This window comes from Megalobrama amblycephala, linkage group LG6 (assembly GCF_018812025.1).
Source record: "Megalobrama amblycephala isolate DHTTF-2021 linkage group LG6, ASM1881202v1, whole genome shotgun sequence".
Lineage (NCBI taxonomy): Eukaryota > Metazoa > Chordata > Actinopteri > Cypriniformes > Xenocyprididae > Megalobrama > Megalobrama amblycephala.
The window spans coordinates 1,976,947-2,049,035 of record NC_063049.1 but is presented as its reverse complement, the minus strand read 5'-3'; the positions used below and the strand labels follow the sequence as shown (position 1 = coordinate 2,049,035).

The window sequence follows — 72,089 nt, the reverse complement described above, 5'->3', positions numbered from 1 at the left end:
AATTGTTTTCCAGTTTTTTCAATTCGAGCACTAGTATAGAATACTACATTTCTTCTCTCCAGGTTGCAGGAGTATCGGGCAGGCCAGAAACGGATTCACAGCTGACCATTGATACATTCCAGCGGCAAACATCACAAGTTCAAGTGTACAGTGCTTCTTCATCGAGGCAACTTGCCATCAGCCAAGCAATCGTCCATGACCTTATCAGTGGCTGCTGCCTGCCACTATCAATAGTGGAAAATCAACATTTCCGACATTTTCTACACACCATTGATGAGAGGTACATCCCGATCGCCAGAACAACCATAATCTTCAAACAGATACCTCAACTAGTGTCCAGAGTCAAAGAGTGTATCAAGTCCAGTCTGGCAAATCAGAAATTCATCTTTTGAGGTCTTACCTAGGAGTAACAGCTCATGTTTGTAACTGCACAGCTAATGAATACACCCTGAAGTCCTTCCTGCTTGACTGCAGAAGATTCAAAGGGCGTCACAGTGCTGAAAACATTGTAGCTGCATTTGATGAAATATTGGAATTATACAATATAAGTGATAAGGTAGAATTTATTATCACAGATAACGCATTGAACATGAAAAAAGCTTTTAAAGTTGTGATTGCAGAAGACCTCTCAGATGATAGTGAAGATGAGGAGGATATGGTTGGTGAAACATTGGATAAGAACTTTCCCCTAGGTTCCCGTCAACGGCTGTCCTGTTTTGCTCACAGCTTACAGCTAGTAGTAGGCGATGGATTAAAAGAGGTGAAGTGCCTTTCTCAAGCAATCTCCAAAGTGTCAAAGCTTTCAACTCTACTGCATAGCAGTACAATTTTCAAAGACAGGTTTGAGGCAGTCTTTGGCATTGGCAAAAGCATTCCAGTAGCCAGTGCAACTCGATGGAATTCCACCTTCAAGCAAATACAGGCTGTCACACAACTGGATCACACCGCTGTAAGGAACGGACCTTAGGTCATTTATTAGCTCAATTTAATTATTACAGGGAATAAAAATTGAATCAACTGTAAATGATTCATTGTAAATGATTCAGAATTAATATTTAACACTTCATCAATTATTCGTCCAGCGAAAACTGAGGTTAGCGTATTTTACCAATTCTGGATAAAATATTATTCTGCGGTTAACAGTAACAATATTTTATTATGATTATTATTATTATAATTATTATATTATTATAAGCAAGAGGTAACTTGATCTTTTAAGTTTAAGGCAGTAATTTGATACACAGCACAAGAAACTCGTATATGTGAAAATCAAAACAAGCTTTATTGACTACTTCTAATGATTACAGGAAGCTAAGGCTAAACACACACACACATTCATACGCACACACACAAACATTCACGGAGTTGATATGAGTTATGAAGAAAGTCCCAAATACTAACTAAACATCGCAACCTGAGGAAAATCACAAAAGCAGAGCTTTGGCTTGATTCTTTAGGTTTAAAGGAGTTTCACCAGTTTCCAGCAAGAGAGAGAAGTTTGCTTGTACCTGCGTTTGTTCTGACAGCTGAGGTAATCGGGTTGTTCTGCGACTCGCGTGCAGCGGAGTCCCGTTCTGGATTGGCTGTCTTTCAGGTGACGTCTTCTCGGGAAAGCCCTTCGTGGGTGCGCGGAAGCTTTAAAGTTGTTGCGCTGTTCTGAGCAGTTTTCTTCTTTGGAGACTTTGGTCAGATGTTTCACAGCGTGTTTTGGAGTCTGGATGTGACGGCTGTTGAATGGTCAGCTGCGCGGCTCGTGGATGACGTCGGCGACTGTTAGATGGAAAATCAGCCTCAACTTCTCCTTTTCAGCATGACCCAAGCGACTTTTCAGCCGTGGTCAAAGTAGCGGTGCTTCAGCTGCTGGGTTTCAACTCCGACTTCGACGACCGACTTCGAGCGTTGACTTCTGACTGATTTCTGACTTCCAGCACTAGCTTGTTTGGACAGCATAGTTTTAAAGGAGCGATCCTCCAATGAGACGTTGCTACGGAGATTAGACACGCCTCGTCTATTGTCTATTGATCACATTGCGTGATATCTGTGGAACATTCTCCTGTTTTATTAACAACTTTATAATGTTTCTTAATATCTTCCTGATACTGAATTTCAATGTTTCATTCACACAGAATTACACAGAATTATAAATTCTGTATTTAGAACTCAAACATGACACACTTCTTACACACATATTACTAGACTGACCTAATTAAAACAATGATTACAAGAGAAAGAAAATGCATACAGGAATACAAACATATAATGCATTGAATCCAACATGTTAGTAATCACATCATAGCAAATGTTATTCTGGATATAGTTAATACTTTAAGTAATCGACAATTGTCCCTTTTGAGATTCAAGATTGAGTCCTTAAGCATAGTTTAAACTTTGACCGGAGTCACGAGTGACCGGGTCAGGATGGATTGCTCAATACAAGGGAGGTATTGATAGGACAGATTCGTCTTTAAATCCGTTGATGGGTGTTTTCCTGTTCCGTCCGATAATACAAGAGGGTTTTGTGAGAGAATCAATAGATTTAATGTGATCAGATCCACGTGATGGGTTCTGATTAGTTTATTGCTGATGAGCTAAGAAGTCCTTTAGACAGAGTCCTTTGTTAAAAGAAGTCACGTCATCACTTCTGTTTAGGCTAGGTGTTTCCTGTCAGGAAATGGATCTTTTGGACCAAATGAAGCTTTGTTCAATCATGTTGTTCATTGATAAAGTCATTGGTAAGTTCTGTCGAGCGATGCCCTACACCGCCTTGACAGAGATGTGCTCTCTTGACTTTAAGAATGTTGTCATCACAACAAGAGAGTGGGCCCAGTTGAGAGAACTCTGTTTGATTCTTGGACCTTTTGCTGAAGCAACAGAATTAACAGAGGGAGAAAAGATCATCACAATCAGCATGGTTGTTCCAACAGTGCTTGACCTGAACACTCATCTAATTCACATGGATTCGCCAAAGAGCTTCTGCAGGCCATTGATCCGAGCGCTCCGGGAGTCACTCCAGCAAAGGCTCTCGGGCATCTTCATTGCACTTCATATGGCTGAGCCTAAGGACCATAGCTTCAATGCACCATTTAGTCATGAAATCTATGCACAAGCTGCGATGCTGGACCCTCAGTTTGGAATGAGCTGGGTCGACATGGATGTGAGGACCAGTGGCAGCACTGTCACTTTAAAGAGACTAAGGGAGGAAATACGGAGGTCTTTAAAAGGTTTGTGTGTCCTCCTGTGAGGAGTTGTATTAGCTACTACTATTATTATGTACTACTACTATAATAAAAATAATATAATAAACTTAATTTATATAGCACTTTACAAAAAGAAGTGCTTCACAGATATAAAAACAACACAAATGCAATATAGAAAAATAAATAAAGATAAAAGAAAATGAATAAAATTCAGAAAAAATAAAATGCTTGAATAAAAGCATAGGAAACTAATTAAAAGCTAACTTATAAAAATTACATTTTAAAGAGTTTTAAAGGACCACAGCTACTTTATACTTTAATTGCAACTATAATTACTACTTCTGCTGCTGCTACTAGTACTGATAATAATACATGTAATTCACATTACATTATATTTTCAAGTTGTTTAAGAAGGTATGTATTTCTATCTTATTTCTTCAAGACAGCTTGATAGCTGAGGCAGAAAAAGCTGACCTGGAAAACATCCATGCCAGAGAGGGGTCTACAACAGAACCACCTCAGGATTCTCCTGAAAATTCCAAGATTCCACGACTCCTGGCAAAGTATAAAACTCATAAAAAGAAACATAGCACTCCCACTGAGGCAAGCATTGTCACTCAAGTAATGAAATACTTTGAAGATATCCAGAGCTCTCCGATAGAGAATGACCCTCTTATGTTCTGGTTTCACAACAAGGACAAATATCCACATTTGCATGAAGTTGCTCTTAAAGTGCTGTCTGTCCCTGCATCTTCAGCACCAGTTGAAAGAGTTTTTAGTGCTGGAGGACTTCTTATGAGGCCCCATCGAGCAAGCCTAGGATCAAAAATGCTCACATCTTTTATATTTCTCAAGTGCAACAAAGGACTTCTGTAACACAGGAAAGGACACTAAGAAGCATGCACAGTATGAGGATTAGATACAGAGCCAGTTTAGGTCAGGATCTGCTATCCCATACTTTCATTCAATTCTGCACTAAAATTGTAATGAATTTTGACTTGACTACTAGTCCTGAATATGTTGTATATTATATGGCCTTATGCCATAAATGCTGTTGAAAATGCTCCTTTATTTTATTATTTTGGTTACTTTGTGTTATGGATTCTTTAGGTAACAAGTTTAAGAATGGGAACATGTCAGGTTTTTCTCATTTGTGTAGCTTGTTATTTGTTACATTTCCCATTGAATGTTAATAAAAACACTGAAAATGTGAAGTTGCACTTCAGCTTTATGTGACTTGAGTGAAATTGCTATACCTTAAATATATAAAATGGCCTAATTTGATTCTGCAGTGTTGTTACTCTGCACATGATTTTTGATCATTACAAATAATAATGCAAAATGATTATCTTAGAATAGAAGATGTGCTGCTTCTCGCATCACATAAATTATCAATAGTTAAGTCTGTGGTCTTGAAGAGGATTGTCTTTTTCCATTTCATTTGGACTCGGTCTTGACTTGGACTCGAACCTCTTTGGACTTGGACTTGACTTGGACTCGAACCACTTTGGACTCGGCCTTGACTTGGACTCGACTAGTCCTGGACTTGGACTTGTCTTGGACTCGACAAAGGTGGACTTGACTACAGCCCTAGTTTGTAAAACACATTTGTTGTGGCAAAGAAAGCCAAGATAATGTGACATCAGATGTTATCAACTCCTTGTTGTTGTAACTGGTGACATGCAATGTCCAGTGTGATGTGCGGCCAGTGACGCCAATAATGAAAATCTTTGTGTTGTGGTTGTTGGAAACAGACACAGGACAGCAGGTGGCAGTTTCGCTGGAATATCTGATAATCTGATGAAATGCCTCTCAGATGAAATTGCCCTTATTTTGCTCTATAATACAAATGTGTTGTGCATTTATCACCATGTAATCTGTGTATCATTCGTTCAGTCATTTTTGGATTTAATATTGAAAGTAAAAAAATGAGAAAATGGCTCCTGTTCAATCAGTTTGATTTTCGTTTTTTGTTTATAGGTACAAAAACAAATAAACAGCTTGAATATTCGATTTGTACATGTGGGCGGGAATTAAACACCTCTTTCTGCTGATTGGTCAGCAGAAGATCAAACCATGCGTCATCAGTTCTTCATCAGTTCTGCACAGCAGAATAATAGTCCTCAGCTGCAGTTGTATGGATTCTCAACGCGTTTATTGCAAAATACATTTAATCTTTTTCTCATCAAACAACCAGACCAATGAAATTACTAATGAAACTAAATATAAATTAAATATAATTAGTTGTAATTTAAATATTTTTACACACTAATACAAAAAGGAAATAATAATGCATTGACATGGGTTTGGGAATATAATAGGCTATAATAGGCCTGTAAAACGGTCACGCAAGAACTGTCATTCTGACTATCTGAGTTTTATTTTTATTATTCCTTGTGTTTCATTAAAATGTAGGCTATTATAATTGCTATCTCCAAAGGACGCACCGCAAACTGCTGCACACTTACACACAGGTGTCACATGTCTGTCTGTTTTGCACTCTTTTGTTTGTCACATGCCCTCCTTTGTTTAGTTTTCCCGCCTTTAGTTTGTTGTCATAGTTACTCATTTGTAACTACTCATAGAGTAGTTACTCTAGTTTTTGCTGAGTTTATTTCATTAATATTGAGTATTAATCAGGGGCGGAGCTAGGGGTGGGCTAAGGGGGCTGGAGCCCCGAATGTTTTTCCAATGGCCCCAAATCTTTCAGGTTTGAGGTTTCTTAACGGAGCTGTCAAAATATCATTTTTCTAAACATATCTATTAAAATATGTTAAACAGTTCAATATCGCTTTTCTGCAGTTTCCATATAGCGTTACCGACAGTGCTTTCTCTCTCTTTTCTCCGACAGCGAGTTCACGCACACGGCAGTTGAACACAGACACGCCTCCTGCCATTCGTTAAGGTGCGGTCACACTGCACTTTTCGTCCCATTGTATTCCATTCAAACACATGCGAATGCGTCAGACCGGAAACGCAAGCTTGTGCGAAAAATTTCGCATTTCGCTGCGTTCCAAAGGTCAAGTTTGGTGAATTTGCATCACGTGAAGACGTGCTACCAGTAGAAGATCGATTCATCACGGCATGGTCTCTTGGCTGAATTAAAAGAATGATATTTTTGCAGTAAAGTCAAGTAGGTTCTATATTTTTACATTTTGAATTTATTACTATATGTTATATGTTGAATTCATGTTTACAAAAAAGACGCTGTAGACCGTGCTGTCATATCACAACCATTACAGCATCCAAAGAAATTTCGCACGTTCAAAGTCCAGTGTGACCGTGGCTTTAGTCTGGCTGTTTGATGAGAAAGAGATTAAATGTAGTTGCAATAAACGTGTTAAATCCATCTCAGTGAAGGACTATTATTCTGCTGCGCTGAACTGCGGAAGAACTGATGACGGCACCGTTTAAAGCGGAAAGGGGTGTTTCATTCCCGCCCACGTATAGAGATCAAATATTCAAGTTTATTCATTTTCTAACCCTGAACGAAAAACAGAAAATCAATCCGAATTCTTGTTTTTCGTTTTTGTTTGAAAATACACGGTCCGGGGACTTTGCGCGCGGACTTTGAAAGGGCCGCGCGCTGAACTGTGCACGAGATGGAGCGGCATTAAACTGTCTGTGCAAGCAAGCTTTAACTCTACAGTGCAACATTGATGCACCAAAAAATTTAATTCATTTAATAAAAAATAAAAAAAATTATATATATATTTTTTATCAAACATTAATTTACAGAATTGAATTAGAACAGAAATATGATCGAGTCAAACTGCAAAATGCCTGAAGTGCAGGGGAACATATATTCAAAACTTGTTAGATCCAAGAGAATCAGAACAATACAGTTACCACATCCTGTTGGATCACCTAAAGGTAGATCAGGCAAGGAGACTTGCACTGGCTTATGTTTATGCCCCAGATCCTTACACTCAAGCTATACGGGCCCTAGATGAATGTTATGGTCAACCTAGACAGCTTGCTTTGAAGGAGCTCCGAGCTATAATGGAGATGCCTGTTATTCGAACAAGTGATGGTAGAGGCTTAGACCAATTTGCCCTCAGACTTCAGGCATTAGTGGGCCTCCTTCAGTCCATGGGCCCTGAAGGCCTCTCTGAGCTTACCTGTGGTTCACATGTTGAGCGGCTTTTAGAGAAGCTTCCCCATGAGCAGTTCTGCCAGTTTAAGAGATGTATGAGTTTGAGTAGACCAGGTCCCCTTTCCTATAACCTCCTGGATTTTTTCCAACTGGCTACAACAAGAAGCTTGCTGTCAGCCTAGGAGAGAAAGAACACCTCAGCCTATCAGTCAGCCTTTCCGTCAGAAGTCGTCAACTTCTCAACCATTAAGAGGTACATCCATACTCCATGGTGCCAAAACCTCCTCTCTTGTGACCTCCATTAAAGCCCAAGTTGCCCCACTTAAGGTTAGTCATCCTCTCCCCCCTGCCTCATCTGAACGCTGTCCAGTGTGCACCTACTGTAACTCTACTGAACATGTCAGTAAATGTGGGGATTTTCTCCAACTCACCAAAGACCAGAGAATTAACTGGATCAAGGAACAGAGACGTTGTTGGCGATGTGCAAGAGATCACTTTGCAAACCAATGTGACCTGGGATGCTGCAGCCAGTGCAACGGGAAACACCTACACATCCTTTGTAACATCAACCAGAGGCAAGTGCAGAATCTATATCTCGATCACCCTAGTGATTGCAATAAAGTACTACTGAAAGTAGTTGAAGTGACTTTGCGCAATGGAGACAGATCCTTAGACACTTACGCCATACTGGATGATGGGTCCGAAAGAACAATCCTTCTGCACCCTGCTGCTCAAACACTTCAGCTAGAAGGAAAACCTGAGAGCCTAAAGCTGAGAACTGTGAGACAGGATGTCCAGACTCTTAATGGAGCTACTGTGTCCTTCACCCTTATTCCTAAAGCACATCCTAATAAATCCTATGTCATCAGTCAAGCTTTCACTGCTGACAAACTGTCCTTGTCTGAACATTCTCACCCTGTTAAATCCTTCCAGCGGCGCTACTCTCACCTCCGTCAGCTTCCTCTCAAACAGCTTAATAATGTAAGACCCCTACTCCTCTTAGGGGCTGATCAAACACACCTTATTACCTCAACACAACCAGTGAAATTGGGCCCTCTTGGAGCCCCTGTAGCAATCAAGACTCTGCTCGGCTGGACACTGCATGGTCCTGCAAGAGATCTTGCTAGCTCTCCTTCTGCTTGTTCTCACTATATCTCCTTTAAATGCCCGCCTGATGACATACACCACAATGTACAGAAGTTATGGCAGCTAGATGCATTACCCCAAAGAAGCATGAAAGCTGTGGTTCGATCCAAACAGGATCACGAGGCAATGCACCAGCTTGAGACCCAAACCATCCGAACACCTGTTGATGGCATCCTACGCTATGCAGCACCTCTCCTCCGTGTAGACCCCTGGCCCCCAAGGAGGCAGTTATGTCCTATGAAAAGCGACTCTTTCGGAACCCACAACAGGCAGAGACCTATTCCAAAGAGATCCAGAAACTAATTGATGCTGGGTATGTCAAGAAGTTGTCTTCATCTGAAGTGGAAGATGTCGCTGAGTCCTGGTACATACCCCATCACATTGTGCATCACAATGGTAAAGACCGCATTGTGTTTGATTGTTCCATCTCCTATCAAAATCAGTGCCTGAACTCACAGTTGCTTCCTGGACCAATCCTCCGGGTAGGTGGAAGGTTACGTCAGAGTAGTGATCTACTTCCTGATGCCATTCATCCGGTTGTCTTGGACCCTGCCCATCCTATCACAAAACATATAATTAAGAGCTATGATGACCACCTACAACATCCTGGTCGAGAAAGGCTTTTTGCTGAGTTGAGGAGGCAGTACTGGATCCTTAGGGGCCGTGAGGCAGTCCGAAGACATCAGCATAGATATCCTAAGTGCCAACAGTTCCGTGCCCATCCAATTATTCCCCAAATGACAGATCTTCCTCTGGTTCGCCTTCGCTTTCACAAACCTCCGTTCTTTTCAACTGGGATGGATTGCTTCGAGCCCTACACAGTAAGGATAGGCAGACGAGCTGAGAAAAGGTGGGGAATAATTTTCAAATGTCTAACGACTAGGTGTGTGCATCTTGATCTACTCAGTCACATGAATACGGATTCCTTCTTAATGGCACTCAGGTGCTTTATTGCTCGCAGAGGTAAACCATTTGAACTACTCTCTGATAGAGGTACCAACTTCATTGGAGGCAGGAAAGAGCTTCTAGATGCCTATCATTCCCTAACCCCTGACCTTCAGGCAGCTCTAGCCAAGCAAAGGATTTCCTTCAAATTCAATCCTCATTTTGGTGGAACCTGGGAGCGTGGAATACGCTCCATCAAAATTGCCCTGGAGACCACCCTAGGTGCTCAAGTTGTCAGTGAGGAGGTACTACGCACAGTCATGATTGAAATTGAAGGCATTCTAAATTCTAAGCCCTTAGGCTACGTATCATCTGACATTGCTGATCCTGACCCTGTGACCCCTAACTTGCTGTTGATGGGGCGGCATGATGCTTCTCTTCCTCTGGTAACCTATCCAGACTCTGAGCTGTACAGTCGCCATCAATGGCGGCATAGTCAAATCCTCTCTGACCATATTTGGGCCCCATTTCCTCAGAAATTACCTCCCTTTTACCCCATGTGTGGCCCCCTGTCGATCACAGACATGTTGATCTCATGAAAGCAGTGATCTCGTCATTGAAACTCAATTTCTGTACACTAACAAATGCTTTCATCAACAAATGCATTAAACTCGTGCTGTTTGATTGATAGCTTCAGCGCGTGTTGCTCCAGTGATTGTAAAGGGAGCTTTTTTTGATCGCTTTCTTTATATAAATTAATCTCCGTTAAATAACATATTATTTTCATCCTACTAAGAGAAACAATGCAAGTTGACGTTTAGTCATGTGTTTGATTTACTGACACACAGACAAAGATCATCTGACTGTACATGAATCATTGATATCAGATCAGGCATTAGAATGAACACAGTTATTGACATGTTGTTGCATTACTGTCGAGTCCAGACACTGCACAATATTTTGTAATCCTCAACGGCATGTTTATTGTTTGGTAGCTCGATCTGGTTTAGCACCATGTAGGTCTATGTTACTTAGGCTACCTATTCTATTGCATGTCATGCGTGAATCGGTGGGCGGGGCTAAACAGGCAGTGATGAAGTAGCCGTTAATCTTCTTCTGCGGAGGTGGAGCTTGATGACCTCTTATATGGCAAAAGCTCAAGGAAAATTTCAGTTCTCAGTTCACCCCTTTAATAAACTTAGTCGGCTAATCTAGATTTCTTGGTAGCCTTCAGTAAATTAACTTCTCTAAGAAAATGATTAAAAAAACATCAGTTGACCATATGTTCACTTTCAATTTCATATTTCCATATTGATTGAAAAAAATCTAAATATATTTCACCCCAAAATTAAAATTCAGTCATGATTTCCTCAACATCATGGTCCAAAAGTTTGTGTAATACATTCTATGTTGAATCAAATAAAATATTTCTTTCAAAATCTACTTTTTTCAATATCTATTTGTTGATATCACACACACAGTTTCTGCCAATCTCATGTTAATCTTGAGTACCTATAGAGTAGTAGTGCATCCTTCATATCTCCAAAAAGTCTTTAGTTTAATCATATTTATAAAAGATAAATATGCTGCACAGAGTATTTCTGAAAACAGCCGAGCTCCTGGAGTCGTGTCGTTGTGAGCAGAGATAGAGTGATGAGATGTCACGTTGTGTGGAGATCATCTACAAGCTATCATTGGTCAGCTAAACAACTGTATTTAAACACACACATCGCAATATCCATGGATAACCTTTGAATCACTATAATGAGCGTATGAATGATGAATAATGAATTTATGAATAGTTTTGTCAGAAATTTGACTCAACTCACTACATAAGAGACATACTCATCCAATTGTCTTTCAAAAGTTTTATTTCTTGCAAGACAGTCAGACAGTCTTGGTCAGACAGTCATACAAGCTCACAAAAAGCTGCAGAGTGTAAGACAAAGAACGAAAGCTTCCCCTCACTTTTATATCTGTAACCTCCAAGGCCGAAGCCTCTGTACTTTGACCATATTAGGCACATAACCAGGAAAAACTCTGCCACCTGTCATGTGACAATCATAATCATCTTACACTGCAACTTATACATTTATTTTTCATATAAACATGGTCTTTTACTCTGGCTTGGCCACGACCCAAAAATAAGTCCCCAAAAGTAGCTGTTCTACGTGACTAAAAGGCTCTACACACACACACTTGTAAGTGAAGACTTGTGAAACATCAGCATAAGCACTTCTAAGAGAAAACTCATCAGCATGTAGTACAGGCAGTTTTGAGGAGACATGTAATCAACATATAAGGATAATTACAATAATTTTTTTAAAATTTCTACAACAATTCCTCCTCTTTATCATTTACTGATAACTAGTCACTACTTCTAATTTATTCAATATCACATTCTTAAGGATTAACCACTAGTCATTTGTAGTCATCACTTAAAACATTATTCACATTAAATTTAAGTTCTTACATCACATTTATGTTCTTCATTTCTGATTTTCCCATAAATGATCCCTCTCTTGAATTTGTGAAAGAAGTCAGAAAAAATGCTTTTTGTGTGGGGAAAGACCCTATTCTAAGCAAGCAAATTGAATAGACTAAAGAATGTACTCACACTTTAAATCAGTTACTCTTGTTTCATAACATTTGTCTGTTTGTTTCTTTCACTTCATTTAAACAAAATTCTCGCTGCTTGTTGCATTAACATCACTTCCTCTCTCATCCCCATACCACTCCAAATAGTCATCATCCATGTAAGCAAGCATCCTTACCATTTGCTGTGACACATTGGACTTCACCACTCTCCTTACAGCGCTTGACACACATTGAATGATACATGGCAAACACATCAATATCACCAGTCCCACTATCACACAGTGTAAATCAGCCAATACCCCCCAGAGATTGTTTAACCACCCAGACCATGAGTCGTGTACCTGTTCAGGCTCTTTTACAGCCCTCCTCATATGATCAGCTATGTTAGTGATAGTGTCACTGAAATCTGGAATGTGAAAACAGCATGATGTTCCAGCTGTGTCCTTGTTCCTGAGCTGATAATGGCACTTGATGTCTATGCAGGATCTTGGCATTGATCGACATGTGCCCTCCTCTTCTTGGCACTGATGTGTTGGTTCAGATTAGCCAACCTGAACGTCCCCTTGGCTTCCTGCAGTGGCTGGCATGGATCCAGGTGGCCCTTTCTGCCACTTTCACAGCTGTGTGAGTTGTCAGAAGCACCTGGAATGGCCCTAGCCACCTCTTTGCCCTCCAATTCTTTCTCTGAAGTCTCGTACCACCACGAAATCACCTGGCACGATGTTGTGCAGGATGCTCTTAGCCACCTTCCTTTCACCTGGACACAAATGTTAGACAACAGAGAAGACAGTTCTTTACATTAACTTATCATGTCATGTTCACACAATTTTGTTGATGGCAGCAGTTGCTTACCCCCCTCAACTCCCATATGTGGTGGTTAACCAAAAAGAATTTCAAATGGGCTCAGGTTCATTCTGCTTCTTTTTCTCATTCCCATGTACATGAGGGCACTCGGCAATGCTTTTAGCCATGTTAGCCTGGTCTCCTCACAACATTTTGCCAATTTGTTCCTTAAAATACCTTCTGTTTCTCAATGGCCCCACCGTTTTCCTCTCTATTCCCAAAAATTGGCCCACCTGTTTTATTGCCTCATTGACAAAGTGCGTTCCATTGTCTGAACTTATTTTGCGTGGGATTCCCCATCTTGGGACGATCTCAGTCAGTAGGGCCTTCGCCACTGCTGCTGCTTCCTGCTTTGACATAGGGAACACTTAGACCCACATGGAAAAAACCTATATAAACATATATGTTTCAATATAGGTTTGATATAGGTTTTACATATATGTGACATATATAAAATTGGCCGTTTTCCTATATTATATGTACATATATGTACATATTTGCACACATATATGCACACATATATATATACACATATACGTACATATATGTACACATAATATAGGAAAACGGCCAATTTTATATATGTCACATATATTAAAAACCTATATCAAACCTATATTGAAACATATATGTTTATATAGGTTTTTTCCATGTGGGACCAATTTCACGTGTTCGTGTAGCGGTGTGTTTTCTTGCCATCAGGTCCTCACTTTATTCTGTATAACTTGTGCAGCATACAAACAGCATGCGGCAGCAACGCACAACGCTGAGAAAGAGAGATATTAAAAGTAACTTAAGTAAAGAAAAATAATCAACGAAACATCTGAATGTACATCACAGAGGGGTTTTGGATTACAATCATACAAATATATCATGTGAATTCAGCTGTTACATGAAACATGGCCTTAATTGAATCACTGCAAAAACTTTGTGCGACCTACCACTGTGATGTCTCATGCAGACTGGGAAGCAGCAAAGTGCGTCAACACCCCAAGTCAGCATGGCGGCAGGAAACCCCAAATATGGTCATGGCAAGTGAAATCACAAAATAATTGTCTAAATACATAACTGCTACATTCGCACATAAATAAGTTCTTGCATAATTTTTTTCGTTAATTCTTAGTTTTTGCCTTGATAATAGAAAATATGAGCTAGGCATCATGTATGACAGTCAAAAATGAGATATGAGCTACAAAATGACCAGATCCTGCCATTAGCTATATAGAAGACATATCTTGTATGTATAGGGCATATATATGGATATGAAGAAGCAATACAGGAGACCTATATTTCCTGTATATGCACATATATGCAACTCAATTTTGCCTATATGTGGCATATATACACATATATGCAGTATATAGCATATATGCAGTATATATGCGCATATATGCAGCATATATATAGCATATATGCAGTATATATGCGCATATATGCAGCATATATATTATCATATATGTGCATATATGCAGCATATATGTACATATACACTGCATATAGGTTTCATATATGCGCATATATCCACATATAGGTTCTTTCCATGTGGGGACATGGGGTCGGTTCAATGAAATCGCACATAAGATATTCAAATGGGCCTGATGCCGGGGGCTGAGACATTTGAGGCATTTTTATTCCCCTTGCCAAATTGTGGGTGTTACAAATCACAAATCTTTTAAAAAAATTTCTGCAAATATTGTGAACTCCTTTGTAAACCCCAATTCTTTCACTTGCGCTACCATCCCCATTTTTGAAATGTGTCTTTTCCATGGGTTGCTTTAGCGTAATGATGGTAAAAATGTCGGGGTAAGCATGGCTTGCCATCACAACTCATCCAAATTTCATCCACCAGCGTACAGCCGGCCTGTTTTCAGATAACAAAGTACACTCTGCTTCTTTTGCCCAGAAAATGCTGCAGCCTTCGCTCTGCTGCCGGCCAATCTGTCTTCCTGTTGAGATAAAACAGTTATTGTTTACCTTATCAGGCAACAAAATGGCCTCCAAAAGAGCAGCTACAAGAGGAGCATTTAGTATTGGGCGCCCATCTGACTTTAAAAATTTTCTGTGTTTCCACAAGGCTCCAAAGTCATGGCAAACTCCAAAAGAATAACTTGAATCTGTATAAATTGTGACACATTTACCCGCCATGAGTTTGCATGCTTCTGTTAAAGCCACAAGCTCAGCTGCCTGGGCTGAGTAATTTGATGGCAACGCACCAGATGCCACAACCTCAAACTCAGTTGTTACCGTGTACCCGACTCGATCCTTGCCTGTTTGTGGATCTTTTAATGCAGAGCCATCCACAAAGAGGACATTGTCACAATTTTCAATTGGTTCGTCAGAAAGATCTGGTCGTGGTGTACACACTTGTTCGAGAGCAGTTAGACAACAATGATGTGCCTACCCATCCGCCTCCGTTGGAAGGAGGGTGGCAGGATTCAAGGTTGTGCAACACTTAACCACAAAATTTGGCATATCGAGCAAGATAGTATGGTATCGTAACCACCTAGCTGTCGATAAATGCGATGTTTTCTGTTCTTGCAAAATCATTGACACTGCATGTGGCCCCATCAAGATTAGGTCAGAATACCCTACAAATTCTCTAGACGCCATCACGGCCTGCTCAGCAGATGCCACGGCCCTCAGACAGCGTGGCAATCCTGCTGCAACTGGATCTAATTTGAAAATAGGCCACATCGTCTGTCTCTGTGATGCTGCAAGAGAACAGAAGTCATAAATTCATGTTTCTCATCCACCATCTGAACAAAAGGGCTTTGTTGGCACAGGTAGGCCCAACGTTGGAGCCTGAGACAGTTGAAGCTCATAGATTCAAAAGCTTAATTTCTGTGAGGGCTCTCAGGGGCTATTCAAGAATCACATAATTGGGAATGAATGTTCTATAATATGAACACATGCCCAAAAATGACAACATTTGTTTCTTTGTGATCCATTTTGGCACATCTTTTATGGCCTGTACCCTCTTATCAGATAGCGATTTATTGTTTTTTTATTGTCAAAATTGCAGTTTGTTAAACACAAGTGACATTCTTGGGTCATGTCATTTCACCATGACCCAAGAATGTCACTTGTGTTTAACAAACTGCAATTTTGACAGGCTGACCTGGTGTCCCTCCTGCGCCAAATGCTTCAGGAGGGAGACAGTATCAGCCACACATGTAGCTTCATCTTTAGCACAAATCAACAGGTCATCCACATATTGTAGCAAAGCAGTCCCAGCTGTCAAAATCAGAGGCTCCAGACTCCTCCGGAGTGCCTCATTATAAATTGTGGGTGCCACAGTACTCTGGCACAACCGTGTAAAAGTGTATCCTTTACCATTAAAATTGAGTGCAAACCAAAATTCACTATCTTTATTTATTGGCACACTGAAATATGCGTTAGCCAAGTCTACCACTGAAAAGAATTGTGCATCTTTTGGAATTTGTGCCAGTATTGTGTAGGGATTTGCTACTAGTGAAGCTCTCTGTCTGACAGCTGCATTCACTTGGACAAGACGCCACTCTGTGGGTTGACCCTTGTCTCATCTTTTTTACAGGAAAGATTGGAGTCCACACAGGTGAATTATTGCATGGAATTATTATGCCTTCCTTTAGTAGTAACTCAAACACTGGCATGATGCTCAGAATGGTCTCACGTTTCAAAGGATATTGCTGTTGACACGGTCTGTAACACTGGTGTCAAAAGTATTCACATTCATTACTCAAGTAGAAGTATAGATACCAGGTTTTAAAAATACTTCTGTAGAAGTTGAAGTATCAGCTTTTTACTCAAGTAAAAGTATAAAAGTACTGGTTTCAAAACTACTTAAAGTATAAAAGTAAAAGTAATGTAGGGGGAAAAAATGCCATTAAGGACAAAAGCTTAGGCCGCGCCACAGGGGCCTATTGTGCACTCCACCTCCTCAAAAAACATTTTTCTAAAGGCCATAATGACTACAATGTTATATTAAAATGTTAATGTTGAAAAATTTGGGATGCACTGGGCTACCTGTTTCAGCCGCATATATGCCCATTGAAAATGAACGCATTTTAGTACAATGCAAATACATTAAAGCACCATATATGTTTACTACTGAGCATTAACATGCGTTTCGTGGAGTGGAAGACATGATGACTAGTTGCCTATAAGTATTGGTGCAAAAAGTCAAACTTCTGAGGCATGTCATCAATGACCTTTATTGGAATGTAATTGTACATCCAAGCTTAACTGCAGGAATCTGTGAGGGCAACGGACAAGAAAAGTTTTGGTGTACCCGGGCAGGCTTAGTAACAATCAGGGCTTGACATTAACACCCGCCAACCCGCCAGATGCGGGTAGTTTTCAGCTGTTTCAGTTCACACCGCACCGACAAACGGCAACAAACTCGTCTGTTGGAGTTTGTTGGATAGGTGTGATAACCCTGTTGGCGTTGGTTGGAGTCTGTTTTTACCAGACTGAACATGTTTAATCGGCGTGCGTTTGGTCGTCTGAGCATCCAACAAACTGCAACAAACTCTGACGTAATCAGACCTGTTCATCAACCATTGCCATGACGATGATGCAAGTCCCCTGCAAAGACAGTTTGATCGCGCCTGCGCCTCACGCACACACAACAAAGCAAAACGTGACATCGCAGCTTATTCTTTATAAAATATATTAAAAAAAAAAAAAAAAAAACATATGAAAGGTACAATAGTCCGTAGGGAAATCCGTGCAATTCAGCAAGAGCACTGCTCCACTTCACCGAAAGAGAGAGGTAACCACCATGAGAGCAACGGTTTACCTTCAGTTTCGTTTTAAATTAACTCGTTTTGGCTTGTTTAGCTACATGGTTGTATAGGACTATGGGTCAAATAAATAAAAAGGGTTGCGCTAAAAAAAGAGAAAAAGTTTAAAAACCGGTAGGCTAATTTATTCAAACGTCTCTCTACTGAACTACCTATCTTAATTTGCGGAGGACGAAGAGAAAGCACCCGTTTGATAGCCTAAATGAGCCAGTAGTGGAGAAATAATAACTTTTAAGAAATAATCTTTTTTGAGTAACCCTGTCCACTGCTGGAGTGTGACGTGATTTGTGATGTGCAGGTGCGATGGATCGCGTACAAAACCAATAGGGTGTCAGAATGGTATATGTTTATACTTCTCATCCAACCACAATCAAATTCACTCTATCCGGATGGCGCGATTTATCTGGATAGTTTTTTTTTCTCAAGCCGGAATGAAAACAAGCCGAAATGAAATAGGAGTAATGAGGCTATTTTTAAAATGTAAGGAGTAGAAAGTACAGACAATTGAGTGAAAATGTAAGGAGTAGAAGTAAAAAGTTGGCTGAAAAAGAATTACTCCAGTAAAGTATAGATACCTGAAATTTCTACTTAAGGTAACGAAGTATTTGGAATATACCGGTTCGCACCCCTTAATCAATCCTACATAATATTTATGTTTAGCCCACTATTTAGAAGGCACCTCTGCCAAGGCAGGGTGTATGTCTGAGGCATTATTTACCATGCAATGATTTTTCTTTTTCTCCCTTACAATTGGTATTACAATTCTTTCTACTTCAATTTCATGTCAGACCTCAGCCATAAATGCCCCTAATTTTTCACTGTATTTCGACTTGTCACTTCTCTCAACCCAATCTGTCTTACAAACACAGTCTTTTACAAACACCCCTAATTCAGCACGTCTGCTCTTTGGCCTTGGCAACTGATATGAGGGGCACTGCAGAGAGCGCACACATTTTCTGTCCAAAAAATCCTGTCACATTTCAAAGTTTCCCTATCTTCTCCCTCAAATCAGTCAATTTCATATTGTTGATCTCGTTCTGTTGTGACATGTGACGTGCAATGTAATTCATCAGGTGACAATTTCTGTATCAAATGGCTTTGTTCTTTCAAATCTTTAGCCCAGTCATCATTTGTTATTCGCCATTCGTACACCCATTGCGCATCCTGATTAATACAGAAAGGCATGTTTCAACATCCTGCCCCCTTCTGTTTCACAGGTTAAAGGTTCTAAAAGTTTTTCAAAAATTTTGGTGCCCTGAGGCAGAAATAGACTCATGAATTTGTTTGTCGTTCTCGGTTGACATGGCAAGTCACATGATCGTAATACAGATCACCCCACTCCAGAATCTACTAAAAAGGAAACTCGTTTTCCTTCTACCATCATGGAATATCTAGGCATTTCTAAAAATCCCCCACTCTTTTACGTTGTCAAACATTTAGAATTAGAATCAGAATCAGAAAGATTATCAGAAACATTACTCATAGCAGAAACTTCTAACAGAGGGCAAGCATTTCCTTCATTGCAGAGAGCAGTATGTAAGTCAGTGTATGTGTAAATGTGTGTTGTTAGAAAATTTTCACTTCCCTGATTCGTAGCTGTTGGCTGTTCGCCCATGGCCCATCCTCCCTGCTCTCCGTCTCCCCTGCCTCTGCTTGATTCTGCTGGTTTTCGGGACAGTTCTGGACCCAATGGCCATCTTTCTTGCAGATTCTGCATTTTGTACAGTCTCTGAACCAGTGACCACCCGTTTTGCAGATCCAGCACCTCCATCTTCTCCTGTTCCCCCCGTGTTATTTGCTTTACCTTCAATCATTAGTGTTTCTTCTCTCTCCAAGCCTTGACATTCACAAGGGCCACTTGCAACTCTTTGTCAGACTTTGCTCTGGCTCTTTCTCTTCTTACCACGGCAAGCTTTCCTTCCGCGGCTGTTTGTTTCTCTGTTTCTGCCGCTGGCTTTGCTTCTGCCTCTCTTGCCTCTTCCAGTTGTTCTTCCACATGCAAGGCTTGTTTCAGTAGCTCAGCCAAGCGTGTGTCCTTCATGTTAGTCACAGTCCATGGCCCAAAGACCACCATGGGCTCATCCAGCCCTGAAACGTCAATCATTGGAGCTGTAACACTCACATTTTCTTCCTTCACAGTCTGTCGTGTCTTTCGCTTCTTCATTGGTGGGTCCCTGAGCACCTCCTCCTCTTCTTCTTTGGGGGTTGCAGGAGGCTGCTGTTTCTGCTTTCGTGTTGCTGGTTGCACTGTCGGCGCTGTTGGCTTCTTCGGCGGAGAGCAGTCAGGGTCGGGGTCAACTTTTAGGGCTTGCAGCTCAGCCACGGGATAGTGTGGATATGGTGGTGGATGTGGAGAGACAGAGAAAAAAAGGGTTAATATGGTGTAACGCAATCACTTTCTCCTTATTTTCTTTTTCCTCTTTTTTTCTCTACTTTTTCTTCTTTTTTTCTTTCTACCTTTTCTTCTTTTTTCTCTACATTTTCTTTGTTTTGCTTCCCTACATGCTAATTCTTTCTGCATCGACATTCTTTCCCTTCTGCCTGCTTCCTCTAGCCTCTTACATTTCACACAAACACAACATCCCCACATCGCAGTTCTCTTCAACTCAGTCCCTTACGACCTTAAGTCTTATGACACTCAATGTTCCCTCTTCTGGAAAAAATCATAATACTTGACTAGTTTATCTATATCTAACATGCTCTTTTGGTCATCCACTTTTCTCATTTGATAGTAGACCGGTTTATCATAATTTGTAAGCTTACTCTGGGCTTTCCTCATGTTGGCTGTATCTGTCTCCGTGGATTTTCCTCTGTTCGGTGCGCACCTAATAATCTGTTGGACGTCTCCCCCAGATCCGATTTCGTCAGCCTCAAATCGGTGAGCATAAGCACTTGCTCTCTTTAATCAGTTAAGACACTTCAAACTGGCCCACACAGTTTCAATCCCCCCTCTGCCAAGACACCTCAAACTGCGTGACACTGCCTCAATCCCCCTTTGAAGATATCTTAACTATGTGACAAATTTCAAATAACAAATTTCCCCAAAAGCCAAACATTTAGAAATTTAGGGTCCTAATTCATTTTAGTTATTTTTTACTAAATCACACTTCTTAATCCCAAAATTTCAAAGAAAATCTTTTAATTCCCCTTTGCAATGATCTCAATTCCCCTTAGAAATCCCTGACACACACCACAGAGTCAGATACAGCCATCATGGGTTGTCCCCTTACCCTAATTCACCAAATCAGAGTTCATTCTTAATCCCAACATTTCAAAAGAAAAACTTTTAATTCTCCATAAAATATTAGTTTATCTCTTACCAGGGAGTCGTGTAGCCACCTGGGTTTTTTTTCTGATCCCAGTGGTGTCCCCCCCGGGACCAGCCGCGGCCGACCCCCTCATCCCTGAAGCTATGTGGGGTAGGGCTGAAGACGTATGCTTCAGGTGGCCAACGTCGTCCACTTCTCGGGCCCAGCAGGGCACATCTAAGGGATCCCACTTCTTGACACCAAATTGTTGTGGCAGAAATTTGACTCGACTCACTACAAAAGAGACAAACTCATCCAACTGTCTTTTGAAAGTTTTATTTCTTGCAAGAAAGTTCAGACAGTCATACAGAAACACAAGTAGCTGTAAGACAAACAACGAAAGCTTCCCCTCACTTTTATATCTGTAACCTCCAAGGCTGTGGCCTCTGTCCTTTTACCATATTAGGCACATAACCAGGAAAAAACTCTGCCACCTGTCATGTGACAATCATAATCCTCATACACTGCAACTTATACATTTATTACATTTATTTTGGGTCTTTGACCCAAAAATAAGTCCCCAAAAGTAGCTGTTCTACGTGACTAAAAGGCTCTACACACACACACTTGTAAGTAAAGACTTGTGAAACATCAGCATAAGCACTTCTAAGAGAAAACTCATCAGCATGTAGTACAGGCAGTTTTGAGGAGACATATAATCATCAACATATAAGGATAATTACAATAAATTTTTAAAATTTCTACAACAGAATTCACTACGTTCGTGTTGTTTACATTATATGCACTCAGGCGCCTATTACCAACAAAACAGACATTTGAAGCAGTTTTACTCACCACATGCTGTTCTCATGACCGGGATCATTACCACTGTGACTGCTCCATCTTTCAGTTTCAAACGATCTGTAAATCCAGCACTGAACTGACCGCACGTTGATGGGCGTGCCCTTGCTCTCTCGCTCAGGTCCACATGTGCGCCCGCGCCCTTCCGGGAGAAGTGCCCGTACAAGGAATTCTGCCCTCGTTTATGTCACTCAGACCGATGCTTGAAAAAAAAAAATCTGAAAGCTGAGACGATTTGGAAGAGAATTTTTGGGACATTTTTTTTTTTTTACGTCATACGTCCAACTCATGTTTTGAAACTTTGGCCATGTTTAGCATGAGAATCCAACTCTTTAACAGTGTAAATCAGTCAGAATACATGAAATAGCATTATAACCACCCTTTAAAAATTTTAATTCCTTCCCATTGCTTTCCTAATTTAAATCTGACTCCCCCTGTCGCTCTGTGCACCTGGCCTGTACCACTACCCTTGCTATCTTCAGAGGGTGTGTACCCCTTCCTTCTTTCACATAATGGCATAATCCTAGTCTGTCCTCCCATGTGATGACTGACTGACTGATCAAGACCAAACAAGTATACATTTTTTTTATTCTCATGATGGGTTTGTCAGTTGAGTGTCCATGGGACTGTGTAAATGTTGTCTGAAGGGCTGAAAGAACTCTTTATGAACTGCAAAAGGAACTGGTTTGATTCAGGCTGGTTTGAATGGATTTAAGGATTCTTAAAGGTCTAAGTGCATATGGACTCTGAGATGTAAGCTACTGCTGAATTTTGAACTCAGTCAAGAATTGTTCACGTGAACTGCATATCCAGTTAATACTGAAATTTGTGATTTGCACGCCAAAAGAGTTTAAATGAACAATCTAATTTTTGAATTAATTGACTTTTTTGTTGAAAGGTTTTGTCATGCTAAATGAGCCCCTGAATTGTATTTGAATTTCTGGGATATTTTTCTTATAAATTTGTATTTGTATTTTTTATTTATTTTTTGTTGAACTTCATTTGTGAATCATTAATGTTTTTGTCCTTACTGAATGGTGTTTTGCTCAAAAATGAGTAACTTTCTATGAATTGAGTCTTTCTGTTTGTGTTAATACTTCATCCACGTATTAAGGGTTCCTACTTCTTTAAAAGTGTGAATCCTTTCAACAAACCTCAAGAGAAAAGCAGAAGAAATCAAATCAGAAATCATTGTACAGATAACCATCTGTGATCAAGTCAAATTCAAGTTTTGCATATCTGTCATTTGAGCGGTCATTGTGACATTGAAAATCAGAATACTGACTGTAGATGAGTTTATTTGAGCTCATGTTCTGTTTCACATGTTTATCTGATGGTTTTGATCAAACACAAGATATTTTATACCCAAACTTCACTTCAGCTTTTCTAAGAATAAACCAGATTTCATTCTGAGACACAAACAATATTATTCTGAAGAGCTGCTGCTCACAGATTCACATTCAAGATAAGATTAGTGAAACCATAAAGAGACGTAACCACACCAGATAAACAGAGAGATTTAAAAAAACACACTTAACATCTAAAGGATATTAAACATTAATGTTAAAACATTTTAAAAATCACATTATGCCATGATGATTCAAATTTAGCAGTTAGCAGATTCACTCAGAACTTACTAAAACAAATACAAGTAAATAAGAGAAATAATGAAGAATGAAAACAGTGAATGTAAGTAAACACACAAACATTCACTCTTAATATCTGCTGCAGATGAAGTTGAGTTTGCGAGATTCAGGAAGGCTGATCCAGCGCTGATCTCCTCCAGACTGAACTGCTCCTTTTCTCTTCTCGAGGCGACAGTCTTCCGGTTCTACTCCGTTCCCTGGAGCCCAGTTCTGATAGCACACGATCTCTCCGCTCAACCAGAGCCACATGTTCATAAGGCAGTAATTGTGTAAACCCAACCACACCGCCTCAGTAGACGCCTGTTTAACCACATTCATCACATGACGCTGAATCTCTTCTGAATGAACCGAGACCAGATCCACATGATTCTGTCTGCAGTATCTCAGAGCTTCAGGCCACGTCAGATTCTCTTTGATCAGGATCAATTTATCTGGACACAAAGCAATCCATAGAGAGAGACTGATCAAAAACAACATGCAGAACAAACACTGTGGAGGAATTTGTCATGTCAGACATGTAGTGTGAACTTTAAGATGGGGCTGTGCCGATAAACAATATCATATTGAATCGCGATAAAATAAATGTTGATAACGATGATAAGCTCCAGGCAGTTTTACTTGATATGGATTAATATAAGAGCCAATCATACAGCAGAAATATGCGACAACAGCCAATCAGCATGCAGCTTTTAACGTTCACATCAAAGAACAAAGTCAATTTCCTACGGCACATAGCAAAGCAAACTCGATACAAGGACGAAAAAAATGAGTGGAAGCAGCGATGAAAGTGAAAATAACCTCGAGTTATTATACAAAAATTATGAAATTGTTGACAAAAAAAAGTAGCACATTTTCAGTTTCACATTCACAAAGTGGTTTGGTTATTTGAAAAGCGACCAGGCACAGATTAAAACAATCTGTAAAATATGTCGTCGGACGGTGAAAAACAAGTCTCATTCTGCTCTCTAGCTTCCTAAATTGTGAATCAGTATATCATGTAAATGAATGTGGCTGACTCCCTGATCAGTGCCCTGTCTACTGAACTAGACTTGCGCTGCATTCAGACAGTTGTAAGAATCTTAACCCTCTACTGCACACGTTGATGGCACATGAAAAAAAATTTTTTTTTTGGTTCATTTGGGAACATTTTATTAATAAAAAAAAGTTTGCCCCTCACACCTCTCCCAACCCCAAAATATTTTTCCGTTGCCTCGGGGAACGCTGTTAGCCTGGTAATACCAGACTCTGCTACTTCACTTTGCTTCGTAGACAGAGTCTGGAATGGCATAATAGAGAAGTGTTTTCTCTCTCGCTAGGGGGCGCTTGTCTGAAGTTTAAAATCATTGGTTACTCGTAAGCCAATCAGATACGTTTAGTTATGACGTATGTTATGCGCCTGTACAGCCGCATCGAAGCACAGACATCATGCATCGAACTCAAATCTATGATTGAACTTCCACTGTAAACCTGTTGTAAACACATGATGATGCGAGCGAAATACCGGAGTGAACATGGCTGTAAACACTCTTCTTGTTCTGGCTTCAGTTTGAAAAAGAGTTGAATGTTCTCTATAACAGAACGAATTGCATCCCGTGTCTCGTTTCCCATTTCCGCGGTCGTTTCGGTTTTCGATTTCTCTAACCTACAATGTAAAACTCGGCGCTTAGCATCTACGTCACGGCTCTCAGCCCGCCCTCTGTTCGTTGATTGGCCCGGCTGTTTCCAGACCGGTGGCAAACAGAAAGCTCTGACGCTGTATCAGACTGAGTACAGAAGCGAAATAAAATTGAGCGGAAGTAGGAAGTCTGACGTAGTCAGGCTAGAACGCTGTGCGACAATGATACATAATCATAGAGAAAATGATCAGCAAAATCAAAAATATTTGTAAAAAAATGTCAAGAAATCATTAAGTAAAAAGGGAAAAACACTTGAAAGACACTGATATACTGAATTTGATACATGCATAGGTCTGTGTCATGTAGTGTGCTATGCCATATAATGTACTTCATGTAATAAGATTTCACTCCATACGAATGTGTCAGAACAGGACGTCCTACCTTTAAATGGTGCTTAATAGTGAGTCCCACACCTTACTGGACTGTTCTTTGGTACTTTCTCGACCTTTCTAATGGGTTGTAATCATTTAAAGAAAAATTTACAAAACATAGGGCTTAAGAAAACTTTCCGTTGCCTGAGGGCAACGTTGTGCTGTATAGGGTTCCCTTTCGAAAGGGAACTCAACTCTGCGCCAAGCGCACTTTGGGGGACGTCTCATGTGACAGGTGTTCGAAATGCCTAGAATCAAACTACTCCAATCCTATTGGCCGGCGACATCCTATGACGTCGAATGACGCGAACCGTGACGTATAAAGGGAGCGCCTGAGGAAGCAGTCGAATATCTTCTCGTCTTTTCGGGACTGTTTTGTTTGTGCCTGTTAAACGATACTCTGGTAATATCTTATAGTTATGTCTGAAAAACATTTCAGGAAGTGTACGGATCCCTGTCCCAGGTTCATTACACCTGAGGACACACACGACCTGTGCGTTATGTGTCTGGGCGAAGAGCACGCGCGGGCAGTACTTGAGGGTGCTGTCTGCGTTAACTGTGAGTGTCTGCCCATTAAGACGCTCCGTTCTCGTTTGGCCCTCTTCTCGAGGGGAGAGGAGCCGGCACTGTTGCCCGGTGGTTCCGGCCCTGCTCGTGCTGAGGCAGAGTGGCGGCTAAAATCTGGCGGCTCAACTGTGCGGACATAGGGGAGATTCTTCTTTCTTCTCGATGCCCCGGTCTCGCCTTCTGAGCTTTTCGGTACCTCCGTCGAGGCGGTGGTTGAAAAGTTTAAGGAGGCGAGGGCACGCTCCGCGGCTTTTAGATCTTGTATCCTGCTCAGATCCGGATCTGGGCCCAGACAGCCGGGAGGTCCCGGGCCGTCTCGAGCTGAGGCTCAGAGACAGGCCCAGAGGGCTAGCGTTGCCGTGTGTCACGATTTTCGAATATTCGATTAGTTGATTTAATTATAGAATATCGAATAGGTTGTGCGATTATCGTCTTAATAAAATTCCCCATTTGATGCGGTGGTGACTTATAACCAGAGGGTGGCGCACGCTGCCAATAACGCACCTAATCAGCTCACACACACACCAGACTTGTGCGGCATAGAACAGACACATTAAAATTAATTTTAACATAAGTGCCGTCATTCAGTCGGTTCACAATATGTTATTACGCGTTTAGGCAGCCTAAAATCAGTATGGCTTAAGATAGGCTTGCTGCGATAGGCGCTGTTCAGCCACAACACCGGTATCATCACTTGCCCACCGCGGCACCGCCACCCACCGTCGTTTTGATTTTATTTTTTTATAGTAGGCTGACAAAAATCATTTAGTTCAGTAAGAGCACAGACACTACAATTAAAATACATAAAGAGTCTACTCAATTCAGCGCGAGCCGAACAAGAGTCGCAGCACAAATCAGCAACTGTCAGTCAGATTCACCTCACTTCGCCCATTTCGCCTCCCTCTTGATTGACAAGACGACGATAGAAGTTTTGGTTTCAAATCAAAATGTAAGCATCCATTTAAGCGGGTTTGTCATTGTACTGCTTTGTTGTTGTGTTTTTCATTAAAAATAACAATGAAGCCAGCATTCAAGCAATCGCCACTACCGAATTGGCGCTCATTTGAAAGTGAAAGTAAAAGGCTCACGGCCACACGGGCGTTCATAATGGTGCAGAAAGCGAGCGTTTTCAGTCTGCTCCGCACCGTTATGAATGACAGTGAAAAAAAAGATTAAAAGCGTGAATGGTCTCTCTCCCTCTCTCTTTCTGTTTATGTGTGTGTACATTAGCCTATATGTGCGTGTTGCGTGTATGCGAGGGAGGGGTGCGATTTTTTAATAATATTCGAATAATTCCCAGCGATTTTCGAATATTGTTTTTGCTTGAAATGCCTATCCCTACTTAGTGAAGTGCTTTTGGGCTTGGAAAAGGACTTCTCTGATTTTCCTCTTTATCATGTGGAAGAGAAATCTACCCTCGTCCTTCGAGCCGCAGGAGGTAAGCGAAGTCTATTTTATTTCTAAATGCATGAGGAAATATGGACTTTGTTTTTCCTGTATAGCTTCCTGAGCATATAGTCAGTCATGAAGGGGATTTTTGGGTTGATAACTGAAACGCTATGTTTACGGGCTGCGCCGCTGTGTTGTTTTTAGCCTACTGAGCTAGTGTAGCCTCTTAGCTAATTTTGTGTGAATAGAAAATTAGACGTAAGAAGGCTCACTGTTGTTTCAGTTATGTCTATGTTGACCGGCTTCTTGCAGTCGCCGGAGACTGTTTTTTGGTGGCTGTTTTCCTCTTTCGAGATTTAAGACGGTAACCAATGTGGCTGGTCATTGGATTATAGTTAGCGGCTAGCTAGAGCTAGGTTTAGGTGTTTATATAGATACATCACGCAGTAAAAATTACCTAAAGTGCTCCTTTACGGTTATATTCCTAGCTCTGGCCTCCTCCTGAGGGAGTTGTTGACAATATGCCCATTTTTCCCCTCCATCTTCTAATGTAGGTGCTTTGGCTAGGATAACAGATAAGGTTATAGGCTGTTATTAGCCTTCCTGGTGCTGTTTTTTCCAGGTGGTAGGCCCTTATCTTTGAGAAGATAAGTTATGCAGTTCGCTAGGCCCCGCTCTTTAGAACTTTGTCATGCTTACAATGTCTCTGCTTGAATCCCTTGAATTTTTATTCAAGTTCAGATTACGATGCTATGATTTAGCTTTCGTTTTTAGGGTTCATTACAGATTTCAGTTCTGTTCTGCGAGACATTTATCAGTTACGGATGGCATGTACTACAAAGCGTTTTTATTTGCTTTGGGTTCTAAGCCTTAGCCCTACATACATACATATATATGTGAGCTTACTTTTGTGCTGCCACAGGTTTACGCCCATTTCTGTGACAGTAGGCTGTGTTTAGCCTCTGTCTATGAATGTGGTGTTTTGTTGTTCTCCCAAGTTAGGGTGTAAGTGTTTCACTGAGTGCATCACCTGTCGGATTGCACACTCAGGGTGAGTGTAGAGAGTTTTATTCTATTTATATGATCTCTCCTAGCTCCCAGTCGATTATTACCGCAGCAGTCATTAGCTTGCTGTTTTTATTGTTGGCTCTTTGGTAAATAGCGCCTAAAAAATAGAAAAAAAATACGGGTTGTAGGCCTTCACAGGCCTCCTACGTGTCATGTTGGAGTTCAGTTTTTGTACTCCTCTCATTCAGAGAGTAAAGGGTGTTTTTACTGAGTACATCTTTGAAGTGTTTTTTCTAGGAACGACCCTGTTTGTTTCTCGGGTCTATTCAGCTCCTGGAATTATTTCTGGCCGCCAGCTGACACCGCATGCCATAGGAAGGCTTGAGGGCCTCCTATGTGGGCATGCAGGGTTTTTCCCCCTTTTTACTTTAACTTTAACTGTTAGGTAAATGTTCTTTTGTCGCTGGCTGGCCAGGGCTTAGGTTAGCTAATGACCTCGCCGTGTAGCCGGTCTGTCTAGCATGAGCTCCGATAAACACTGCCGCCACGTGTCTGCTGAAGTTATAGGCCCGGGGGGGGCCTTCTTTAGTGCGTGTTGGCGTATGTGGTACTCCTCTTGCTTAAAGAGTAAAAGGGTGCTTTTACCGAGTACACTGCTCGTTGGATTGTGTTGGATGGGCTGTTTTTGTGGGCACTCACAGCCACCTAATCACGTGGTTGGTCATGCGCTTAGCATGCTATATTTTCAGTTCTTTGGCCATATTGGCCAACCTGAATACCACCTGGTGTGATGGGGTCAGGTTGTGATGTTAGTTCTTTGTTCGAACTTTTAGCTATGTTGTAGGCCCTCTCTGGTCGGCCTCCATGGTTATGTGCCTACAGCACGGTCTGTCTGTTAGGTTGAGCTTCGTACTCCCCTTTGGATTGACTGCGTAATTGTGCTTAGCTCCCTAAGCTGGTCATTGATTGTAGACTTCTATGAAGTCTCCCGTTTAGACTGGCCCCCAGGCTGGTTTGTGCTCCCCTGCACTAGGGTTTTTCTAGCGCACAGCCTCCTCAGCGCTCTGTTAAAAGGTGAGTAGATCCTAGGACGAGTGGTTTTACTCCCCTCAATACGAGGGTTTATAGCGTTCAGCTGAGTTCCGCTCTCCAGGATGCCCATCTCTGCGTGTGGGTTTGAGTTGCTCACTGCCTTTTTGCAGTCGCTCTTATCTGCTCTCCTCCTCGAGTTCGCGCATCTGAGATTCTGTATGTCAGACAAGGTTGGCCTGACTATGTTTGGCTTTCACTGAATAAGTGTGGCTTCCTTGGTGGCGCCAGGGGTGTGTAGCGTATGCACACGTATCAGGATAATCAATAAACTTTGGAATGTTCAGAACGCTTTTAGCATGCGGGACTGGGTTGTAAAACCTCATCCGGCTCTGAGACAGATCTGCCAAAGATGAGCCCACTTGACACTTTTGTGGACCTGCGAGGATAAACAGAAAGTGCAACTTCCTCGCTTTGGTGACTTCAAAAGGAGCACCCCCCCCCCCAGAGACTGACCAGATCCACATTCCAACACCCCACACACATAGGGACATACAAAGACACATATAGAAACACACAATCATACATTTTTGACTGTAAAACACAACTATGCTGAAATACATGTATTTCATGTATGTATTTCATCATGTATTTTAGGGCCTATGCATGTTTCCTAGTGTTTAAATGAGTGTATTTGTGCTAGTGTGCATTTTAACGATATAATTTTGTCTGTAAACCATAACTTCTTTTCTATGCCTTTCTGACCTATCGAGTTTGATCTCGTTTTAAAGCTCCGGACTCAAGCTATTCATTGAGATATTTCACATAGCGGACAAATGCATTTTTCTATGTGTTTAATGATCCTGTGAAGAACACGCTCCATCTCGAAATCCGATCTGATGGGCATTAAGTATGCAAACTCAGCTAGGATTCCAAACAAAGGAACTTTGCCCGCCAAATAGTGCTGCGCATCTATTGGTCGCTACAATTCAGGAGGTGTGTTAGCTTGGGTTCCATGAAACAACGACACACACCTTCACCGTCTCTTCGCGCTCTCTTCTTCTTCTCCTTTGTCTCCCGACTGACTCACGAGCACCTCGTGCACGGACGCCTCAGGTGACCGCGCTTCCCAACCACGCGCGCAGTTCGGGAGGACCACTTCCTTAGACTTTCTCTCTCTTCGGCTAAGTTACTTAAGCTTAAACCTCTTTTGAAAACCCCGCCGGAGAAACCCTCTCTGAAAGGACCAACCCAGCCAGGTGCATTGAAACTGCTACACACGGACTTGAACCAATAAGCAAGTATTATCATTTATCTGAATTTGTCTAAACTGATTTCTGTGCTGGCTCTCTCTCAAAAAGGTTTAACAAAGAATTTGCCATCCTTTGATCATCTTTCTTTCCATGTCTTTTCTTCATTTTCACTCTTGTGTATATATATGTGTATACCTTCTGTATATATTTTAGACGTATAATCTCAGTCATAGCTGCATATATTAAACACTTTAATTCATGCTCGATTGTTCTGTTCGTTCTTTCAACTGAAGACCAAGTCACTTTAACGTTTTTCGATCGCTTTATGCTTTAGTTATTTTCATGGCCAGAGAATAACTCTGTTTATAATATTCTGTGAGGGACTTAGTTTGCTGGACAAACGAACAGTTTCTCTAAATAATTATTAAACCAGAACTAATCATATATGTAATTGATTATAATTCGTTGTAATTGATTCACAATATATGTTTAATTCCCCGTTGGGTCGATATATGAATCATAATTTATTCATAACCTTATGAATTATTATATTCATATTTCATCCATAAATTTAGTAATAACCGCTACATTCGTTATATATTACAGGTGATTCTTTATCCCCTTAGTGACTGGCCGGGATTCCTCCGGGTGTCCTGGCCACATTCCCTTTAAGTGACCACCTCCTAAGGGACGCTGGTCTCAGATGCCTGAGCAGCCTTTGGTAGGCTTTTTACGGAAGGCCTCTTTAGGCTTAGCTTGGGAAGTTGGCCGTAGGGAATGCTGTCACTGACAGCCTTGGAGGGTTGCTACCGGCTTCTTCTGTTTGGCCGGACGTTTGTCCAGACTTTTTGGGCATGCACTCTCCTCTAGCATGGCGGAGTTGGTATATCGTTCCCCAAAGCGCGATTGGGGCAGAGTTGAGTTCCCTTTCGAAAGGGAACGTCTCAGGTTACGCATGTAACCATGGTTCCCTGAGAACAGGGAACGAGACTCTGCGCCTCCCTGCCATGCCTCGGGGTGCCTGCGGAACAGTCCCTCAAAGACGAGAAGGTATTCGACTGCTTCCTCAGGCGCTCCCTTTATACGTCACGGTTCGCGCCATTCGACGTCATAGGCTGTCGCTGGCCAATAGGATTGGAAGTAGTTTGATTCTAGGCATTTCGAACACCTGTCACGTGAGACGTTCCCCAAAGCGCGATTGGCGCAGAGTCTCGTTCCCTGTTCTCAGGGAACCATGGTTACATGCGTAACCTGAGACGTTAAGGATCAGCCTGCAATTGTGTAGACATTTCAAAATAAGAGTCCCTGTGTATTTCAGGCTTGTTTATAATTAAAAGTCACATGCTAAGTTAGTAAGTTGTCTTAATTTGTAAGGCCAAATGTGTAATCTGTTTTTGTTAATAAATTATACTTTAAATTGTAATTAATGAACCCTCAATTTTTTGTGGCTTCAGTCATAGTTTGGAACTTGGGATACTCTTTTAAAGCTGGCAGCATTAACAGTTTATTTAATGAAATGTATCGTTATGGATCAATATGGGAAAAAATTATCAAGATTACACTTTTGCCATATCGCCCAGCCCTATTTCAAGATATCTGGAGGTGATGGATGGATTGTATGTGTTTGTGAGGATCTGCTCACCTTCATGACACACAAATGGATATTTTTGGTTGCAGGAGAAGTCTGACCATTGTCCCTGAGCGTTTGGTTCAGCCACTGTACAGTTTTCACCAGCTTTATTAAAATCGGGTTCGCCAGTCTTCCAGTATCTGAATGAGGAGTTACTCTGATCTGACCACCGCCATAAGTCTATGACTCTGGACAGACCGATCCAGACATTTGATCCAGATAAATAATTAGAACTAATGATGTTTGCCACCTGTTGATTCTCATTCTGGTTCCTCACACTGACCAGATCAATGTGATTCTGTCTGCAGTAACTCTGAGCGTCTGTCCAGTTCTTCGTCTGATTGACAAAGACGAGTCCTGTGTTCGCTTTAAGAACAACAAACAGATTCATAATTCAGTTTGTTCATTAATCTTATGTTGCTTTATGGTTTAGACAGATGTCATTCAAACACTTGAGCTGTTTGAGCAGCTGGTGATTTATTGAAGATTTGTTTTATTATTTTAAAGATAAAACACGTCTATACAGAAATTTTAAATAGCTGCACTCACTGTTGTTGCAGATAAAATACCAGGTATTACTGCATGGATAATCATGCCATTTTCCATTTGTCATCACAACACACTCCTCTGTGCCTTCAGGTTGTCCAGGAGCCCAGTTCAGATAGAGCACAGGATCACCTGAAGACCACTGCCATTTATCAACACCCGTCTTCTGCAGCCCAATCCAGACATACTGAACACCTCCATCATTCACAGTCATCTTCAGCTCGTTCATGTCGTTCATGTTGTCAACGGTGGCCAGATCTGTGTAATTCTCTCTGCAGTATCTCTGAGCTTCAGTCCAGTTCTTCATCACGTTTATAAAGTGATACTGACGCTGAACACATTCAGATACGGAGCAGAGAGCTGTGAAAGAGAGGCTTTGATTTAATGCTTTTCATAACAGAGTCAAACCTGATGAAACTATAAACCATAAATAAAACAACAAACACTCACCAATGAGAAGAAGAATCAAATATAGAGTTTGCTCCATTTCTGAGGAAGAAATGTGAGCATAGAGCATAGGTGTAATAAAAGTTAAACATAAAAGTATAACTAAAGTATACAAGCAGCATAACTGGATTCACAATCATTAAGACCATATTAACATCTCAAAGTCTAATTGTGGTTAAAGAATGAAGTTGTTCTTACTTTAGAGGTCGTGTGTTTCTGTCCTGAGTCTGATGTTTCTGTCCGTCTTTAAACAATGTCTTTAAATCTGCTCTCATTCAGTACATCACATCATTTGTTTAGTTATTACTCATTGACAGTAACAAGGCGGAAAGAACATGGAAACAAATGGTAGGTAAAAAATAAAATGCAAATACTGACGTGGATTTATTCTGTGAAGCTATTATGAAAAAACAATATATACAGAATCTCTAACACATTCAAATTAACACACTTCCAAAGAATTACAGCAACTATCAACAAAAAACAGAGAAAAGATGTGGATACACAAATGAGGAAGAGAAAAATTTAAAAAAAGTTTTTGTTCCTGCATTTTTCTGCACCCCAAAACACATTTAGGATGCACTCTGTGTCTATAGTAACACAATATCACTTCATTGTGTCATGAGTGCTGTATAAAGAAAATATAATGGCCAACAAACAAAATGTGAAACATATCGACATATCTACCCTTTAATAATGGAAATGAGCAGCACAGAGCATATCTTAATTTCACTATGTACACAGTAGTGCAGGTGTGACCTAATGGTTTGAGAGTTGGACTTGTAACCCAAAAGACAGTTGACAAACGAAGCAAAAATGTATGATATGGGCAAGACAAAGAGCATTCCAGGGACAGGTGATGGTCAACAAACAGAGAATGTAATCCAGTGGACAAGGACAAGGGTAATTCAGATAACCAGGCTAAAGTCCAGGCATGGGGCAAATATTATCCTAACAGGACGAGATGAGAAAGGCAGTCCAGGGCAGGCAGAGAACAGGCAGAACATGGGAAACCAGGCAATGATCAAAAACACAGGGCAAACAAGCAAACAAGACTAGACTACAGGGGCAGTTTTATTAATTAATAATTGCATATCCAATTAATACTGAAATTTATGATTTGCACACCAAAAAAGTTTGAATGAACCTGTGGCGAGGGGGGCGTGGTTCAGCGAGGTCTGCAACTGGAGAGAGTGTCGGGAGACGCGTGGTAAGTGAGGGGGTTAAATGTAAATTACAAACACCTGTTTCTCATTCCAGTAATTGGCGCGGAGGCAGGATAAAACACCAGGAGAAGCAGGAGTGTGCGAGAGAGAGAGGGACTGCTGACTGAGACACTGAGCACGACAACAGCACTGGAGAGAAGCCCTATTGTGGATTGTTTATACCGTTCTGGAGTGAAGCCCTGTTGTGGATTGTTTATTTTCGTTGTTGTGCGGTGCACAGACTTTTGTTGGACATTTTTCATTTTACGAAATAAAGCTCAGTCAGCAGTCAAAAGCCGACCCTTTGTCTTCTTCCTTCCCCACGAACTTGAACATTACTACACTGGTGCCGAAACCCGGGAAGGAAGAAGGGAGCCGCCGCCATGCAAACGCCCTCCGCCGTGCCGTTTGCGGACATCATCACATCCCTCGCGGTCTTACACCAAGACCAACATCAAGCCCTGCTGGACCTCCGCTCGGATCAGGAGCGGCGTTTCCAAGCCATCCTTCAGGTCCAGCAGGAAGACCGCGAGAGGTTCCGGAGCTGGATCGACCGGGAGGTTCGTACGGAGACCACCGGACAGCTGGCTGCGCCCACCCATCTTCCCCTCAACAAAATGGGCCCGCTGGATGACCCGGAGGCCTTCCTGGACCTTTTCGAGAAGTCCGCGGAGGTGTCAGGTTGGCCCCGGGATCAGTGGCCCATGCGACTCATCCCACTGCTCTCGGGTGAGTCGCAGGTGGCAGCGCAGCAGCTGCCTGTACAGAACCTCCTGGTCTTCGACGACCTGAAGAGGGCCATACTTCAGCGGGTCGGCCGGACCCCAGAACAGCATCGCCAACGGTTCCGCTCACTGGAGTTAGGCGAGTCCGGTCGGCCCTTCGTGATGGCCCAACAGCTCCGGGACTCCTGCCGCAAATGGCTCCTGGCCGAGGGAGGCGACGTGGAGCAAGTCATCGATCTGGTGGTGCTGGAGCAGTTCATAACTCGGCTGCCCAAAAGAACAGCCGAGTGGGTCCAGTGCCACCGTCCCACGTCGCTGGACTCGGCCATCCACCTCGCGGAGGACCACATGGTGGCGTGCCCAGGGGTCGGCGAACCCCTTCCATCTGCCTCTCTCTCTCCTTCTCTTCCATCCTCCTCTCTCTCTAAGCCTGTCCCTCTCCCCAGGTCTCGTCCGCCCGGCCCTCCTCGTGTCCCGCCCCGGGGGCGGGGCGGGACTGAACAGGGATTCTTTTCCGGACCTCGGGTCCCGCCCAGGGGGGCGGGACCATCTGCTGCCGGGCTGGACCCCACTCCTGCTTCTCCCCTCTCTCCGCGCCAACCATTTAACCCTCTCCCTGCCACGAGAGCGGCGGGCAGGTCTGGGCCGGCCTGTTGGCGTTGCGGGGACCCGGAGCATTTCGTGGACAGGTGTCCGATTATGGAGGTTGGGACGTTGATCCGGGTCCCGGACGTTCCGCAGGCCGCCCCTGGTCAAGCTGGCGGGTACCAAATTCCTGTGAGTATCAAGGGGGGTACCTATCAGGCTTTGGTGGACTCAGGATGTAACCAAACCTCGGTGCATCAAAGCCTGATTTCATCCGGGGCATTGGATACAAGCCGCATGGTTAGGGTTCGGTGTGTGCACGGGGATGTGGTGAAATATCCTATAGTGCCAGTCATTATCCAATTTAGGGGACAAAAGCATAATGTTGAGGTGGCAGTTAACCCGCACCTCCGGCATCCGATAATTTTGGGGACGAATTGGCCTGCGTTTAATAAATTATTGGGTTGTTTGTGCTCGGATGCCTCTTGGAATAAAAATTCGCCGGGTAAGGATGTGCGCGTGCAGGTGGGGGAGACTGACCAGGGACCAATGAGTACTGCCTCAGGGGGACAGAGCGAAATCGGGAGACTAATTCTTTCGGATCGCGATGACTTCCCCCTGGAGCAGTCTCAGGATGAGACGTTAAAACACGCTTTTGAAAAGGTCAGCACTATCGATGGTCAGCCTCTCCAGCCTGGACGCCCACTGAATTATCCGTATTTTGCGATCATAAAGGATAGGTTGTATCGAGTGACCCAAGACACTCAGACAAAGGAGGATACAACTCAGTTATTAGTTCCAAAGAGCCGCAGGGAAATGCTTTTCCACGCGGCTCATTCTAATCCAATGGCTGGTCACTTAGGACAAACGGCAACACTAAATCGCCTCATGACCCGATTCTTTTGGCCGGGCATTCACGAGAACGTGCGCAGGTGGTGTGCGTCTTGTCGTGAATGTCAGTTGGTGAATCCACCGGCCGCTTCAAAAGCGCCTTTGCGCCCCCTCCCATTAATGCAGGTCCCCTTCGAAAGAATTGGTATGGACCTCATCGGGCCATTAGAGCGATCAGCAAGGGGGCATCGCTTTGCATTAGTCATTGTGGATTATGCAACGCGATACCCTGAAGCAGTGGCTCTCCGCAACATTTCCGCTAAGAGTGTTGCGGACGCACTGTTTAGTTTAATCTCCCGAGTGGGGATTCCGAAAGAAATCCTCACTGACCAGGGCACGGCGTTTATGTCACGCACGTTACGCGAACTCTACGAATTGTTGGGCGTTAAATCGATTCGTACCAGCGTCTTTCACCCACAAACGGACGGGCTGGTCGAACGTTTTAACCGCACGCTTAAATCCATGGTTCGTAAGTTCGTTAGGGAAGACGCCAAAAATTGGGATAAGTGGCTAGAACCCCTGTTATTTGCAGTACGAGAAGTCCCGCAAGCCTCCACGGGGTTTTCCCCCTTCGAGCTTCTCTTTGGACGGCAGCCCCGCGGGGTGCTGGATGTCCTAAGAGAGACTTGGGAGGACGGACCGTCTCAGGCTAAAAACGAAATTCAGTTTGTGATGGACTTGAGAGCAAAACTCCACACTCTGGGGCGGCTATCCATGGAGAATTTGTTACAAGCCCAACACAAACAGAGCCAACTGTATGACAGGGGAACTAACTTACGCAAATTTTCACCGGGAGATAAAGTGCTTGTATTGCTCCCTACTTCAAGCTCAAAATTATTGGCAAAGTGGCAAGGACCGTTTGAGGTTACACGGCAAATTGGGGATCTCGATTATGAGGTAATACGGTCGGATAGGAGAGGAGCACGTCAAATTTACCACCTCAACCTCCTTAAAAAATGGAATGAGGCGGAATCAGTGATGCTGGCGACGGTGATTAGCGGGGAGGATGATCTCGGGCCAGAGGCGAATGTCAAAAAACAATCCCTCGCTCTGGCTCCAGGGGGAGATCACCTCTCGCCCTCCCAGCTCACTGATTTATCTAAGTTACAAGCAGAGTTTGCTGACGTGTTTTCTCCCCTACCGGGCCGTACTGACCTCATTCAGCACCACATCGAGACAGAGCCGGGCGTGGTGGTTCGCAGCCGGCCTTATAGGTTGCCGGAACACAAAAAAAAGGTAGTTCAGGCAGAATTAGGGGCAATGCTTGAAATGGGAGTAATAGAAGAGTCCAGCAGTAACTGGGCGAGCCCGATAGTTTTGGTTCCCAAGACGGACGGCTCAGTTCGGTTCTGTGTGGACTATCGCAAGGTGAATGCAGTGTCGAAATTCGACGCGTATCCAATGCCACGGGTGGACGAACTGCTTGACCGGCTCGGTACGGCTCGATTTTATTCGACACTGGACTTAACAAAGGGATATTGGCAGATCCCCTTGTCGCCATTATCCAAAGAAAAGACAGCTTTCACGACGCCGTTTGGATTGCACCAATTTGTTACACTTCCGTTCGGGCTGTTCGGGGCACCGGCTACCTTTCAGCGGCTCATGGATAAAATTTTGCGGCCCCATGGTGCATATGCTGCTGCCTATCTGGATGATATTATTATCTTCAGTAATGACTGGCAGCGGCATATGCAGCATTTGAGGGCCGTCCTGAGATCGCTGAGGGGGGCTGGGCTCACGGCCAACCCGAAGAAGTGTGCAATTGGGCGCGTGGAAGTAAGGTATCTGGGCTTCCACTTGGGGCATGGACAGGTGCGTCCCCAAATTGATAAGACCGCAGCAATTGCGACTTGTCCGCGCCCCAAGACCAAAAAGGAGGTTAGACAGTTCCTCGGGCTGGCGGGATATTATAGAAGGTTTGTACCTAATTATTCGGACCTCACCAGCTCGCTGACTGATCTAACTAAAAAGGATGCACCAGATACGGTCCAGTGGACGGAGCTGTGCCAGCAGGCCTTTACCCAAGTGAAGGCTGCTCTATGTGGCGGGCCACTGCTTCATTCTCCTGACTTTTCTCTCCCCTTTTTGTTGCAGACTGACGCGTCGGACAGGGGGCTGGGTGCTGTCCTGTCCCAGGAGATAGAGGGGGAGGAACGGCCGGTGCTGTACATTAGCCGTAAGCTCTCCAAGAGAGAAGCTAAGTACAGCACCGTAGAAAAAGAATGTCTTGCCATTAGGTGGGCCGTCCTCACCCTCCGTTATTATCTCCTGGGACGGGAATTCACCCTCTGTTCGGACCACGCTCCTCTGCAGTGGCTCCACCGCATGAAGGATACCAATGCGCGGATCACCCGTTGGTATCTAGCTTTACAGCCCTTTAAGTTCAAGGTGGTCCACAGGCCGGGTGTTCAGATGGCTGTGGCCGATTTCCTCTCCAGAAATGGGGGGGGGGCTGCAGGCCGGATGGCTCCCCGGCCTGAGTCGGGCGGTGGGGGTATGTGGCGAGGGGGGCGTGGTTCAGCGAGGTCTGCAACTGGAGAGAGTGTCGGGAGACGCGTGGTAAGTGAGGGGGTTAAATGTAAATTACAAACACCTGTTTCTCATTCCAGTAATTGGCGCGGAGGCAGGATAAAACACCAGGAGAAGCAGGAGTGTGCGAGAGAGAGAGGGACTGCTGACTGAGACACTGAGCACGACAACAGCACTGGAGAGAAGCCCTATTGTGGATTGTTTATACCGTTCTGGAGTGAAGCCCTGTTGTGGATTGTTTATTTTCGTTGTTGTGCGGTGCACAGACTTTTGTTGGACATTTTTCATTTTACGAAATAAAGCTCAGTCAGCAGTCAAAAGCCGACCCTTTGTCTTCTTCCTTCCCCACGAACTTGAACATTACTACAGAACCAAATCTAATTTTTGAATTAATTTACTTTTTGTTTAAAGGTTTTGTCATGCTGAATGAGCCCCTGAATTAGGACTTGTGTATTTGAATTTTTTGGATATTTTTCTTATAAATTTGTATTTTTTTGTTTTAATTTTGTTGAACTGTGCATTTATGAATCATTAATGCTTTTGTCCTTACTGAATGGTGTTTTACTCAAAAATGAATAATCGCTTCTATGAATTGAGCCTTGCTCTTTTCTTGCAAGCAGAAGAAACCAAATCAGAAATCACTGTACACATCAAATTCAAGTTTTGCATATCTGTCATTTGAGCGGTCATTGTGACATTGAAAATCAGGAAATAAACAGAGGCGAGAATACTGACTGTAGATGAGTTTATTTGAGCTCATGTTCTGTTTCACATGTTTATCTGATGGTTTTGTTCAAACACAAGATATTTTATACCCAAACTTCACTTCAGCTTTTCTAAGAATAAACCAGATTTCATTCTGAGACACAAACAATATTATTCTGAAGAGCTGCTGCTCACAGATTCACATTCAACCAGTTATTGATATAGATAAGATTAGTGAAAACATAGAGAGACGAAACCACACCAGATATACAAAGAGATTTACAAAACACACTTAACATCTAAAGAATATTAAACATTAATGTTAAAACATTTTAAAAAGATCACATTATGCCATGATGATTAAAATTTATCTGTTAGCAGATTCACTCAGAACTTACTAAAACAAATACAAGTAAATAAGAGAAAAAATGAAGAATGAAAACAGTTAACCTCAACATTCACATGTTTTTTCACTCATCATTTCTGCAGATGAAGTTGAGTTTGCGAGATTCAGGAAGGCTGATCCAGCGCTGATCTCCTCCAGACTGAACTGCTCCTTTTCTCTTCTCGAGGCGACAGTCTTCCGGTTCTACTCCGTTCCCTGGAGCCCAGTTCTGATAGCACACGATCTCTCCGCTCAACCAGAGCCACATGTTCATGCTGCAGTAATTGTGTAAACCCAACCACACCGCCTCCATAGACTCCTGTTTAACCACATTCATCACACGACGCTGAATCTCTTCTGAATGAACCGAGACCAGATCCACATGATTCTGTCTGCAGTATCTCAGAGCTTCAGGCCACGTCAGATTCTCTTTGATCAGGATCAGTTTATCTGGACACAAAACAAACCATAGAGAGAGACTGATCAAAAACAACATGCAGAACAAACACTGTGGAGGAATTTGTCATGTCAGACATGTAGTGTGAACTTTAAGATAGGGCTGTGCCGATAAACGATATCATATCGAATCATATAAAATAAATGTTGATAACGATGATAAGCTCTAGGCATTTTTACTTGATATGGATTAATATAAGAGCCAATCATACAGCAGAAATATGCAGAACAAAGTCAATTTCCTATGGCACATTGCAAAGCAAACTCGACACAAGGACGACAAAAATGAGTGGAAGCAGCGACGAAAGTGAAACTAACCTCAAGTTATTATTCAAAAATGATGAAATTGTCGACAAAAAGGTAGCACAAATTCAGTTATATGGAAGTGGTTTGGTTATTTGAAAAGCGACCAGGTGCAGATTAAAACGATCTGTAAAATATTTCGTCAGATGGTGAAAAGCAAGACCAACCAACCTATTCCATCACAGTGCTTCCCAAAACATGCCCTGCGTCTCAATCTGCTCTCTAGCGTCCTAAATTGTGAATCAGTATATCATGTAAATGAATGTGGCCGACTCCCTGATCAGTGCCCTGTCTACTGAACTAGGGAGCTGATTGAGACGCACCCATAGACTTATGGCTGATTTATACTTCTGCGTCGGACTTGCGCCGGAGCCTCTGCACCGTAGGCTATGCGCCTGTTTTCATTTATACTTCTGCGTCGTTGTCCGCGTCGACATGTATGCAGACCACTAGGAGGCAGTGTCCGCGGTCATGTTGAGTATCAAGTCAAAAGCCGAAGAAGAAGCAGATTGTCATGTACCTTGTCAGAGAAGCTTACAAACAGAAACGGCAGAGAAGCGGCAAATAGGTAACGACTTTTGTTGCAGTTTGACTGTATGTGTCCCCTGAAATGGAGCGTTTTTCATTCCTATGGAAGTTGAAAGTGCTTGCTCTTCTCTGAGTGGTCCACACCAGTTTTTTGACCTGAGGGAGGGATTCTAGCAGACCAATCACAACGCTTGCGGTCAGCGTAGAATTGACACATTGTTACGTCGTAGGCTACGCGTGGGACAAACAACCTACGCCGTAGCTCCGCCGTATACTCGACGCAGAAGTATAAATCAGCCTTTACGCTGCATTCACACGGGGCGCCGGCGTTAACGCTTCTCATTTTCTTTGAATGGGTGACATCATGCGTTGCCGAACTGAATTATGGGTTCCGTCGCTTCGCTTCACTTACGTTGCAAGCGGCAGAAGTTGAAGATTTCTCAACTTTTCAAGTGCGAATGCAGGCTTCATCCAATCAGATCGCTCTATGCAAATACCCTAGAGCAGCCGCTAGCCAATTGCGTTCGTGCAACACTGGAAAGTAATGTGATTAGCTGTTATCACTATAACGATCGCGTCAATAGGGCTGTCGCAGTTTAGGAATTTCCCTTGCGGTATATTTGAGTGGCTCAATAGCGCGATATGCGGTTTTACTGCCTTAATGGCGAATGTGTGTGTGTGTGTGTATGTAATATATATATATATATATATATATATATATATATATATATATATATATATATATTAGTGGTGGGCCGTTAACGGCGTTAACGTGCTGCGTTAACGCGAGACTCTTATCGGGCGATAAAAAAAATATCGCCGTTAATCTATTCTCAAAGTTGGGTTGGGAGCTGGGTCTATTCTACGCAAGCTATGATGACTTTCACCTTGATATTTTAGCGCGGATGTATACCTAGCCGAACTGACCCTTCGCAAAGACCCGCCCCCCTTAGTTACTGTTGCTTTGTCCGACAAGCTGTGGCGCTGTCACGCCCGTCACGTCACACAGTGATAAATGCATCACGGAGCAAAGAGGACACTGACAAGACAAAGCAGGTAACTTATGATATTTAACAAAGTCCCAGCTTTAAAACTGTGTAGTTTTTTAAGAAATTCAAACAATAAAACCCGTTGTCTTTAATGTGTCGTGACCATGGTCATGACAGATGCTGTAGCGCCTCAGCTCAAGAGGCTCGTAAACCGATCATCTCTTACTACGAGTCCATTTATAGCATCAAATAAACATGAATGAACATGAGAATCAATGTTGTTTCAAACGCGGAAAGATATCAATATACAACATTTTTCAAGTTTAACTCCACCGAGGTTAATCTTCTAACTCCTGACTGCTTTGTCGGACAAAATGGCGGATTACTTTTAGTCATTTGCTTTTAGTCAATTCGCCTACTTATACTATGCCCTAAAAGTATATACTCTTTCTGTGAACAAAAAGTACTTACTTTTGAGTGTGTAGCAAAAGAGTAGACAAGCTTTAGGACATACTATCATGTCATACAATTGCGTCTTTGTTCTCTGTCGCATCCAGTCTCCGTAAACTGGCCTGTCAATCATCTTACATCCTCCACATTTCATTTAGTTAATTTCCTACCGTATCGGAGAGAAATGCAGCACGTTGATCTGCAGTCACGAGTCTTTCATGTGGAGAACTCTCATATTAATGCATAATGATGCATTTAAAAGTTAATGGCCAATCAGATCTTTATAAAAGTCCACATTGGTATTTGCAGATGAAAAATAACACATATAACATTAAATAAATATTTTCTATCAGTTTGAACTGATTATTAGTCACTCAAACAACCTCTCAGCGTCGATCGTGCATATTCGCCATGTTTTGTAGTTTTTAACACTTTTTACTCGTGTTTGTAGTTCTGAACTGAATCCTCATCCAAAGCGCAATGGGTTGTGGGCAATATTAGCCTCTATAGTGTGCACGGATCCACACTTCGAAAATCTACCGGAAATAGTAGACCATCCGGGGACTTTTGGCATACTCTTTTCAACATACTATGCTTTGGCACACACTTATTTTAATCTCACATACTATTTAGGATGGATAGTATGGACATTGGGACGCAGGGACAATTTGGGTATCTCACATATTCTAAATGTCTTCGGCAGAATTCAAATGAGCCATTTTAATCTAGATTAATCTAGATTAATTCCAAAATTAATCTAGATTAATCTAGATTTAAAAAATTAATCTATGCCCACCTCTAATATATATATATATATATAAAAAACAAACACACACATGGACATATTCAATAACTAAACTAAATAGAGCGTTGAAATAGGAAGTGAAGTAACAGAAGAGAATGTCAAAATAAGGGTCTACATAACATAAACCTGACAGTAAGATCGTAGGGCTATTGTTATATGTATAATAGTTAGTTCCAATCCTCGAATCTGACTAAACAAGACTTTCTGCTAATATTTCACGAGTATAAGCAGAACTACTCATCTCTGTGCGTTCCAGAAGGGCTGTCAGTCAGTTCAGTTACATTGTTCCGCCACAAGGTGGCGGCAAGGGACTGTCTTTGAGTCTTTAAACCCTTCATTCAACTGCACGTTCAAAAACACTGATTCATTTAAAGAGCGATTTAATGAAACAAGCTGTTGAAATCATTTTAACTTTGAGCATCACTTTATAAGGTTCAGCTGACCAGTAATGCGTTGATGCTAAGGCAGAGATTTCACTATCCTTGGAGATGACGAATATATGGCTGCGTCCGAAAACTGTAAAATGCTGCCTTCTGAGGACACATTTCAAGATAGGAAGGCATCAAGGCACGTCCGAATCCAATGTTAGCTTCACTTCTTGTCTCATGAGATACCTTCCTCAGATCGATTTTTGAAGGAAGCATGGATGTATCCTTCACTGCCTTTGATATCCCACAATCCCGTGCTTTCCATTCTGTGACAGTTGAGCTAGAAAAACAAAGATGGCATCCGAAAGTTGCATTTGCTGCTCAGTTTGTGTATAAATTTATGATTTTGACCAACATATTTCAATTTTGATATCATTTCTATCGAGAAATTACTACTGTAGTAATTAAATATTTGTTTAGTTCTCACCAAAGCTTGCGCTATATTGCTGTAGATCATTAAACTGTTACGCTGCCTCAGAAGTCTGTCCGAAATCAATTTCGTGAGGTAGGCTACCTTCAAGGCCAGAACACACCAAGCTGACACCGACGAACTAGTGGCGGCGAAAGCAGACTGCAGGGTTGGCTCACGTCGGCAGCGTCTGTGTCCAAAGTTGCCCTGACACACCAAACCAACGCTATACAGCCAGCGGCCAAGTAGCACGTCAGTTTTGCCCCTGCGTGAGATGAAATGCCTTTCCGAACCAGCAGGCGGCAGTAGCTGAACAGCCAATCAGAATGATCAGATGGCCCGACGGACCGACGAGCTCCAACGCTGATTCAACATTTCAAATCGAATCGGCTGAAAAAAAGCCAACAAGGACCAACTTCAGCCGACGGTGCGGAACACACTGAGAAAACTTAGTCGTCCGATGAAGAAAAACTGCCAGACGGCCGACCGTCGGCTTGGTGTGTTCCTGCCTTCATGCACAAACGCTGCCGTACAAGTCATTCTCTTATAAGACAGCGAAGCAGCAAGACAGGTTTTTGAACACAGCCTATGTCTCGGTCTGAAGGACAGACGCAGGTAATCGCACACGCTCAGTCGATCTCTCTCACATTCACTGTCTGTTTAGGCTTGTTTAGTGCAAATCTACAGAGCCTCTGTACAAATTACCATGGTACACATTATGCTATAATTATTAACTTATTTAATATTTAGTAGACATGCATGAAGTGTAAAACGAGAAGTACATAACCTTTCAAAAAATAGAAAACATGCAACTATTGCGATTGCTGCGGTTTTTGCTGTCCTCTGCGGCTGGCTCGTCAATAGCGTGGTATTATGATATTGCGGTTATCGTGACAGCCCTACGCGTCAACACTAGCTTCAGACACGCCCTCTGTCAAGTGTTGACGCTGACGCCCCGTGTGAATGCAGCGCCGCCCAAGTATTTTTGGAGACACATTTATGCTTCTATTATATTTATCCTCTCATACTTTTGTATCCATCCAAGATAATGAAACCATCCATGATCAGTTAACTAGTGGAAAATCTCCCCTCGTACCTGCTCGTTATGTGTGCATCAGAACTGTTTACTCCCGCTAACATTCCCACATATGCTGCAGAGATGTGGTGGACATTTCAGAAAGAGCGCTGCATGTTGCGCGTTCTACAGGCTCACACAACAGCGCTTCAGACTGCTTCAAAATGATTCTCAATCAATGAAAAGCGCAGATTAATGCCAAGCGATTGCTAATGAACTCAATTTGATGAATTATTACAATGTCACTTTATGGCCTTTATATAAAATGTTTTAGACGGTTGTAAGAATCTTAACCCTCTACTGCACACATGTTGATTGCACATGAAAAAAAATCCACATTGGTATTTGCAGATGAAAAATAACACATATAACATTAAATAAATATTTTCTATCAGTTTGAACTGATTATTAGTCACTCAAACAACCTCTCAGCGTCGATCGTGCATATTCGCCATGTTTTGTAGTTTTTAACACTTTTTACTCCCCCCTCCCCCAACCCCAAAATATTTTTCCAATGGTACAGAATCATAGAGAAAATTATCAGCAAAATCAAAAATATTTGTAAAAAAATTCAAGAAATCATTAAGTAAAAAGGGAAAAACACTTGAAAGACATTGATATACTGAATTTGATACATGCATAGGTCTGTATCATGTAGTGTGTCATGTCAAATAACGTACTTCATGTAATGAGATTTCACTCCGTACGAAACTTCAAAAAGCACTTCTTCTCTGCTGTGAAATAGTGGTTTATGTTACAATTTTTGCACATCACTTTGGGTGTTTCTGCACACCCAGGAACCTTGCATCTTCTCTTTTTATAATACATTGTTGCCAGTGTGAGGTATTGTCCAAAACATCCTCAAAAAGTACAATCGCACAACATTGCCCTGAGGCAACGAAATGAAAAACTGAATTTCTGAACATGCAAAATAAAAAAAACTTAATAAAACCTGACAAAAGGCTTCTCTACACCTTCATACACACACATATATTATTAAGGACAGTTCATGTCATTTTAAATAAGATTACTAAAGCAAATAATCTTGCCTTCTTCTCATGCCTGTCACGGATCCCTTGTCTCCCAGACTCCAAATCCCATGATCCTCTTGTCTCCTCACCTGCACTCACTTCCCTCGTCAGCTCCTTAGCATCACGGATCACCTGCACCTGTTCCTGATTGTCATCACTCCCTATATAATGGACTCACTCCCTTCACTCCTTGTCTGTCCTAAATGTTATATTCTATGTGTTGGTTGTTTGTATTGCTCCTGCGTTCATTAAAGACCCATTCATTGTGGATTTCCGTTTATGTCTCGTCTCTACAACCAGCAACCGTAACAATGCCATGTGCTCCTGTGACCATGTGTCAGAACAGGACGTCCCACCTTTAAATGGTGCTTGATATTAACTCCAACACCTTACTGAACTGTTCTTTGGTACTTTCTCAACCTTTCTAATTGGTTGTAATCATTTAAAGAAAAATTTACTAAACATAGGGCTTAAGAAAACTTAACTTTGCCTGAGGGCAACGCTGTGCTGTAGAGGGTTAAGGATCAGCCTGCAATTGTGTAGACATTTCAAAATAAGAGTCCCAGTGTATTTTGGGCTTGTTTATAATTAAAAGTCACATGCTAAGTTGACTTAATTTTTAAGGCCAAATATGTAATCTGTTTTTGTTAGTAAACTATAATTTAAAATGTAATAAATGAACCCTCAAATTTTTGTGGCTTCAGTCATAGTTGGGAACTTGGGATACTCTTTTAAAGCTGGCAGCATTAACAGATCAATATGGGAAAAAAATTATCGAGATTACATTTGCCATATCGCCCAGCCCTACTTTAAGATATCTGCAGGTGATGGATGGATTGTATGTGTTTGTGAGGATCTGCTCACCTTCATGACACACAAAAGGATATTTTTGGTTGCAGGAGAAGTCTGACCATTGTCCCTGAGCGTTTGGTTCAGCCACTGTACAGTTTTCACCATATATATTCAAATCAGATTCACCAGTATTCCAGTATCTGAATGAGGAGTTACTCTGATCTGACCACCGCCATAAATCTCTGACTCTGAACAGACCGATCCAGACAAATGATCCAGATAAATGGTTATCACTAATGATGTTTGAAACCTGTTGATTCTCATTCTGGTTCCTCACACTGACCAGATCAATGTGATTCTGTCTGCAGTAACTCTGAGCGTCTGTCCAGTTCTTCGTCTGATTATTAAAGACGAGTCCTGTGTTCACTTTAAGAAGAACAGATTCATGAATCAATTTGTTCATTAATCTTATGCTGCTTTATGGTTTGGACAGATGTCATTCAAACACTTGAGCTCTTTGAGCAGCTGGTGATTTATTGAAGATCTGTTTAATTATTTTAAAGATAAAATGCGTCTATACAGAAATTTTAAATAGCTGCACTCACTGTTGTTGCAGATGAAACACTGTTCATTAATGCATGGGATATCTCCCCATTGTCCATTTATCATCACAGCACACTCATCTCTGCCTTCAGGTTGTGTAGGATCCCAGTTCTGATAGAGCACAGGATCACCTGAAGACCACTGCCATTTATCAACACCCGTCTTCTGCAGCCCAATCCAGACATACTTAACACCTCCATCATTCACACTCTTTTTCAGCTCGTTCATGTCGTTCATGTTGTCAACGGTGGCCAGATCTGTGTAACTCTCTCTGCAGTATCTCTGAGCTTCAGTCCAGTTCTTCATCACGTTTATAAAGTAATACTGACGCTGAACACATTCAGATACGGAGCAGAGAGCTGTGAAAGAGAGGCTTTGATTTAATGCTTTTCATAACAGAGTCAAACCTGATGAAACTATAAACCATAAATAAAACAACAAACACACTCACCAATGAGAAGAAGAATCAAATATAGAGTTTGGTCCATTTCTGAAGAAGAAATGTGAGAATAGAGTGTAGATGTAATAAAAGTAAAACACAAAAGTATGAAATAAATATACTAATTTAGCAGCATAACTCGATTCACAATCATTAAGACCATATTAACATCTCAGAGTCTAATTGTGGTTAAATAATGAAGTTGTTCTTACTTTAGAGGTCGTGTGTTTCTGTCCTGAGTCTGATGTTTCTGTCCGTCTTTAAACAAAGTGATTATTATATCTGCTCTCATTCAGGACATCACATCATTTGTTTATTTCACTCTTTAAAAAACACACAAACAAGGAAAAGCCTTTTTCATTTCTCTTCCTCATTTGTGTGTCCACGTCATTTCTTTCTTTTTTTGTTGATAGTTGCTGGAAGTGTGTTAATTTAAATGTGCTAGAGATTCTGTACATATACTGTATTTCCATGGAAGCTTCACAAAAAAAATCCACCTCAGCATTTGCATTTTATTTTTACTCATTTGTTTCCCCGACAGTGCCGTTTCTAGGCATAGGCAAACTAGGCGGTCGCCTAGGGTGCAAACATCTGGGGGGCGCCAGTGAGAGCCCCCGCCCCACCAAGAGATTTTTTTTATTTATATTTTATTAGTACTATTATTAGTAGTAGTATGATTATTTCGTACTTTTGCTATTTCAAGGCATTATGATTACTTGCGATCATCTGAGTGTCAAGTCTCCTGGTGATAGTGGCTGCTGATGTTATGAAGAGAATAGAGAAATGAGATGTAGAAGGCGGCAGGAAATGTCGTCATCCGTGCTTATCAAGTGTTTTAGTTTCATCATCATGTAAAGGTCAAAGCCATCAGGGGCTTAGTATCATAAAAATAAAAAAAAGAGGAGAAAAAGAAAGTGAAATATAAAGGTATGTTGCTAATTGGTTAATTGTTCTGTTCTACTTCAAGTCGCTCCATCATCACGAGCAAAACATGACACAGCATATAGCATGGGACGGATTTACCACGCGTCATGTTCATTTCAGCAGTGGAATATTATAGCATAATAAAGTTGAATAAAAAATCATTATCAGAGATTGCTGTTTAGTGTAAATTAAGCAAGTGAACCTGCCAAACGAACATAGTTTGAAACAGAAAACAGAAAAATAAAAAAATAAAAATGAGTTTTACATGAATTCAGTGCATATTGAGAAATAACTTAAAAATATCAAATAATGCATTTATGTATGCTGTAATAGTGCAGTTGAAGTCACAGAGTAATTTTGGTGTGTACAAGAATCTGTTTGTTTATGCTGGAGAGTTTTATATTAATGGTACAAACAAAATAATAAACATATGCTTAAATATGCCAAGGTCAATTTGATTTAAGTCCTTGTAGTTTTTTTACCAATTACTTCCTTTGAACATGGATGTGCATAGTAGTTTTATTGAAAAGTGAGGACTGTGTATTATTACATAGTAATACTTATAGCTGATAATGTAACATATTGTTTTGTTAAAGTAATTTTGTTTTGTTTTTTTGCACTTAAATTATTTGCCTCTTTTTCTGCTGAGGTTTAATACATAGTATATGTTTAGATAATGGTTTATGTGTATGCAAGTTTAAAGAGATGCGCAAAGAGCACACCCAGGTTCCTAGCTGATGACGAAGACTTAACAGAGCAGCCATCAAGTGTTAGACAGTATTCTAGGTTATTATGTGAAGAAGTTTTTGGTCCAAAAATTAGAATCTCTGTTTTTTCTGAATTTAGTAGTAGGAAATTTCTGGTCATCCAGTTTTTTATATCAGCTATACATTCTGTTAATTTAGCGAATTGGTAAGTTTCGTCAGGGTGTGAAGAAATATAGAGCTGAGTATCATCAGCGTAACAGTGAAAACTAACGCCATGCTTCCTAATGATATCTCCCAAGGGTAGCATGTACAGAGTGAAAAGCAACGGTCCTAGTACTGAGCCTTGCGGTACTCCATATTGAACTTGAGAGCTCAGAAAACTCCTCCACATGCCTCTCCAACGGACAACCCCTCTGCCTTAAGCCCCACAGGAGGTCCTCAGCCATGTAGGTGTTGTTGTGGTCGAATGTTCTGTTACACAGCATGGTTGTGGGAAACACACATGCAGACGATGGAGCTCCAATCAAAAGGACTTTAATGTACAAACGCACAAGATCAACATACATGGCACAACAAAGACATGAAATAATGACAACAATCGACAAAGACTGAGGGAAAACAGGGAATATATACAGGTCAGACAAAGGGGCAAACAAGGCTAATTAACAATGGACAATTGGGACTAATAAACTAAAATCAGGGAAACTAAGGGAACAAACTAGTGGCTGGAAAACTGAACAAAAGAACATGACACGGGAAAATAAACACAGAACACTATGCTATAGAAGTATGTACTCTTTTTGTGAAGAAAATGTACATACTTCTGAGTGTGTAGCAGAATAGTAAGCAAGCTTTGGGACATACTGCTACTTCGTCTGATTGTTTAACAGACATTCTGTCACTTAGTCATGTGTGGCCTGTTACCGTTTAAACTGGCCTGTCAATCATCTTGTCACAATTAAAATCCACATTTAACTGAATTTACTACCATATCAGAGAAAAGTGTAGAAGCAGCAGAGTCAGTCGAGTGTTGATAGATTTTATGTTGGTCTCAGCATTGAAGGAAAGTGAACAGAGGGTCTTTTGTCCTCTGTTGAAGCTGTATCCTATGTCTTATGGTTTTCTTTATGTACCGGAACCATTTCCATATAAGGAACAAGGCTCTGCTAGGATTGAATGGGAGACAGGGAATGGTCCCTGCTTTTTGTATTACAAATATAGGAGAATCTCTTTGGGATCCCAAGAAGCTGCCTGGATAACTGACCGGGAGATGACCATATTTAGACTTGTTTTTTTCCACCGTGTTTGTAGATTTTTAACACTTTTTACTCGTGTTTGTACTTCTAATCTAATCCTCCGCTAACGTATGGGTTGTGGGCAATATCAACCATTAGATTGTGCATGGATCCACACTTCAGAACTAGTAGACCAGATCCAGATATCTTTGGAATACTCATTTCAACACACTACAATTTGGCACACACTAATGGACCCTTCGCTAAGCCCCGCCCTCCTTAGTTACCGTTGCTATGCCTGTCAAGCTTCCGCGCCTGGCAAGTCATTTACAGTATGTATGCACTACAGTATGTAGTCAGACACTACAGAAATCTCATATCGGAGCGGGATTTGAGTGAACATTGTTTTACTGGTGAGCGGTACATCAGAGAAAACCACTAAAGTTTGCTTGTCCTCGTGTTTTTCCTGATAATTCAGGTATATATGTTCATAAAAAGTGAAAATGTGATATGACAGTGATAATTTGTGTCAAGTAAAACAATTACTGTGACGAGCAGGGTGGGCGAGAGCCGTGAGGGAACGGCGCGAGGCCGGTGACGCGAGTGATAATGAGCATCACCTGCAAGGCGCTGGCCTCGAGTCTCTCATGGAGGAGCTCCGGAGGCATAAAAGGAGGAGCGACGACAGTGAAGGACGAGAGAGGACCAGGCCTGGACTTTATTTTAGGTTTTATTATGTTTGTGTGGCCGGCAGACGTCCGCGAGGGTCTGCCGGCATTACTTTCATTTTGTATTTGTTTATTTTGAATTAAAGTTTGGTTGAATGTTCACCGGTTCCCGCCTCCTTCTTCCCGTATATACGAACTGTGTTACAATTACAATTTGAATGATACTAAGATAACATGCGTGACGATAACAAATGAGTTTTATTGTTTAATTTTCAATGGTTATATAAAAGAAGTGTTCACAGAGAAATGAAAAATGTCTGACTGAAGAAACTTTAATGTGTGACATACTGATGATTATAAAGTAGTTAAAATGATGAAAGTGTTATTGTATAGAGTGATATTCAACAAAACAGAAACAAGTAAAATTTTACTGTTAAAACTGGTATAAAACTGTATTTTTGGTGAAACATGATTTGTAATTACCTGTGATTTCAACCACCGTCTTCCCTTTCTCCTCAGAGGAAATGCCCTGCTAAATACCTGCCAACCTCTTTCTGATTTAGAAAATTATTTTAGACTTAAATGTCATGGAAAGCAGAGGACACAGAAGCGAATGGGCAGTTCTGCTACAGTTTATTTATAGCCACAGAGTCAAAACACAGGCAGACTGCCGAGCACCAGCTTCTTGGGTGCTCGCTGCTGGTAAACCGTTCAGAGAAAACAAAAGAGCCATGTGATGCTTTGGGCAATGTTCTGCTGGGAAACCTTGGGTCCTGCCATCCATGTGAATGATACTTTGACACGTACCACCTACCTAAGCACTGTTCAGACCATGTACACCCTTTCATGGAAACGGTATTTCCTGGTGGCTGTGCCCTCTTTCAGCAGGATAATGCTCCTGCCACAAAGCAAAAATGGTTCAGGAATGGTTTGAAGAACACAACAATGAGTTTGAAGTGTTGACTTGACCTCCAAATTCCCCAGATCTCAATTCAGTCGAGCATCTGTGGGATATGCTGAACAAACAAGTCTGATCCATGGAGGCTACACCTCACACCTTACAGGCTTAAAGGATCTGCTGCTGACATCTTGGTCCAGATACCACAGCACACCTTCAGGGGTCTAGAGGAGTCCATGCCTCGATGGGTCAGGGCTGTTTTGGCAGCAAAAGGGGGAGCTTTATTCCATAAAATGACTAGAGTTAGTGAGTTGGAGCTCACTACAGATTACTTATGGCTTAGTAAAGCCGAGTTCAGACTGCACGATTTTAGCCCGATTTTGGCTCGCCGACAGGTTTTGAGAAATCGCTGACAAATGCCCGAAATCACAGGCAAATCTGTGCTCGTTCATGCAAGTGACAATCACGCAGTGTGAATGAGCAAATACGCGATCTGAGAGAATCGCCGACGAGTCGCCGACGCCTGTGAGATATTTGGCATGCTAAATATCTGAACCTGTCGGCGATTCAAAATCCTGCTGTGTGAAAAGTGTTCTGACTCAAAACTACATCGGCAATGACCGACAGCCAATGAGAGAGCGAGATACAGAGCAGCGGGGAGTTCTAGACCACAATATCAGCAAGCATGGCTTTGTACTGTCACAGACACGTCAGGCTCCACCTCCCGTCAATACCCACGCACCCAATCACCGGAATTCTAATCATCGCCACCTGCACATCATCAGCCACTTAATCACCAGCACTATTTAACCCACACTCACACACACACCAGTTGTCCGGTCTCGTTTGTAGTACAGACTCATGTATGTGAACCTCAAGGACTCAACCTGCTACTTACCTGCTACCAGCGATCCCTATCGCTCCGTTGTCTCCAGTTCCCCTCCTGTGTTCCTCCTTCCGTGTGTGTGAGTGTTCCTCGTCAGCCATCCTCCATCTCCTCGACTTCTACCTCCATCTGCAATCACAAGGACAGTATCAAACCTCTATCATCTCATTTGAATTCTCCATCTTCCATTTACTCACCTGCTCATTGCTGTTTCTCAAATAAACCACCATACTTGCTTTTACCTCTGCCTCCGTGCCATCTGTATCATAACACGTACACATAAACATTACAATTCTATCAAACAGAACCAAAGAACAAACATTTGCTTGACCATCCGCAACAGCAGCACATTGAAAAGTTATGTATTTACCTCCATCTCTTGTTGCAGAACACACAATCCACAGTCTCCCCAACCATTTCCTCCTCCATATTCTTCTTTTCTTTTTCTTGTTTTCGCTGCAAATCAGCGCACAGGCAATTTGTATTGCAAGCTTCTTGCGGGCTACCATTTTTAATAATAATAATAATAACTCCAGTTTTGCACGCGTGATATTGCGTTGTTTCCTTGTCACATCTCGCATGTGTTTGGTTGTGAAACGTAGTTTGCGTGCCAAACAGAGTTGTCGGCGATTCAGTGAAACCTTCTGTCGCCGATCCATCATGCAGTTTGAACACAGCAGTGACTGAATGCTGGCCAAGATAGTCATGCAGTGTGAATAGAACAGTGACCCGACTACTTTGAAAATCGTGCAGTCTGAACTCAGCTTAATAGTGTGCTTCACCTTTCAGGTGTTCCAGAACACAGATTCAGGAGAACGGTGAGTCCAATGATGAAACAGTTTATTATCCAAGAGGGTGAAATGATAAATCAAATCACAACAACCAGAGAGGATGAGGATAGAAACAGTCCAGACAGGTAAGTCAAGTCAAATCATCTTCATTTATATAGAGCTTTTCACAATGCAGGTTGCTTCAAAGCAGCTTCACAGAGATTGTAGAAAATATTATCAAGCTAAAGTTGATCAATTATTAACTTAGGAGCTGCTTAAATGACACCTTTCCTACAGAAAACTGAAGACCTTTAATGCATTCTTGCTATTCATTTATGTGTTTAATCTGTAGGTTTGTGCATTTGAATGTGTATGTGTGCAGACGCTTGGTCTTTTTTATAAAGTGATTTAGCTAATGTCACAGAGGCGAACTCCGTGACTCCCTCCTCTGGCCATCGGAGGGAGCCCTCACCTGAGTACTAACATTTACACACTACATTTCCCATAATCCTCTACCTTGGACTAATTACCCGCCAGCTGCAACTCATCTACTGGACTATAAAGGACTCACTGTCACGCCACTCAAACGCGAAGTCTTGTATTGCCGTGGTGTACAATTCTGAGCGTTCTCTATCCATCTGACTGATTCCTGTTGTTGATCCTGCTGTTTACCGTTTACGAACCTTTGCTGCCCGTCTCTGACCTGTGCATTGTCTCTTGTTCTGTGAGTGTTATCTGCCAGCCCTGACCTTTGCCTGTAACTGTTTACGATTCTGCCTGTCCCGTGTTATACCTGTCTGCTCCTGATTTACCCTGCCTGTACAACCACGGCATTGTCTAATAAAGCACGCAAATGGATCCCTGCCTGAATGACGATTCATTACAGAAGACTTTGCCAACACAAGATCCAGCTGCTTTCTCTCACCTGTGTGCATCCATGTCAGCTCAAGCCAGTCAACTCGCTGCCCATCAGCATCAGCTCAAACGTATCACTTCGCTCACGGAGTAACTGGTGAAAGTGCTCCAGGGGCTTCAAACATCAGAGCTACCAACGGCACCCACGCTGGCGGCCGCCGCCATTACCCACGCGGTGGAGACGCTGTCATCGAATCACCCGCGCTTATCTCTGCCTGAAAAGTTCGACAGAGATCCCTCAAAATGTAAGGGCTTTATGCTGCAATGCTCCCTATACATCAATCAGCAACCAGCTCTGTTCACCACCGAGGCTGGTAAGATCGCTTTTGTATGTTCATTGTTTACTGGCAAAGCACTTGAATGGATTACTGCTGTGTGGCATGATGACGGAACTGCTTTTCCCTCCTATGAGTACTTTGTGCAAAGATTCAAGGAGGTCTTCAACATCTGTCATCCTAGGGCTTCCCTGGCTGCGAAACCACAACCCTCAGATCTGTTGGAGAGAAGGTCAGATAACTCAGTGGAATGACCAATGTCAGTCTAAATGCCTGTGTCACTCTCACACGTTACCTGTCAGAACTGTTCAAGCCAGCACATCCCAAGGTACTGCTGAAACGAAACCAACCTCCAATATCCCTACCGAATATCAAGATCTGGCTGTAGCTTTCAGCAAGGTGCGTGCTTCACAACTACCTCCACACCGATCATATGACTGTGCGATTGATCTACTCCCTGGAACTACACCACCCAAAGGCCGCATCTTCCCACTATCTCAACCAGAATCCGAAGCCATGAAGAAGTACATTGAAGAGGAACTCGATAAAGGATTCATTCGTCCCTCGACCTCACCTGCCTCCGCTGGGTTTTTCTTCGTGGGGAAGAAGGACGGCAGTCTTCGGCCCTGTATCGATTATCGTGGGTTAAATGAGAACTGTTAAATTCTGCTACCCCCTATCTCTGGTTCCTGCTGCCCTGGAGCAACTTCGCACAGCCAAGTATTTCACCAAACTAGACCTTCGCAGTGCATTCTCTACAGCCAATGGCCACTATGAATATCTTGTTATGCCCTTCGGCCTAGTCAATAGTCCGTCCATTTTCCAAGCCTTCATTAAAGATGTATTCCGAGACATGCTCAACAGGTTCGTAATCGTCTACATTGATGATATCCTGATCAATTCAAACACTACGCAAAAGGCAGAAAAATGCTAATTCCATCAGACTTCCGTATCTTTCCTGGGTTACGTAATCAGCTCCGAAGGGGTAGCCATGGACGAGAAGAAAGTTTCAACCATTCTGAACTGGCCACAACCAAAGACACTCAAAGAGTTGCAACGCTTTCTGGGGTTCTCAAACTTCTATCACCGGTTCATTCGAAGCTTCAGCTCAATCGCCTGCCCCCTCACAAGTATGGTAAAGAAGGGTAAAACGAATCTCACATGGTCTGTTTCTGCCACCCAGGCTTTCCAAGAACTTAAAGAATGGTTTACGACGGCGCGCATCGTCCATCATCCTGATCCATCCAGACCTTTCGTAGTGGAAGTCGACGCATCCAGCACTGGCATTGGGACTGTTCTCTCCCAAAGACAAGGTAACCCACCTAAACTATATCCTTGTGCATTCTATTCCAGAAAACTCAACGCAGCAGAATGCAACTATGACGTCGGAGACAGAGAACTGTTGGCAATGAAGGCCGCATTTGCAGAATGGCAGCATTGGTTGGAGGGAGCCACACATCCGTTCATAGTATTTACTGATCACAAGAACCTCGAATACCTCCGAACCGCTAAGAGATTGAACCCTCGGCAAGCTTGCTGGTCCCTCTTCTTCTCCCTCTTCCGCTTCACTGTCACATACAGCCCAGGGTCGAAGAATGTCAAGGCTGATGCCCTCTCTCGACAGTATGAAGGTGAGCTCATACATCAAAACCCAGAAACTGTCTTACCTGAATCTCTCATTGTTGCCCCCATACAGTGGGATATTATGACTGAGCTCGAGGAAGCCAACGCCCTGATAAACATACCTTCTGAATGCCCACCTAACAAGGTCTACGGACCTGAAGATTATCGGACCCGCGTCCTGGAGATGGTGCACAGTCTACCCGCATCTGGCCACCCGGGAATCAACGCCACAGTCAATCTCTTCAGAACCGTTTCTGGTGGCCAACCCTAGTCAAGGATACTACCCTGTTCATTCGTCGCTGCACCACCTGCAATGTCAATAAACCATCACATCAACTGCCTGCTCGTCTGCTCCAGCCATTACCTCTACCTCAACGTCCATGGTCCCACATAGCCATAGACTTCATCACGGACCTCCCGCCATCAGACCACAACACCGCCATACTTGCTGTCATTGTTCGTTTCTCCAAGGCCTGCCGACTCATACCTCTACCCAAACTCCCCACTGCCATGCAAACAGCCGAATATCTCTGCAATGGGGTGTTTCGCCTATATGGTTTACCTGAAGACATCGTCTCTGACCGAGGTCCCCAATTCACTTCCCGTCTGTGGTCCGCCTTCTGTCAAGCTCTTAACATCAACGTCAGTCTTACCTCCGGCTATCATCCACAATCCAACGGGCAAACTGAACGTCTCAACCAAGAACTCACCTGCTTCCTCCGCTCATACTGCAACCAACACCAAAATGACTGGTCCTGATACCTCATATGGGCAGAATATGCACAGAACTCTCTTTGGAAACCTGCCACTAATCTAACTCCATTTCAATGCGTTCTGGGATATCAGCCCCCAATGTTCCCGTGGTCAGAGGAACCCACTGACGTACCCGCTGTGAACGATTGGATGTCTCGCAGCGAGGCCAACTGGGACAGAGCCCATACTCACCTTCAACATGCCGTCCGTCGTACTCGGGAACAGGTTGACCGCCACCGCCGTCCTGGCCCTACTTACCAACCAGGTCAATGGGTCTGGCTCTCAACCAGAGACTTGCACCTTCGGACACCCTGCAAGAAGCTCATTCCCAGGTATGTTGGCCCCTTCCAAATATTACGACAAATCACACCTGTCTCATTCCATTTATCATTGCCTGACAATTTCTGCATATCTCCCACTTTTCATATGTCTCTGCTCAAGCCCGCCGATGGTCCCCGCGAGGAGGGAGAGGAGGTGCCCGGTGACCAGGAGCCCCTACCCGTCATGATTGAAGGCGAGGAGGCCTATCGAGTCCGGGAACTATTGGATTCTAGGCGCCGAGGAAGGGTCCTGCAATACTTGGTTGACTGGGAGGACTACGGTCCTGAAGAGCATTCCTGGGTCAACGCGGATGACATCTTCGACCCAAACTTTGTGGAAGAGTTCCACCGGAATCACCCAGAAAGACCAGCTCCACGACCCCGTGGAAGACCTCGGCGCCACCCGCCTCCTCGCACCAGGAGGCGCTCGCGGTGGGGGGCTCTGTCACAGAGGCGAACTCCGTGACTCCCTCCTCTGGCCATCGGAGGGAGGCCTCACCTGAATACTAACATTTACACACTACATTTCCCATAATCCTCTACCTTGGACTAATTACCCGCCAGCTGCAACTCATCTACTGGACTATAAAGGACTCACTGTCATGCCACTCAAACGCAAAGTCTTGTATTGCCGTGGTGTTCTCTATCCATCTGACTGATTCCTGTTGTTGATCCTGCTGTTTACCGTTTACGAACCTTTGCTGCCCGTCTCTGACCTCTGCATTGTCTCTTGTTCTGTGAGTGTTATGTGCCAGCCCTGACCTTTGCCTGTACCTGTTTACGATTCTGCCTGTCCTGTGTTATACCTGTTTGCTCCTGATTTACCCTGCCTGTACGACCACGCCATTGTCCAATAAAGCACGCAAATGGATCCCTGCCTGAATGACGATTCATTACAGCTAAATTACTTGTCTGGTCCACATAATACAGAAAAATTAGTCATGTCAGCGGATCTATGCAAACTAGAATAATTGGTAAGGGCACCACACACACCTTGATGATGGCTGAAGATGATAATGTCTCTTATCTTTGTAGGAGTTGAGCAGACAAGATGAATGGAACACAGGGAGAGAATACAGGTAAGTAGATCCAGGTGAGAAGCGAACAACAATATACATAGTCTAAGTTAATAAGGACAAGACCAGATCAGGCCTGTGTGTGTGGTGCTGGCTTTTATGGAGAGTTAATGAGGATGATGGCAGACAGGTGTGTGATTGGGAAGTGTGTGCTGGTGTTTATCAGGGAGGATTTTGGGAAATGTAGTGACTGGTGATCTTAACAGTACTCCCCTTGGAGCCTTGACAGGAGGGTGAGTGGAGGTGCAGGCAGGTATGAAGCCTCCAGGGTGGTGCCAGAAGCTCAGCCGACTAGAGCGGAGCCGAACGCTCAGAGATCCATGTTTTCATTGCACCGGTGACTGGAGAACAGGGAATCCCATCTGGTCGCTGTGGCCAGGACACATATTTAGACAAAGTAGCATCTATAACTCACACATTTTTGGATTTTGAGGGAAACCAGATCTGAAGGAAAGACTTTCTGCGTCAGCTGGGACTCGAACCAGAGGCCATTTTTTTGAGGAGACAGTGTTTTCTACTGAGACATGTGTGCTGCTCTTAGACACAGATATAACTATTAAAGAAAAACTATTGCAGACCTTTTTTCATGTTTGTATGTAAAAAATAAAATAAAAAACATTTACAGGTACAAAACTCTGTTTGGATAGATGCTGAAATGTACAACATACACAGCAAAATCCTTAGTGAACACTGCTCAGTGTTTATATGATCTCCACAATGTAAAAAAAAAAAAAAAAAAAATGTTAACAAAACAGTGTTAATGAGATAATCAATTGATCAAATAACTGATGATTGAGTATTTGGTAAAATCAACTGCAAGTAAAAGACATTAAATCTCTGAAGATCTCAGCAGAGAAAGATTTAACATCTCCATAAACAGCATTACCAGCTTCACTTATTACTAACCAGACTGACTTTATTTCTGTCAGACATCTACAGAAGTTATTACTGAGAATTATCAGAGGTTTAGATGATGATGTTTCATTTGAAGTCACCACTATGATGATCAGTGTTTGCTTTAGTTGGGATCTTGGTCCTCGTACTTCTTGTGTTAGCTTTTCTTTGCCCGTATCTGTATCTGTGTGTTTGTAAAACACATTTGTTGTGGCAAAGAAAGCCAAGATAATGTGACATCAGATGATATCAGCTCCTTGTTGTTGTAACTGGCCGCACATCACACTAGGCATTGCGTCACCAGTGACGCCACTTATGAAAATCTTTGTCTGCTTTGTGGTTGTTGGAAACAGACACGGGACAGCAGGCGGCAGTTTCGCTGGAACTTTTAATCTGATGGACGAAACAAAACTCATAAATATATATATATATATATGAGAGAGAGAGAGAGAGAGAGAGATGAGACGATTAGATCCAAATGCAGTTTTAATTGGGTAATCCATAAACGTAATCCAGACAGGCAAGGGTCAAAATCCACAAAACAGTCCACATAAAACAAAGAAAACACAAACAGAAGCCAGTGACCATAAACGAAACCTCGATAACAAAAGCAGAAACAAACCAGGTATAAATAGACAGACACTAATGACCAAACACAAAACAGCTGAGTGCAATGACGGGATAATGAGTCCAGGAAGTGGGTTATGGGAAATGAAGTCCAAGTGTGGTGAGGAACTACTCATGACATATATATATATATATATATATATATATATATATATATATATATATATATATATATAATAAGTTGTAATTTAAATATTTTTACACACTAATACAAAAAGGAAATAATAATGCATTGACATGGGTTTGGGAATATACAGGTGCTGGTTATATGATTAGAATATCATCTATAAATATCATATATAAAAGTTGATTTATTTCACTAATTCCATTCAAAAAGTGAAACTTGTATATTATATTCATTCATTACACACAGACTGATATATTTCAAATGTTTATTTCTTTTAATTTTGATGACTATAACTGACAACTAAGGAAAATCCCAAATTCAGTATCTCAGAAAATTAGAATATTGTGAAAAGGTTCAATATTGAAGACACCTGGTGCCACACTCTAATCAGCTAATTAACTCAAAACACCTGCAAAGGCCTTTAAATGGTCTCACAGTCTAGTTCTGTAGGCTACACAATCATGGGCAAGACTGCTGACTTGACAGTTGTCCAAAAGACACCATTGACACCTTGCACAAGGAGGGCAAGACACAAAAGGTCATTGCAAAAGAGGCTCGCTGTTCACAGAGCTCTGTGTCCAAGCACATTAATAGAGAGGCGAAGGGAAGGAAAAGATGTGGTAGAAAAAAGTGTACAAGCAATAGGGATAACTGCACCCTGGAGAGGATTGTGAAACAAAACCCATTCAAAAATGTGGGGGAGATTCACAAAGAGTGGACTGCAGCTGGAGTCAGTGCTTCAAGAACCACTACGCACAGACGTATGCAAGACATGGGTTTCAGCTGTCGCATTCCTTGTGTCAAGCCACTCTTGAGCAACAGACAGCGTCAGAAGCGTCTCACCTGGGCTAAAGACAAAAAGGACTGGACTGCTGCTGAGTGGTCCAAAGTTATGTTCTCTGATGAAAGTAAATTTTGCATTTCCTTTGGAAATCAGGGTCCCAGAGTCTGGAGGAAGAGAGGAGAGGCACACAATCCACGTTGTTTGAGGTCTAGTGTAAAGTTTCCACAGTCAGTGATGGTTTGGGGTGCCATGTCATCTGCTGGTGTTGGTCCACTGTGTTTTCTGAGGTCCAAGGTCAACGCAGCCGTATACCAGGAAGTTTTGGAGCACTTCATGCTTCCTGCTGCTGACCAACTTTATAGACATGCAGATTTCATTTTCCAACAGGACTTGGCACCTGCACACAGTGCCAAAGCTACCAGTACCTGGTTTAAGGACCATGGTATCTAGGGGTGACCATGAATAGTCGACGATTCGAATCTTCGGTAGGAGGAGCCTGATTCGACTACCAATCTCACAGTCGAATCATCGCAGAGGTGTTATGAGACGAGATATGGGGGCGCTCAATATCTGATTTTACATAGATGTACCGGTTCTTTCCCAATAGGTTAACATACAGCCTACTATGTTAATACTACAAAATAAAAATGTGAAAAGAAATAAGCTTTAATAAATATTTTTAATGTGCATGAGTAAATCCAACCACCCCTGTGACGGATTTAAGTTTCACTTCCATGATTCGTGACCGACAGAGGAGCATCTTTGCGGCAGGGATAAAATCTTTAACAATGTCTGGGATAAAGTGTACAATTGGATGCACTTTGAAATGATAAAAGATGATCCAAAAAACATATGATGCAAGTTGTGCCAACAGCTCATGTCCTAGAACTCAACAACAACAAACATTGCGCTGCGCTTCTGCCGGCCAACGAGCTGACTAATGTTAGCTGACTAGCGCGCTATTTGAAAAGACACAAACAGACACAGGCAGATCGCGTGAAAGACTGGATTTTTCTCTCTCAATCAGGTAGGGTAGCTACAAGTGATTTCAAACTATTTCAGCCGGATGTAATATGATTTTTGGATGTTGTGAATGTTTAGCTAAAAAGACTGCCACTCCAGTTTAGCGTTTATTGCCTCTGCAGTTAAAAAAGACAAGTTGACAATTCTGGCTATACTATCGTTATTTTAATAATTTCTTAAATTTTAATTTATTTATTGATCACTCTGGGTTATTTAATTTAACTATTTGTGGCTTGTGTTTTGAATATATGCTGCACTTCAGGCATTTTGCAGTTTGACTTGATCATATTTCATTTTTTTTATTAGACTATTTTCATTTATTAGAACGGTATATTCTGTTCTAATTCAATTCTGTAAATTAATGTTTGATAAAAAAAAATTATTTTTTTTATTAAGTTAATTTATGTTTTTGTTTTTTGGTGCATCAATGTTACGCTGTAGATTAGTTAAAGCTTGCTCGCACAGACAATTTAGCCGATGTAATTTGATTTGCCGACATATGAAATTTATATCTATCTGTGTGGCCTTTCTGCAGTTTTATATATATATATATATATATATATATATATATATATATATATATATATATATATATATATACACACACACATTAAGGTTTATTGATCCAAAATGTTTTTATAAATTTTTTTCATTTTCTTCTATATCTTTGTGTGGTGTTCTGTACATCGTGGCTGTGAATGTCCACATTACCTTTCATTTGTTTAAAAAAGTCAGTTTCGTCTATCACTTGACAGGCAGTTTGGTCAGTTTATTAAAAAGATGCTTCTCTGTGCTGTGTGTGAAATAAAATAAAAGTTCCTTAAGTTTTCTTAAGCCGCGGGTAGGCTATAGCCAGGCCTTCATTTTCCGTGTCCCACTCCATCTCATGCACAGTTCAGCGCGCGAACCTTTCAAAGTCCATGCGCACTATCTAGTGGACTGCTGTTTTTCAAGCTCAAATTGACAATTAAAAAGAAAAAACGCAATTTACAAATAAAATATATTGTTTAAATTATTATTGCCTTTAGTTATTATTTTGGAATGAATGCAGAAATGCTTAAAACACTAACTTGGTTTTGATAAATAGAACATTAACGTTACATTGTTAATGTAAAATTACAAAATAGTTTCTTAAAATGTTTTTTTTTCTTTTTTGATGTACTGTAAAGTAATGTTCATTTAACAAGGAAGATGTGTCAACTTTAAGAGTAATGCACATGAATTTACATTGATTCATAAAAAAAATGTGCCTCCTCATTTCAGAACACCACTGCACGCCACTGCTTTACAGTCCTTACTAGTTAATATGCTTAAGCTTATTATTACAAAGGTTAAAGAGCAGGTAATTCCTATGTAATGTTTATGTACAAGGGTGTACTTTATTTTATGGTCCTATTTCCATGTACTTACTATGATTGTACTAGTGAATATACCAGTTAGTTAATGTGTAAGTTACACCTATGGCTGGTTGCATAAACTTAGCCTCTATGTTAAGACTGTGACTTAAAGGTCCCATTCTTCGTGATCCCATGTTTCAAACTTTAGTTAGTGTGTAATGTTGTTGTTAGAGTATAAATAAAATCTGTAAAATTTTAAAGCTCAAAGTTCAATGTCAAGCGAGATATTTTATTTAACAGAAGTCGCCTATATCGAACGACTACATCCCTCTACTTCCTTCTTTAATGACGTCACTAAAACAGTTTTTTGACTAACCTCCGCCCACAGGAATACACAAGAGTTGCATTTGTAGAGTGTGTTTGTCGCCATGTCGTCGAAACGCTGTTATTTTCATCCCGCAGTCCAATCACCGGGTCTGATTCTGGCTCAAATTGATAGGGTAAAATTAAAGACATGTTAACACTGAGCGCGTGCATCTCCATGTTATGGTAAGAGGCGTGACTTTTCCGGGCACGGTGCGCTCAGAGCTGTCGAATCACAACACAGGAACCGCTGGCACAATCAGAACTCGTTACGTATTTCTGAAGGAGGGACTTCATAGAACAAGGAAGTCATCAGCCTGTTTTTATGACAGTGGAAACAGCGGTATACAGATAAGTAAATTATGTGAAAAATACTGTGTTTTTTTACACGCGAAACATGAACACATGTTATATTGCACACTATAAACACAATCAAAGTTTCAAAAAACCACGAAAAACGGGACCTTTAAGATCTAGTTTGACCAACTAGCACTTAGTTAGGGCTAATCAGTCTTACTTTTCTGATTCAAATGAGACTGATCTACCTTTTTATGTCTTGAAGAAAAAAATAGATGACTTTAGTTTTAAGACTAGTCTAAGCAGTTTAAACTGGCCACTGGTAAGAGCCGGTAATTCCTATGTAATGTTTATGTACAAGTATGCACTTTTTTTGCACAATTTGATAGTCCTAATTCCATGTACTTAGTATGAACTTACTAGTGAATATACCAGTTAGTTAATGTGTGTGTGTGTGTGTGTGTGTGTGTGTGTGTGTGTGTGTGTGTCTATATGTACAAAGTAATTACCATGTATGTACCAATGGAAAGTACAGCAGTGTTTCTTATTAGTTTTCATGTACATACATGTCAGGTAAGTACCTTGCGTTACCACTCTTTTACCTGTATGTACAACATAATTACTATATATGTACCAGGAAAGTACACGTACTGTAAAATAAAGTGCTACCAAATATTTGTTTCAAAATCGACTTTTTTTCAATATCTATTTGTTGGTATCACACACACAGTTTCTGCCAATCTCATGTTAATCTTGAGTACCTATAGAGTAGTAGTGCATCCTTCATATCTCCAAAAAGTCTTTAGTTTAATCATATTTATAAAAGATAAATACGCTGCACCAAGTATTTCTGAAAACAGCTGAGCTCCTGGAGTCGTGTTGTTGTGAGCAGAGATAGAGTGATGAGATGTCACGTTGTGTGGAAATCATCTACAAGCTATCATTGGTCAGCTAAACAACTGTATTTAAACACACAATACACCATCGCAATATCCATGGATAACCTTTGAATCACCATAATGAGCGTATGAATGATGAATAATGAATTTATGAATTGTTTTGGCAGAAATTTGACTCAACTCACTACATAAGAGACATACTCATCCAATTGTCTTTCGAAAGTTTTATTTCTTGCAAGAAAGGTCAGACAGTCATACAAGCTCACAAAAAGCTGCAGAGTGTAAGACAAAGAACGAAAGCTTCCCCTCACTTTTATATCTGTAACCTCCAAGGCTGAAACCTCTGTCTTTTTACCATATTAGGCACATAACCAGGAAAAACTCTGCCACCTGTCACGTGACAATCATAATCCTTTTACACTGCAACTTATACATTTATTTTTCATATAAACATGGTCTTTTACTCTGGCTTTTGTTTCATAACATTTGTCTGTTTGTTTGTTTCTTTCACTTCATTTAAACAAAATTCTCGCTGCTTGTTGCATTAACATCACTTCCTTTCTCATCCCCATACCACTCCAAATAGTCATCATCCATGTAAGCAAGCATCCTTACCATTTGCTGTGACACAATGGACTTCACCACTCTCCTTACAGCGCTTGACACACATTGAATGATACATGGCAAACACATCAATATCACTAGTCCCACTATCACACAGTGTAAATCAGCCAATAACCCCCAGAGATTGTTTAACCACCCAGACCATGAGTCGTGTACCTGTTCAGGCTCTTTTACAGCCCTCCTCATATGATCAACTATGTTAGTGATAGTGTCACTGAAATCTGGAATGTGAAAACAGCATGATGTTCCAGCTGTGTCCTTGTTCCTGAGCTGATAATGGCACTTGGTGTCTATGCAGGATCTTGGCATTGATTGACATGTGCCCTCCTCTTCTTGGCACTGATGTGTTGGTTCAGATTAGCCAACCTGAACGTCCCCTTGGCTTCCTGCAGTGGCTGGCATGGATCCAGGTGGCCCTTTCTGCCACTTTCACAGCTGTGTGAGTTGTCAGAAGCACCTGGAATGGCCCTAGCCACCTCTTTGCCCTCCAATTCTTTCTCTGAAGTCTCGTACCACCACGAAATCACCTGGCACGATGTTGTGCAGGATGCTCTCAGACACCTTCCTTTCACCTGGACACAAATGTTAGACAACAGAGAAGACAGTTCTTTACAATAACTTATCATGTCATGTTCACGCAGTTTTGTTGATGGCAGCAGTTGCTTACCCCCCTCAACTCCCATATGTGGTGGTTAACCAAAAAGAATTTCAAATGGGCTCAGGTTCATTCTGCTTCTTTTTCTCATTCCCATGTACACTCGGCAATGCTTTTAGCCATGTTAGCCTGGTCTCCTCACAACATTTTGCCAATTTGTTCCTTAAAATACCTTCTGTTTCTCAATGGCCCCACCGTTTTCCTCTCTATTCCCAAAAATTGGCCCACCTGTTTTATTGCCTCATTGACAAAGTGCGTTCCATTGTCTGAACTTATTTTGCGTGGGATTCCCCATCTTGGGACGATCTCAGTAAGTAGGGCCTTCACCACTGCTGCTGCTTCCTGCTTTGACATAGGGAACACTTAGACATGGAGTCAGTTCAATGAAATCGCACATAAGATATTCAAATGGGCCTGATGCCGGGGGCTAAGACATTTGAGGCATTTTTATTCCCCTTGCCAAATTGTGGGTGTTACAAATCACACATCTTTTAAAAAATTTTCTGCAAATATTGTGAACTCCTTTGTAAACCCCAATTCTTTCACTTGCGCTACCATCCCCATTTTTGAAATGTGTCTTTTCCATGGGTTGCTTTAGCGTAATGATGGTAAAAATGTCGGGGTAAGCAAGGCTTGCCATCACAACTCATCCAAAATTGCCGGCCGGCAAGCTCAATCCTCTGCCCGTTCCTGAGCGACCATGGTCACACCTGGGAGTGGATTTCATAACGGACCTCCCACCTTCAGACGGTCACACCTGCATCCTCGTGGTAGTGGATCGATTCTCCAAAGCCTGCCATCTAATTCCTCTACAAGGTCTACCTACCGCTCTAACCACTGCAGAACTAATGTTCAACCACATCTTTCGTTACTATGGAATCCCCAAGGACATAGTATCTGACAGAGGGCCCCAGTTCATTTCCCGGGTCTGGAAGGCCTTCCTGTCCCTCCTGGGTGTGACCGTAAGTCTGTCTTCCAGATACCACCCTCAGACAAACGGGCAGACGGAACGGAAGATCCAGGAGATTGGCCGCTTCCTGCGTACCTTCATCCCACCTTCCATGTTTCCCTGTTAAAACCTCACCACCCTTCTGTCTCTCCTTCCACAGAACCTGACGTGGCAGCCGCCGAGCCCCCCCTTCCACTTCTTCTGAAGGATGGAGCTGCATATGAGGTTCGTGAAATTCTGGACTCCCGGCGCCGTGGTGGTCTCCTGGAATACCTCGTAGACTGGGAGGGCTACGGGCCAGAGGAGTGGTCGTGGGTCCCGAGAAACGACATCCTTGATCCTAATCTGCTACAAGCCTTCCACACCAGCCACCCGGACAGACCTGCCCCACGCCCTCGAGGTCGGCCACCACGACGTCGGGGTCTTCGGCCCTCAGGAGCGGGCCGTGGGAGGGGGGGTACTGTCACAGACACGTCAGGTTCCACCTCCCTGCAATACCCACGCACTCAATCACCGGAGTTCTAATCACCGCCACCTGCACGTCATCATCCCTGCAATCACCAGCACTATATCTGCCACACTCACACACACAGTCATTGTCCGGTCTCGTACATATTACAGACTCTTGTATACTTACCTCAAGGACTCCAATCTGCTACTTACCTGCTTCCAACATCTCCAGTGTCTCCAGTCTGCCTCCCGTGTTCTCCTCTCTGTGTGTGAGTGTTCCCCGTCGTCAGTCATCTGTATCTTCCTCCAAGAACTCCATCTACAAGCAACAAAGGACAGTATCATTTCCCTATCATCTCTTCAAGCTTACTATTTGCCATTTACTCACCTCATCACTGCTGATATCAATAAACAACCATACTTGCTTTTACATCTGCCTCCGTGCCGTCTGTACTGTAACACCACCATCTGAAAAAAAGGGCTTTGTTGGCACAGGTAGGCCCAACGTTGGAGCCTGAGACAGTTGAAGCTCATAGGTTCAAAAGCTTAATTTCTGTGAGGGCTCTCAGGGGCTATTCAAGAATCACATAATTGGGAATGAATGTTCTATAATATGAACACATGCCCAAAAATGACAACATTTGTTTCTTTGTGATCGGTTTTGGCACATCTTTTACGGCCTGTACCCTCTTATCAGATAGCGATTTATTGTTTGGTGAAATGACATGACCCAAGAATGTCACTTGTGCTTAACAAACTGCATATTTGACAGGCTGACCTGGTGTCCCTCCTGCGCCAAATGCTTCAGGAGGGAGACAGTATCAGCCACACATGTAGCTTCATCTTTAGCACAAATCAACAGGTCATCCACATATTGTAGTAAAGCAGTCCCAGCTGTCAAAATCAGAGGCTCCAGACTCCTCCGGAGTGCCTCATTATAAATTGTGGGTGCCACAGTACTCTGGCACAACCGTGTAAAAGTGTATCCTTTACCATTAAAATTGAGTGCAAACCAAAATTCACTATCTTTATTTATTGGCACACTGAAATATGCGTTAGCCAAGTCTACCACTGAAAAGAATTGTGCATCTTTTGGAATTTGTGCCAGTATTGTGTAGGGATTTGCTACTGGTGAAGCTCTCTGTCTGACAGCTGCATTCACTGCTTGCAAGTCTTGGACAAGACGCCACTCTGTGGGTTGACTCTTGTCTCATCTTTTTTACAGGAAAGATTGGAGTCCACACAGGTGAATTATTGCATGGAATTATTATGCCTTCCTTTAGTAGTGACTCAAACACTGGCATGATGCTCAGAATGGTCTCACGTTTCAAAGGATATTGCTGTTGACACGGTCTGTAACACTGGTGTCAAAAGTATTCACATTCATTACTCAAGTAGAAGTATAGATACCAGGGTTTAAAAATACTTCTGTAGAAGTTGAAGTATCAACTCAAGCTTTTTACGCAAGTAAAAGTATAAAAGTACTGGTTTCAAAACTACTTAAAGTATAAAAGTAAAAGTAATGTAGGGGGAAAAAATGCCATTAAGGACAAAAGCTTAGGCCGCGCCACAGGGGCCTATTGTGCACTCCACCTCCTCAAAAAACATTTTTCTAAAGGCCATAATGACTACAATGTTATATTAAAATGTTAATGTTGAAAAATTTGGGATGCACTGGGCTACTGTCACAGACACGTCAGGTTCCAACATCAACCAATCCCAGCGCACACCTTCCCCAGAGTACTGATCACCGCCACCTGCACCTCATCACCACACTCATCAGCAGCACCATATAGAGCACACACACACAGCACTCCATGTCCGGTCTCGTTTGCATATACATCAGTTAATGCTTACCCCAAGGACTCCTTACTCCATACCTACCTGTCTCCAGTGTGTCTCCTTCCCTCCGTGTTCCTTGTCTTCTGTGTGGGTGTGCTCCAGTCTACTCCAGTATCCTCCAGCGATCTCCAAGCTCAAGCGTGTACATATCTGAAAGGAAAAGGACAGTAACTATCTCCATCATTATCATCTAATCATCCATTGACTCTACTCTGCTTACCTGTTTCATGCTCTCTGCTCTACTGGTGTCAATAAACGCAAGTTACGTGTTTACATCTGTGTCTGCCTCCTGTGTACCGTAACAGAAGACCGGACCAACACCGCAGACCCAGTATGAGCCAGCCGGATCCATTTCAGGCCCTGGTGGATGCACTTCGGCGAACCCTCACCACCAATCCACCGCCACCATCTCCAGTCATTTCTCCCTCACCTGCACCAGCGAACACCACAGCCAGCACCACAGGATCTTCTTCACCACTGCCGTACACCAGTCCCATGGCCAAACCGGCGCCCTACTCAGGATCGGTGGAGGATTGCAGCGGATTCCTGCTGCAATGCAAACTGGCCCTGGAGATGCAGCCGCACCTGTACCCGAGCGAAACTTCCAAAATCGCCTTTGTCATCTCTCAGTTAAGCGGCAAAGCATTGAAACGGGCCGATTCCATCTGGTCACAACGTGGTGCAATAACACAGTCCTATCCGGCGTTCATTTCCCACTTCCAGGAGGTGTTCGGAAAACCGATTACAGATTCGTCTCCTGGTGAGAAACTCTACAATTTAAAACAAGGATCAATGTCTATTTACGATTATGCTTTGCAATTCAGAACGCTTGCTGCAGTTAGCGGATGGAACGAACAAGCTCTTATTACTACATATCGTCAAGGATTGGAACCTCGGGTACGGCTGCATCTCGCTGCATGCGAGGACTCCATCGGCCTCAAGAAATTCATCCAGCTCTCCATCCGCTGTGCCACTCGCATACAGGCGTGCCTCCAAGAGCACCAGGACCCGTCACTTCCCAACATGCTCCTCTGCCGATCCGAACCAGTCAGCTCCCCAGAACCAGCTGTAGTGAATTCCAGGGCCCAGTTTACGGCCGGGCCCCTCTCTCTCCTTAACAGTGGACAAAGGTTTGCTACATTTTGATTGGATCTTGGTGGACTAACACAAACAAACTGTCCAACGCCATCAGATAAAGATGGAAGGACAACATCCAGACCTCTCTTAGAGGGTAAGAAGAAGACCTCTTGTACCAAGCCTGGGAAGGACAAGGCTTCTCATTGGTCCACAGGCAGTTACTGCCCTTCACCATCTAGACGCTACTTCCTAAGGTTAGCCAGAGACTGCCATAAAAATTCCTCGGGACCTTAGCAGAAATGGGTGAAACAGAGAGATCACAAAGATCCATCCGAATCCATTCAAAACTATGTTTGAAAACCTTAGAACTGATGCAAACTACACATCCATTTCATACTTATTCACAGAAATAAGTATTCTCAGTGAGAGCTATTTGTAGTGCGAAAATGCAATCTCCTCCTCATCGGAAATGGATAAAGGTACCCTTTCTACAGACACTCCTTGTTCTGAGTCTGTCCTGCACGAGGATAGACACAAC

At 42.3% G+C, this 72,089-nt stretch overlaps 3 protein-coding genes across 4 annotated transcripts; 1 reads left to right on the top strand and 2 right to left on the bottom strand.

Annotated features, from left to right (window-relative positions):
* Positions 1-22,936: 22,936 nt before the first annotated feature.
* On the bottom strand, positions 22,937-33,465 carry LOC125269659 (C-type mannose receptor 2-like). The gene is made up of 5 exons (XM_048192592.1): positions 33,419-33,465; positions 33,224-33,262; positions 32,777-33,133; positions 32,240-32,593; positions 22,937-23,735 (listed from the first exon to the last, which is right to left on the bottom strand). Exons 2-5 carry the CDS (start codon positions 33,258-33,260, stop codon positions 23,374-23,376), a joined length of 1,110 nt encoding a protein of 369 aa, XP_048048549.1. The 5' UTR covers positions 33,261-33,262; positions 33,419-33,465; the 3' UTR covers positions 22,937-23,373.
* Positions 33,466-34,592: 1,127 nt separating this feature from the next.
* LOC125269654 lies at positions 34,593-39,295 on the top strand. Its single transcript, XM_048192587.1, has 2 exons — positions 34,593-35,927; positions 39,236-39,295. Exons 1-2 carry the CDS (start codon positions 34,809-34,811, stop codon positions 39,236-39,238), a joined length of 1,122 nt encoding a protein of 373 aa, XP_048048544.1. The 5' UTR covers positions 34,593-34,808; the 3' UTR covers positions 39,239-39,295.
* A 697-nt stretch (positions 39,296-39,992) lies between these two features.
* On the bottom strand, positions 39,993-48,876 carry LOC125269655 (C-type mannose receptor 2-like). 2 transcript variants are annotated; one of them, XM_048192588.1, is made up of 5 exons: positions 48,766-48,876; positions 48,566-48,604; positions 48,117-48,473; positions 47,584-47,937; positions 39,993-40,695 (listed from the first exon to the last, which is right to left on the bottom strand). In XM_048192588.1, the coding sequence occupies exons 2-5, from the start codon at positions 48,600-48,602 to the stop codon at positions 40,331-40,333; spliced, it is 1,113 nt and encodes a 370-aa protein (XP_048048545.1). In that variant the 5' UTR covers positions 48,603-48,604; positions 48,766-48,876; the 3' UTR covers positions 39,993-40,330. The 2 variants fall into 2 exon arrangements, with proteins under 2 accessions (XP_048048545.1, XP_048048546.1); XM_048192589.1 differs by lacking the exon at positions 47,584-47,937.
* Positions 48,877-72,089: the final 23,213 nt, after the last annotated feature.

Excerpts from the sequence above, each read along its gene's own strand:
- LOC125269659 (XM_048192592.1), bottom strand. The coding sequence starts at position 33,260 with ATGGAGCAAACTCTATATTTGATTCTTCTTCTCATTG. Across the intron at positions 32,594-32,776 it reads GTATTTTATCTGCAACAACA|CGAACACAGGACTCGTCTTT; the intron begins GTGAGTGCAGCT and ends TTGTTCTTAAAG. Across the intron at positions 23,736-32,239 it reads TCCATTTGTGTGTCATGAAG|ATAAATTGATCCTGATCAAA; the intron begins GTGAGCAGATCC and ends CTTTGTGTCCAG.
- LOC125269655 (XM_048192588.1), bottom strand. The coding sequence starts at position 48,602 with ATGGACCAAACTCTATATTTGATTCTTCTTCTCATTG. Across the intron at positions 47,938-48,116 it reads GTGTTTCATCTGCAACAACA|TGAACACAGGACTCGTCTTT; the intron begins GTGAGTGCAGCT and ends TTCTTCTTAAAG. Across the intron at positions 40,696-47,583 it reads TCCTTTTGTGTGTCATGAAG|ATAAACTGATCCTGATCAAA; the intron begins GTGAGCAGATCC and ends TTTTGTGTCCAG.
- LOC125269654 (XM_048192587.1), top strand. The coding sequence starts at position 34,809 with ATGCAAACGCCCTCCGCCGTGCCGTTTGCGGACATCATCACATCCCTC.